We start from the raw sequence: 72,089 nt of genomic DNA, 5'->3' as shown, positions 1-72,089 counted from the left end.
GTTTGTCATATAACCCATTTGGTGTTTCATAACAAGCATCGTAAATCGATATATGTGAATAGCAACACTCAGTCAATCAATCATTCATGGAATCGCATTTCATAAATCATGCAGTTCATGCGCATCTACATTACAATCACAATTCGCAACCACACGCGTATCATGCTTTTCCTTTCACAGTTTCATAGTCATGAAATTTCAACCACATAGGCACAAAGTTTTGTTGTTCATGGAAGCAACATGTATTTCCTTCAAGTTAATTCTTTAGTTTCACAGAAGTGATAACAAATCTCAACATCAACCAATACAAGTTCACAATCATACTTCAATATCCATCGCATTCAACGCCTTCATGCCTCATTGTTAAAAACAATTTGTATATTCTCATAATGTCTCCCATTTCATATCTTCACAACATTTTCCAAAGCCATAGTATTTACTTCACATTTCCCATAGGTGTTGTTTCACATACAATCAAGAAATCACAGTCATATAGGATTTCATTCATCCAAGCACATAAAAATCTAACACGTATTCGCCGATTTTCTTTATCGAGTAAAATACAAGTTCACTTGCACAACATCATTCATCATTCTTGGCATAGTCGCACTTAGCAATTTCCTATCCGCGCATATACATCATTTGTTTTGCATAAACACCATCCGCAATTTCGCATGCATGCATAATCATCGTCTTATACTCCAACACAAATTTCCAAAAATCACAACAACTCCCATTCGCTTCAACTTCCCACATTTCATAATTCAAATCAATATTCAAAGATACGGGTTACCTCATTCTTCATGGTTGAGCGGAGACGAGTCGTGGTGTTGAGTCTTCGACGATATTATTTAATCAATTCCCACAAATTTCAGATTTTATTACAACAAGACTCTTGGGTCCAGAGCGGAAAGAACTGAGGCTCTGATACCAACTGTAACAGCCCGGCATTTCTAGGGTATAATAAATACGGCGACTGTTAACTAGGCGAACTTAAGGCATCAAGGAATGTAGACTAGGGTTTCATAATAAGAGATTTGACCAAGTATTTAATGAAGTATCAAGGCAATAAGTCAACGGTTTACTTACGAAAATCAAGATTTAATAGATATAAAAGACTAGGCTCAAAAGTCAAAGGTTTAGCATAATTCCAACAAAACGCAATAATTCCCATCATTCCAAATCAAAGAATTAAGTTCACAACAACCAAAGATAATAAGTTTTTCCAAAAATTCAGCGGAAGCATTCCAAGAGAAAAAAAAGCGAAGCCATGTATGATGACACGACTACACTTAAAGTTCCAATCATCCATTTTATTCGATTCATTGTCTCAACACCACCGACCGCCCATCGTCGCTCAACCTGCACATAGGGAAAACACATGCAGGGCTAAGTATTTTAAACATACTCAGTGGACTCATGCCAAATCATTTTATAGTTATGCCACCCTTACCATAGTGAAGTCGAGGTTTTGCATTTATTTAAAGATAAGCATCGAGTATCACAAAATATTTCATGGATTGGCCAGTCAAACAACACCTCCCATTTTCTCATCAATCATCATTTCATATGGTGCGACGAAAGTGTGGCCACACTTTTCGCCCACGAGACCGGCCGACTAGCAAGGACGGCTCCCGATCCCACCGTGTACACAGCCTGGTAGGGTTTGCGGCCCTACTCAGACCCGAATTCGTTTATATAGCCACTGTAGCCTAATGGAGCGTACTCACAATCTAGGCATCAGGCACTCACAATATCCAAAATAATTTATAGGCATGGCATAACAGTTCAATCCACCCTTATTTCTCCAACATCATAAATTTGCACATAGAAGAGAGTTTAGAATAAAGCCCACCTCGATTTCCTTTGAGTTCAAAAACGCACTTCTTCTTGTTACCACACCGGGAACGCGAACTATCACCTTTAGTTCATATATTTCAAATAAGTCTCAAATCATGGATCAAAATATGCATGATCTCACGTTTCCCTTTTCCCATCGATTATTTTCAATATCACCAATCAAAATCAAAGTACGATTATCATATCGTTTTTATTCACACAACAATTCCAGATTTATCATCACATCGTGTCACGCATGAGTGTTCCCACACAACACACGCACACACGCAACACACATGTGCACGCCTACCGAGGCGTGCGCGCGCACACACACACACATGCATCCAAATTCACCGATTAATTTCCCCCTTCACTCGTTCTAAATGCATGTGGACTCAAGAACACCGATTAATCGGTAGAGGAAGAAAAGATTAATAATAGAAGTACCTTTTCTTACAAAAACAAACGGTAGAAACAAGTAGAATCTTGATTCTTCAATGAATTCTTGAATTGCAGCTTCAATTCTTCTCAAAAAGATGAAGAATTAATGGAGAAAGTAGAAGAAATATTTGAGAGAGTGTGAGAGAGGAGAGAGCGACGTGATTTAGGGGGTGGGGCGGTTTTTCTGTAGTGCTAGGGTTTAGGATTCTCACTCTTATTTATAGAGTGCAAGATATAATCCAACAATTAAATAAATAAATATTTGAGAAGATTTGTTTGTTGGAATAGCCGAAAATTAGAAGAGTAATAATAGGGAATTCAAATTCTAGGCTATTAAATTAGCCTATGATTTAATTTGAATATTTCACGGAGTAGAATAAAATATTACGGAGCAAGAATAAAATAAAAATACTCCCCAATTAAATAGGAAAGTGGCGTGACTTTTAATTCCTTAGAAGGAATTTAATTTAAATCCTAATTTAATTAGGATATGGCAAGATCTTCTTAGATTTGGCAAGATATGCTAGGATATTTGAATTTATTTATGGAAGAGAATAAACAAGGGATCAAATAAAATAATAATAAAATCCCTTCTCCCATAAAACATGGGATTTTCGAAAATCCCCCCTAGAGACAAATATAGGGGCCGAAAATTTCATCAATAAATAGGAATATTCGGACTTTGGATTTAATTTGGATAATTATCCCAAGCAATAATTTAAATCCAAGAAAAATAGGATTTCTTTCCAATAAATAGGAGAGGGTCGAAAATTCCACATACTTAAATAATGCTCCTATTAAATTCTCACTCATCCCTTAGGATAATAATTCACCACAAATATTATTTCTTCCCACATCAAAATATCCACATATTCGGATTTCACCTCCACTTCACATTGTCCAACGACTTTGACCATTCCACGGCCACGTCATATTTTCCACAAAATTGACTATTCAATAGCCACGTCACATATTCAACAAGTTTGACTATTCAACTCAAACTCAACTCCATATCGCAATTAGGTCACAAAGAACATTGCATTTTATCACTCATCAATTAATTCCACATATCATAGCATTAAAAGCATTTAATGCAAAAATTTCCACGTCACAAAAATTAGGGTTCGAAAGACGGGGCGTTACACTGGCCGTTTAAGGAAATTGGTCTCCACTGTTTGCTTTGTCTTTGTTTGTCTAAATTAGGAAAGTCTGTCTAGTCCATTATCTCCAGTTGTTTTAAAACTTTCTAATATTTCGTTTCTTAAAGTCATGCATGTTCCGTACGTTCTCGTTTCCTAGACCCAGTAGGTAGAGTAAAGTAATTTATAAATCTCTCAGATCCAGTAGTTTTAGGTTCTCAACCCCAAAAATTGTGTGGCTACAGCCAACCCCCATTTTCCAAAACATCCGAAATGTAGTTTCGTAACACGTCCGTCCTCGTGGGATCGATCCTTTACGTCCCTATCTGATCGTTTCATGATCTTCTAAACCCTAAGATCTGGTCGAATCCTCTGGACCTGTTAGATTGAGATTTACGAAAACTGCACTGCACGTTCATAAGTCTTCAGTATGTAAAAAGAAGCCTTAATGTAGAACAACACTGGGATGGAAATGCTAATTGCAGCAAGTACTTATTTAAATAAAATAAGAATCCAGCTGAAACATGAGGTGATGTACGTGAGCTGATGCAGTCATACTGTGACATAGAGGAATACTATCAATCGCTTAATGCCCTCAACTTGTCAACGTATTACCTTCTTCTAGCAAATCGATCAATATATGTTACACAAAAATGATAATATCGCATCTTTAATGTAATATCTGTAAAAGAACTTTTGCACTTTTTAAATCTTTTTTGGACTAAAATGCCCTTCAATCTTGAAAAGCTAGTTTGTCAAAAAAAAATTTACTTTTTATCTCAGCCCTACTCTCGCATCTCTCTTCTTTGTGTATGGAATGCATGATCATAATATTATATATTTATACAAGACATAATATGGGGTTGCGTTAGGGTGACAACACTCTTAAAGTGACAATGTGACAACAAGTAACATGCAAGCTACAATACATATGCAAGCAATATGTGATACATAGGAAAGCAATTTGGCATATGGTTCCAAGCAATATGAGATACGAAATCAGAGCACTATGCTGACACCATAATTAAAATGACAATCTAGGCAAGTGAAAGTCCAGTTTTATCGATGTGTGTACTTAAAAAAGGTCAAGCTTCTCAGATCCAGAGAATCCGCTAGATCACAAGGTCTAGGAACTCAGAGAATCCTCGGTCGTTGGACACACAATCTTTTTCTGTTTCAAAACCCTCAACCCAAGATACTAAAAACTAGTATAAGGAAGTAGGGATCGAATCCCACAGAGATGGAAGCGTAAGAAAGCATTTAAGAGATTTTAGAAAAGGTTTTGGCTGCTGCCACACAATTTTTGGGTTGAGAAATTTACTACTAGACTGAAAATGAAATTAACTACCAGCTAGATCTAGGAAACGAAAGACTCGCATACATGCATCATACCCATAACCACAATGATTCCTCGACCTAGCAAACAGATTACCTAATCTAGCTAAACAGAAACAAACATGCGGTGGGCACCATTTCCAAAAACAACAAGGGTATGAATGAAAAGCTGCAAATAACTAACTATGAATTTAACTAACATCCATCTTCATATCTTCAACCGAATCAAGCATAAACATGAATAAACCCAGATTTAAACAGAACACGACGACTCGAACGTCGGATAACGCGATCTACCAGAAAATGCTCAGATCTACGATAGGTAGACGAAGTAAACTAAAAACAGTAACTAAACTTCAAACAACCATGCAGAATTTAATAGATCTAAACATCGGATGCTTCATCCGCTCCGGATCCAAGAAATCCACTTCAAACCACATCAAATACCATCTTTGATCACTCCGATCTAACCAAATTCCTCCGATCAACTACAAACCCAACACAATTCAACTCCAGCAAAAAAGATCAAGTGCGAAAAGCATCCATAGCAAGTAAATTAACTTCAAACTTAAAATCAACCATCAAAACTCAGAATCAAACACCATCATGACAGAAAATAAGAATTTCATAGATAGATAAGTAAGTTCAGCAAAATAAATCAGCGTCGAGCTTCGAACAACGAAGACTTAGGAGAATTCAGAACAGAAAAGTAAAACGAAAGAAGTAAATTGTTTCTTCGCCTCACATGGAGACGATGGTACACAACAACAACTCAAACCCCTTGAATTTCCGATCACCCCAAATGTGTGTAGAAGTGTGTAGTGTGAGATAGTGAGCTAAGAGCAAAACGTGATCCATCCCCTCATGTGTGTTGTGTGCTCTCTATTTATAGATGTGGAGGTGATCTTCTAGAATATTCGCTTGAATTCTCTTCTTAACCCTCCATCTAGCGATCTCCTATGTCTGGTAATTTTTTCTCCTTTTCTACTCAGTTTCTCGCCAAACTCCTTCACCATGCGATTGTTTTCCTTCCTTCCTGTATGTGGCGATTTTTTCTACATATCTGGCTTAAAAACTGTGTTAGACCCAGAAATTCGTTGAATTTAACCCCATAACCAATGCATGAAATTAGCCTTATCAAACTGCTCACACTTAAACCATACTTGTCCTCAAGTATAAAGACAAGAAAAAAAAAAAGAAATAAGACGAATTTCGATGCATGGTTATCTTATGACCGACCCTAAAGACACATAAACTCCTAGACCTAGACGCGTTACTGACCTGACAAAAAGAAAACACATACTTAAAGAAAAATAAACATAAACACATATGCATGAACTAGATCAAACTTTTAAGCAGCCGTCCCCAATAACTTAAGGTCAATCCGATTTTCTACACTCTTCAAATCCTCCCCTTCCCTTCGTCCACCTAGTCGGTCTGTCAGTTTGTCAAGATAGCCTATAGCTTTACCAATTGTTGGATTTGCTCGATCACTCATTCCTCACCAGGGATGTTAGGATTGATCACGCTTAAGTTTTGCCCTACCACTGATGCCTCGGGTTATGAGAATTTCGCTTTTCTAAGCCTTCTTTTTCCCTTAAATTTATTCTTTTTCCCTGGACTTTGTCCAGCTTATACCTCCAAAAGTTTTTTTTTTTTTTATTTTTATTCCTCCCCTGAACTTCGTCCAGCTTATACCTCCTTTTACCTGGACTTCGTCCAGCTTATACCTCCAGTACCCTCTTTTTTTTCGTGGGGTTTTACTTTTCACCACTATTTCCTCGTTTATATATTTTCTCCCTAAGCATCAGATGGCAACCCCTTTTTACATGTTAGTACACAGTGTTTAGGCTTATAACTCACTTATTTAATAGGGCTTCACAACTAGGTCAGCTAAGGCGTTTTCTATTGTTCTTACTTCCTCCAAACCGATTTTAGCTTATTAAGGAAAGAGGCCTCAAAGTTGAAGTGCATCCTATCTTCAATTACTCTCACTAAGTGGATCTTGCCTTATTATTTTCACCAGTTCATGCTAAAACACATAAAACCTAAAAAAACTCCCTCACATAAAACACAAAAAACTCTTAGACCTAATGACTCTTACGCATGCTGAGCACATATTTCACTAACTCCCTCCCCCCTCCCACTTCACTCCAGCTTGTCTCCAAGCTATCCTAGTGAAGGGGGGAAACAGGGAAGTTGGTGCACAAAACAAAACAAAACACAGACATAGAAATCACCAAACACTTAAAGACATGCAAAAATATACAAAGAAACTTCTCACACTTAGACCGGGCACCGGGCTAAGTGGGAGAAGACACAATTACTGAACAGAAAGCAAACATGCTAAACAAACAAAAACTTATCACACTTATACCAAGAATTGTGCTAAGTGGGAGATCATACACATAAACAAATATAAACATGCTCAGCATAAAAAAAATTTCACAGACTCACAAACATAAACATGCACATAAAAAAAAAGAAAACGGAAAATAAAAACTGAAATGTAAATTTACTTGGTCACCTGGGGGGGTCAATTCTGGGTCTGGCCCCTCAGGAGCCAGACCTAGGTGGTACACTGGGGCAGTTCGACTTGACTTTCTTTCTAACCGGCAACTCTGGTTCCTCTTCCTCAATCACAGGTTGCTTTGACACGGGCTTTTCCACTGACACGGGCGCTAGGGACCTTGACACGAACGGGGCTACCACAGGCTTTGATGCCGATAGGGGTCGCTGGAGGGATTAACTGCCTTGACCGGGCTGCCTGGCCACACTACCGGATCCAGGAGGCAACCTTTGCTGGGTCTGGGAGAATTTCCCTTCTAGACATTCTGTTATTTTCATCATCAATCTGACCGCATCAGCCATCCTATCATATTGAGCTGATGATCGCTCAGCCAGTACATCAATGCTCCCCTTCATTAGCCTGTATCTCCAGTCGGACCCCGCCGAGTTCTTCCCGCACCACTGTCATCTCCTTCCTTAGTTCCTCATAATTGGCTCTCACCACGGCCTCCATCCCATCCATCTCCTTCTTGACCTTGTCCACCACCGTCCCTATATCGTAGAAACAAACCTCCGGGCTATCCATGTACAAGAGCCCCTTGTTGAAAAAGAATTCCATGCCGAACAGCTCTGGGGGCTCACACATCAGTACTTCGGGTGCCGCCTTTCCTATCTTCATTACAATGTTGCATTGGAGGTAGGCACCGAGTAGATGGAAGGTGTACATTTGTCGAGAGGGATTGGCAGTCATCTGGTGGCAAGCTTGTGCCAACCAATACCCCAGGTGGACTTTAATCCTCTTGGCCATGCACCTGGCGGAGTAGAGCTCTGCAGTGGTTAGGAAAGAGTTGGCCGTGGCCATCGATTGTATCCTATAAAAACTTAAGAAAATCGGAGGATGTGGTTAGTGATGTGGAAGCCCTTGGATTGGATGGTGTTGAAGGTCCCCACCCTCTTATGTGTGATAAATTCCCATGCTGTCTGCGGTTTAAATCCAGGGGTATGCTTGGGGGCTCCGACCATCCGTTCATTCCAGATGCCATACTCGTCTTCTGCATAAGTGAACAAAACCATCCTCAGGTCCCTTATGCTCATCTCATACTCTTGATTTAATAGTCTGAAGGTGATGGAGTCAGCGTCTAGGTCAGTCGTGGATTTGAGGCGGAAAGTGGAGAAAAATTCCTTGGTCAGGGTAACTGGCACCTCAGTTGTGCTATGCTTTAGCAGCCATTCAAACCCTATGTCCCCGATGTATGCCAGGAATTCCTGCTCTGACCTGATCTCCCTGAGTGCCCCTGGGTCATAGCGTTTCCCGATCACGCCTCGCTCCTTGTAAGCCGCTGCCCTTCTCCGATCATCGAACTTGCAAATATCCTCCAGCAACATTTTGGTCACCCATACCTCTGTTCACTCGTAGTTAAGCTCTTCCTCCTACTCTTCTTCGTCCTTGTACTCTGACTCGTTGTCCGGGCCAGGACCGACTGGCTCCTTAGCGTAAGGAACCTTGGATGGAGTCGGGAGTGGCACCTGGGGAGTGACGGAGACAGTTCTCTTCGACCTCTTGGGCTGGGAAGGGGCCGCATGCTTCCCTTTGAGCCTCATTCTCCTGCTCGCCCTCTGCCCCCCGGGGCAAGGAATTCCAGTCCTATGAGCGGGTCGAGGTCATCTACCTCGTCCAGGAAACTTCTTCGGGCCCTTCGCCTAGCCTCCCTCTGGTCCACCGGTGGGTCCTTCTCTTCTGGATCGTTTATCAGATCCACAACTTCTTTCAACCCTCCTTCCGCGGGCTCCTGAACTTCAGTATTAACGGGGGTTTCCTCCCCCACAGATTTTCCCAGGATTTCCCCCTCAGCAAACACAAACGGGTTCCCCCCTCAACATACACAAATGAGGTTTCCCCTTCAAAATTTCTCAGGGTTTCCCCCTTAGCAGACATAACAGGGGTTTCCCCCTCAGAATTTCTCGGGGTTTCCCCCTCAGCAACCAAAACAAGGGATTCCCCCTCAAAATTTCTTGGGGATTCCCCCACAGCAAACACAACAGGGGTTTCCCCCTCAGCAGACTCAAATACAGGGGCTTCCATCTCCATACTTTTCTCAATATGGGTTTCCCCTTCATTCGTCCCACTAGGAACAAGGATTTCCCCCTTAATCGCTTTTTCATCACTCCGTTCGTCTACCACCATGCGCTCCATCTCTTCAGCCAGATCACCATCCTCCTCCCGTCCACCTGTCTCCTCCACATCTCGTTTTGCAGTGCTTGTGCTCGGCCTGGTCTCTGCATGTGATTGATCGCGAGCGAGGGCTCCGATCGAGACCTGAGACTCTTGGTATGTGAGATCGAGGGTTGGGCCGTTGTTTCCTCTGGAATCATCGACGGCGGTGGTGCTGCGGTCGTGGCTCCAGAATCTGTGACGATGGTAGGCTTCTCTGTCGAACACTCCGGAACAGAATCCGGTCGCCTATCGGCTTGTACTTCTTGAACAGGAACGGTTGTTTGCGCAGTAACCGGCAATGTCGCGCCCGGTTTTGCCGGCGTTTTGGATAAATTGCCAGTTGGTGGATTCTGGGTATGGTTTCCCTTCTTCGTGGTGTGCGTTGGTACCTTCTTCATGGCCTATTTCTGCAAAATCACAAGAACTTAGGAGAATTTTGGTTAGGGTTAGAGGGGTGTGGGTATTATGAGAGAAAAAAATTAGGGGAGAGAAATGAGAAGCGAGAGAATTTTCGTGTTTTTGTGAATGTGGAAAGAAAAAGAAAGAATATTGTATTATTTTGATAAAGGGGAGGAACGGTTGCAGGAGTGATGTAAGCAACCGTACGCCTCCCCATAAAGTTAAAATTTGAAATTCAAAAATATCTAATCTTCCCTCCAAAAAAATTTGGTCCGAAAATCTCTCCTCCCCCTTGCAACTCACAATACCACACATAAAAATTCAAAGGTGAAACGCCAAGTTCCCAGGTCGAGGATTTATAGATGAGACAAAACAATTTCCCTAAGTAGCTTAGTGCTTCGAATATATTTTTGGAAGACTAAATTTTTTTTCTTTGTTTAATTTTTTTAATTTCGAAAAAGCAGGTAATCTATTTACACCTGCAGCTGAGTATTCTCGAGATCCCCTGGCTCAGTGTATATATCAAAAATGCATTCCCATTTACCTGACCCAGGAATTCGCCAACAATACTCACTTGCTTGACCGATTAGGTGATAATAGAGAGTGCGCGTAGTGGCACTTCCTCCACTACACACAACTCCGAATTATCCCTAAAGACTTTCACTCGATGACCATTAACAAGGAAAGGAATAGATTTAGAGGCGCTTCCATGGATTTCCACAGCTCCATTCGCTCGAAGGCCAACAATGGTGTACGGCCCAATCCACTTGGACTTCAGCTTCCCAGGCATCAGCTTGAGCCGGGACTGAAAAAGGAGTACCTTCTGCCCGACTTGCAGTTCTTTGACATGGAGGTTCTTGTCATGCCAGAGTTTGGTTCTCTCCTTGTACCACATTGCTGAATCATACGACTCCAGCCTTAATTCCTCCAGCTCCTGCAGCGCAGCTTCCTCTCTTCTTCACAGGACTGCGCCTTCATATTCATCTCCTAGATTGCCCAATAGGCTTTGTGTTCTATTTCCATGGGCAGATGGCAAATTTTTCCAAAGACCAACATGTAAGGTGACATCCCAATAGGAGTTTTAAACGCAGTTCTGTAGGCCCATAACGCATCACCGAGCCTCCTGCTCCAATCATTCCTTGATTGGTTAACGGTCTTCTCCAATATTGCCTTAATCTCCCTGTTAGAGATTTCTGCCTAGCTATTGGACTGAGGGTGGTAAGGAGTAGACAACCTATGGTAGATGCCATATTTCCTCATCAACGCTTCAATGGTGCGATTGCAGAAGTGTGTTCTCTGGTCTGAGATTATAGCTCGAGGCACTCTTGTTTAAAATATTAGCCTTAAGAAACTTTGCTACTTCGTACGATTCACAGGAAGCGATAGCCTTAGCTTCTATCCATTTGGACACATAATCCACCGCGACCAATATATAAGTGTTACCATAAGACGATGTGAACGGTCCCATAAAATCCATCCCCCATATGTCGAAGATCTCGCAGACAATCACTGGAACTTGGGGCATCTCATCCCTTTTTGAAATTCCACCAGTTTGCTAGCATCTCTCGCATCATTGATAGAATTCGAAGGAATCCTTGTTCAACGTCGGCCAGTATAATCCACTATCTAGAACCTTCCTAGCAGTCTTCCTTGGTCCAAAGTGACCTCCACATGCCAGGGCATGGCAGTGGTTGAGCACGTCCTTTTGCTCCCATTCCGGAATACACCTTCTAATTACTTGATCCGAGCACATCTTCCAGAGGTAAGGATCGTCCCAAAAGTAATACTTGGCCTCGCTCTTCAACTTCATCTTTTGGGCCCGGGAAATTTCTTGCGAACTCGGTACCTCTCCTGTGACCAAGTAATTGGCCAAGTCGGCGAACCATGGTTCTGTATTAAGCGGATATTTTCCTTTGTCAGATTCTCCTGGACCGGTTACTGCCAGTACTGGCTCCCAACTGATTTATCTAGCAGATTCCCCTAGGTAGTAAAGATGTTCTTCAGGGAAGGCATCAGGTATGACTTCGTCCGTATCCCCTTGAAATATCCGACTCAGATGAGCGGCCACCTTGTTCTCTGTACCCTTCTTATCTCTTACCTCCCAATCAAACTCCTGCAGAAATAACACATATTGGATTAACCTTGGCTTAGACTCCTTCTTCGCCAGTAAGTACTTAATAGCTGCGTGATCTGTGAAAACAATCACCCTCGACCCAAGCAAGTATGGCTCAAAAGAATACACAAAAGCTAACATTTCTTTCTCCGTGGTATCATAGTTCTTCTGAGCTTGATTAAGAGTCTTTGATGCATAGAAAATCACATAACTCTTACCATTGATTCTTTGACCTAGCACCGCTCCCACTGCGAAATCGCTTGCATCGCACATAACTTCGAACGGATGATTCCAGAGATAAGCTTGTCCTTCAGCAATTGGAAAGCCTTTTTACAATCTTCGCTGAAGACGAATTCAACACCTTTGTGCAGGAGATGAGTAAGTGGCTGAGCAATCTTCGCAAAGTCCCTTATGAATCTTCTATAAAAACCTGCATGCCCTAGGAAACCTCTGACTTCTTTCTGATTCGTAGGGTAAGGCAACTTCGAAATCACATCGACTTTTGCTTTATCCAACTGTATGCCCCTCTCCGAGACTACATGGCCTAGGACGATTCCCTCTGGCACCATGAAATGGCATTTTTCAAAGTTCAGGACCAAATTCTTTTCCTGACATCTTCTCAGCACGAGGTCTAGGTTGGCTAAACAAGAGTCAAAAGAATTCCCATACACGGTGAAGTCGTCCATGAATATATCAATACATACTTCCAGTAGATCTGAGAAGATGCTCATCAAGCAACGTTGAAAAGTGCTTGGCACATTGCACAGACCTATGGCTTTCTTGTTCCTTCTAGGTCTGAGAGAGTCCATCCTATGATTTTCTTGTTCCTTCTGATCACCACCAGTACTTCCTTTCCCTGTTCCTCGGTCAAGTTGATGTTGACGATGACTGGGAACGTCTCATTTTCTTCCAGATATGCATACTAGAGGCATGGCAGAAGTGTTTTCAATTCCTTCTTAGGTGTACTCTCTTCCTGGGGAAAGGGAATTTTTTATGTTTCATCAGTTATCATTCCCTTTTCCGACCCAGAAGCATTTTCCAGCCACATGGGCTGATCCCCTCGACCTGGCTAATTCTGGAATCCTACAAAACTCTGAAATAGCATTGGCTAGCTCTTCGTCTGTCAACTCCCTCGTGTGCATTCACTCGCACCAACCTGCTACCTCTTTGTCAATAGAGTGGCTCAACTCTGAATCTTCAATCTGCTCCTGCATAAACTCAGTCTCAAGATATTCCTGGACCAGAGCGTTAATAACATCGATAGCATGCAAATTTTCAACATCTAACGGTTTTTTCATAGCTTCATCATTGTTAAATGTATATTTCTCCCCATGATAATCCAGGCATATGGTTCCATCAAAAACATCAATTATTGTCTTAGCGGTTCGTAGAAACGGTCTACCTAAAAGCACACCGCTAGGCTCAGCTGATTCATTTTCACTCAATTTTATGACATGAAAATCAGTCGAATACAAAAAATCATGCACTTTAACTTTTACGTTTTCCAGCACACCTTCGGGGGAAATGCATGTCCTATCAGCCAATTGAATTACCACCTTCGTGTCAACCAATCTAACTCCTACCAACTTCTTATATATGGAAAGCGGTAAAACATTTATCGACACCCCTAGGTCACACATAGCATGTTCAATCTTTATGTCGCCCAGAGAAATGGGTAAGGTGAACATACCTAGGTCAATGCATTTTGAAGGCATTCTCATCTTCCGTATCACAGCTGACACGTTCTCTCCAATCACTATCTTCCCATTAGGCTTGGTCTTCCCAGCAATGAATTCCTTGATGAACTTGCTGAAGGTCGCTAGCTTCAGGGCCTGTAGAATTGGCAGGTTGATTTTCAGCCAAATATTTCCATGAAGTCCTCAGTATCATCCTTCTTCTTTTTAACTTCACCTCAGTAAGGAAACGGCTTCATTCGTTTTAATGCACTTGTGGAACCTCCAGCTAAAGGCTCTCCAGTTTCCTTCCTTACATCTTCAATTCCCACCTCTGGTTCTGGGTCTAGGAAAAATGGATCAGCCACTCGGGGTAGCGGTCTTTCTAGATCACCTTCCTGAAGACCGTCCTCAACTCTGGTGCTCCTTATCTCCATACTTCTTCGGTCAGGAACTAAACTCTCCCTCTCCTGGCTTACCACGGGGGGTACATTTTCATCATCCTTCATTACTGGACCTTCAGAGTAATCTGACTGATATTTGCCTGGTCTGGTGGTTTCACCGAGGCTGGTATACTTCCTTCATTCCCTCGCATCTCACCCAGGGAGGTTGAGATTTGGGACAATTGTTTTGCCATCATTTCCAAAACCGCTTTGTGTTCCAGCTGGGCATCCTGAAGTTTATGCACCACGTCATTGTTGGATTGCATGTTGTTCTGCATCAGTTGTTGAGAACTGACTAGGTCATGTACCATATCATAGAGATTCCTCTGGGGCCTAGAGTTAGGGTGACCGGAACTTGATCCTTGACCATGGTTCGGTCCACTCCCCTGATTCTGGCGGAAGTTCCCTTGAACCTCCTGATTGTTGTTGTGCTGATTTCCTGACCCTTAATTTCCTTGATGGTTGGGCTGGAAGTTCTGATAATTCCTGGTGGTGTTTCTCTGGTGTGGTGGCACATAAGAGCTCCCTTGGTTGTTCTGGTTCCTATTACCCCAATTAGATTGGTCTCCTTGAGTTCGGTAGCCCCAGTTATTCTTCCCCTCTTAACTCCTCCCTGACCAGTTCGAGTTGTGATGCGGCCCTTCTTGATTCCGGTTGGACCAATTCTGTTGGTTCTCAGCTGGACCAGGATTCTGAGGTTGAGGTTGTTGGTTCCCGTCAGTCCATCTGAAACAGGGGTTTTCCCTCCATGGGGCATCTTTAATCTTCCATTGGTTCCAACCTGTATTCTGGTTATTATGATTCCAATTTCCCATAGCGTTCGCCTGGGCTTGGTATTCTCCATCACCTGACGGACCATAATAGAGTTGGAGTTGATTTTCTTCTTGACCTGACAACCTCTCCTTCTCCTGTGAGACATGGGGATTCTTCTTTTCAATCGCGCTGAGAAGTGCCCTTTCCAATCGATCTATTCTGTTACACACTCCTTCTCCTTCCTGCTCTTGCACTGCATTTGTTGAGCTTCTCCAACAAGATTATGCGGGTTATCATAGGCCTTCTTTGCATCGACCAACCTCCTCAGGGTTTCTCTTGCTTCACTTGCTTTATTCTTGGTGAAATTTCTCCTACTCAAGGAATTCATCAGATCCTTGGACTCAGGATTGGCTCCCTCATAAAATAGGTAATAGGTTTTAGCCTCCATCATTCTGTGGTTGGGGCAAGTGATAAGGCTAATTTCATGCATCGGTTATATGGTGAAAAGCTTTATAATTTGCTGGGTCCCACTCCAACGCCTATATATAGGAGAGCATGCAACGGATATCATATCACTTTTTCACTCTCTTTTAGCTCACACACATAACACACACTTGGGAATGGAAGATCTGGGGTAGTCGGGTTACGAAGGGTTATTTTCTTTAGAAGTTTCGCAGTTGCAACACCGTCCGCGTGTGGACGAACATACAATCTCTTTTAATTCCGTTTGTTCTGCACTTTGCGGTCGAACTTCACTTTTGGGAGTCGACTTGGCTGTTGATGATACTCGTTATCTTTTCGCTTTGTTGATTTGTGTTTAGTTGTGATATTTTGAGTTGATTTACGTAGATCTCGCTGCTGGAAGTTTATTTTAACAAGTATTATGTCGATCTCTGTTTTATTTTGATGTTATGGTGTTTGATATGGGTATTCGGTGATAGATCTGTGGTTTATTGACTGATTGGAGGTTGTTGTTCGAATCTGAAGTGGTGAAGTGTTTCTGTTGGTTGGAGTTTGTGTTGGACGCTTGGATCCGGAGTGGATTTAGCGTCTGAGGTTGGATCCGAAGTGAGAAAAAGGAAGTTGTTAGATGGATTTGAGTTTTTCTTCTTGTTTTCTGTTTTACTTCGTCTAGCGTCTGCAGATCTGTTTAGTTCTTCGTTGATCATGCATAAATTTGACTTAAATTTAGTTTGCTCTGCTTTGATTTCGTTCGTGTTGATTCTCTTATGAGTTTTTACGCAATTTGGTTGTAGAAGATGATGTCGCTGTTAGTTAGTACTAGAGTTAGTTATTCTGCCAGCTTTTCGTACGTACTCTGCTTTTTCAGTCATGTTCCCCACAGTCAGTTTATTTCCTAGGTCTAGATAATTGGAGTAGTTTTCTTAGATCCGGTGATCGAGCAGTTAATTTTCTCGCAATGTTCTCTTATTATTTTGCCTAGATCTAGCTATTAGCTTAGGAGTTTTAAGATTCCCAAGTCAAGTTTTATTTGTTTTCCTCAACCCAAGAAAAAATGCGTGGCAGCAGCCAACACCAAAAACAAATCCAAATCCTTGAACATGAGTATTACGCATCCTTCTCTGTGGGATCGATCCCTACTTCCCTATACTAGGTTTAGTAAAGTGGTTGAGGGTTTTTGAAAGAAGTGCTCTGTGTGTCCGACGACCATGATTTCCTGCAACCAACGAGTTCGTAGACCGCGTGATCTAGTGGACTTCCTGCGACCAACGAGGTTTATCAAGGATTTTGCAAAATCGTGCAACCACTCACTCGGTTGTTACATAATGACGTGGAATTCGTCTTTGACGAAGGATGCGAAAGGGCATTCCAGTTGCTTAAGGACAGGTTAGTATCAGCACCAATTATCAGGGCACCAGACTGGAGCCATCCTTTTTGAGATAATGTGTGATGCGAGCGATTTTGCTGTGGGAGCTGTCCTAGGACAGAAAATTGATGGAAAAAGCTATGTGATCTTCTATGCTTCCAAGACGCTGAATCAGACTCAGAAAAATTATGACACAACGAAGAAGGAAATGTTGGTTGTCATATACTCGTTTGAAAAATTCCGACCCTATCTCCTTGGGTCAAGGGTTGTAGTCTTCACGGATCACGCGGCGATTAAGTACTTGCTGGCTAAGAAAGAATCTAAGGCGAGATTAATCCGTTGGCTGTTACTCTTGCAGGAGTTTGATTGGGAAGTAAAAGACAAAAGAGGAACAGAGAATAGAGTAGTTGATCACTTGAGCTGAATACATCAGGGGGAAACAGAAGAGGCCATACCCGATGCCTTCCCCGAGGAGCATTTGTACCTTCTGGATAAATTTCCTAGACCACCTAACTGGGAAGCAGTTTTGGCTTTGACCGGTCTAGGGGACTCGGATAAGGGGAAGCGCACACTGAATGCAGAACCATGGTTTGCCGATTTAGTCAACTACTTGGTCACGGGAGAGATGCCAAGTTCAGACGAGATTTCTCGGGCCCATAAGATGAAGATTAGAAGTGAAGCTAAATATTACTTTTGGGACAATCCTTACCTGTGGAAAATGTGCTCAGATCAAGTGATTAGACGCTGCATTCCTGAATGGGAACAAAAAGATGTGTTAATTCATTGCCACACGCTAGCATGTGGAGGCCACTTTGGACCAAGGAAGACAGCGAGGAAGGTCTTAGACAGCGGTTTTTATTGGCCGACCCTGAATAGGGATGCTTTTGATTTCTGCCAATGTTGCGAGAGGTCCCGGTGATCGTGTGCGAAATTTTTGATGTGTGGGGAATGGACTTTATGGGACCGTTCCCATCATCTTGTGGGAATACATACATATTGGTTGCAGTGGACTATGTGTCTAAGTGGATAGAAGCTAAGGCCACCATAACATGTGAATCGAAGGAGGTGGCGAAATTTTTGAAGGCCAATATTTTCAACAGATATGGAGTTCCTCGGGCCATCGTCTCGGATCAAGGAACTCATTTCTGTAATCGCACCATCGAGGCTTTGATGAAGAAATATGGTGTTCACCATAGAGTGTCGACTCCTTACCACCCTCAGTCTAATGGCCAGGCAGAGATTTCTAATCGCGAGATCAAGGCGATATTGGAGAAAACAGTTAATCCGTCAAGGAAGGACTGGAGCAAGAGGCTCGGAGACGCATTGTGGGCTTACAGAACTGCTTTTAAAACACCTATTGGAATGTCGCCTTACAGACTTTTGTTTGACAAGATGTGTCACTTACCTGTTGGGATTGAGCACAAGGCGTACTGGGCAGTGAAAGAACTGAACATGAAACCGACAGCTTGCGAAGAAGAGAGGAAGTTACAATTGCAAGAATTGGAGGAGCTTCGGCTGGAGTCATTTGAGTCTGCCATGTGGTACAAAGAAAGAACGAAGTTATGGCATGATAAGAATCTCCGCGTCAAGGAACTTCATGTGGGACAGAAGGTGCTCCTTCATGATAAGTCTCGGCTCAAGCTAAGGCCAGGAAAATTGAAGTCTAAATGGATCGGCCCATATACCATCTTCGGCATCCGAGCAAACGGAGCAGTGGAGATCCAGGGAAGTGCTCCAAACTCTGTTCCTTTCCTTGTCAATGATCATAGAGTGAAAGTCTATAGGGATAATTCTGAGTTGTGTGTTGTGGACGAAGTTCCACTACATGCACTCCCTACTATCGTCTAAACGGACGGGGGATATTCCCGATGAATTCCTGGGTCAAGGAGTAAGTTAACAATTTTGAAAATACAAACTGAACCAGGGAATCTCGAGAATACAAAAAAGTGTGTAAATAGTTTAATTGCTTTTCAAACTTAGAAAATCCAAAAAAAATTTCGAAGCACCAGACTCCGAAGGGAACCGATATTTTTATACTCTAACCTTGACCTAGGAGTCTGGAACCTTCATTTCTTTGTTATGTAGGACATGGTCGAGGGAATCAGCTAGAGAAGAACCCGAGGGGAGAAGTCAAGGGGAGCCTGGAGGAAGGAGTCAAGGAGGGAAAAAGATATTTTGAAATTCAAAATCTGGTCGATATTTATGGAAGTTGTACGGTTGCTTACATCATGCCTGCAACCGCACCATCTTTTCATCAGAAAAGAAACCGTCGTCCTTCTCTCTCCAATAATCCCAAATTGACGAAATCTGATTTACTCTCCCTTCTCTCTACCTTCGCTCTCTCTCTCTCTAGAAACTAAACCCTAACCAGATTCGACCAGTTTTTTTTTCTCTCATTTTTCAGATCTGCACCGATGGATTCTACCCAACACACCGGAATTTCACAAAGCACGGTGTACGACCCAGCCCTGCTGGCAAAATTGACGCAGAAAGTGGGGAGCGTCGAGAAAGCAAAAGAAGTGTATGCCCTGTTCGCCGCTAGCCTGATGCCGTCTGCGCCGGTCGTACCACCACTAACGATTCCAGCAGACTCGACCGCACAACCGGCGAATCTTCATGAAGAAGGACCGCAAGATTCTACATCTCAACATGCAGAAACCGCTTCACAAAAGGCGGAGGAAGAGGAGGCAGTACATGAACGGCCGAAGGGTGACGGATCGACGAACGACGAAACCATGGTGGAGACAGAAAGGCAAGAACCTGAGAACCCTAATCTTGAAGGTAGGGAAGTTTGTGAGGGGGAAACCCCTGTGTTAGAGAATGTTGTTGTGGGGAAAACCCCTTTAGAAATTGGGGACGAGACCCCAACTGATTTCAGGGGCGCAACCCCTGAACCCATGGAAGAGGGGGCAACCCCAGGAGATGTCAGGGGGGAGAACCCCATTTATATTGAGGGGGCAACCCCGATGTTGGTTGGCGAGGGGGAAACACCATAAAAGCTATTGGAAGAAGCAGATCTACTCAAGACTGGAGTACCGGAGCCCGAAGGAGGGCTGAAATTGATTGTGGACCTGGTAGGCGACCAGGATGAAGATGAACCGAAGGTTGATGAGAGGGCAGAAAGGAGGCGCACCAGGAGGAGCCTCCTCGATGAAGTCAATGACTTAGTTCCTGACGCAACAGAGGCAGAGGAGCACCGCTTGGCCAAGGAAAGGGCGAGGAAAAGAAAGGCGGCGGCGACTTCATCTTCCCGGTCTAGGAAAACTCCCTCCGTCCAGGAGGTCGAGGACACCCTTTCTCCTATAACCGAGGAACCCTCTGTCGAGGAACAAGATGAGCCCATCCCTGAAACCATCTATGACTCTGAAGAAGCTGAAGAAGAGCCCATTCCAGGACGTCTGGAAGTCTGGCTGACTAAAGAGTTGTTGGAAGAGATGAGGCAGTTCGACGACCAAAAGAGGATCGCAGTGTACAAGGAAAGATGTAGCGCCGGGAAGATGGCCAAGTCAGGGAAGCAGTACAGCTCGAGGGAACTTAAAATGATTGCATGTGATAAGGAATTCCGCGCTTGTATCCAATCGATAGGATTTGAGTGGTTGTTACAGCACAGTCAGGAGAGGGTGCCAGTGGATCTAGCAAGGGAGTTTTTCTCCACTTTTCGTTTGAAGAATACCACTGATCTCGACGCGGATTCTATCACGTTCAGGCTTTTTAATGAGGAGTATGAGATGAGCATTCGGGAGTGGTCTCTGCGGATGGGATTGTTTACCCAAGCCGAGGATGAAGAGGGGGCGTGGAATGATAGGATGGTTGGAGTGTCGAAGAACACACCTGGTTTCAAGGTGCAGACGGCATGGGAACTGATCACGCACCCCAAGTCGGGGACGTTTAAGTCCAGCTACTCCAAGGCCTCCCACATTGAAGACCGGATTCTCCGCTTTGCTCAGACATTTGTCAGTTATAACTTGATGGGTACCGCGAATTCAGCTCTCACCACTACCGACATCTACTTCACATGGTGCATGGCGAAAGGTGTAAAGGTGCACCTAGGATATTGGCTGGCGCAGGCGTGCCACCAAATGACGAGCAACCCTGCGCGTCATATGTACACCTGCCACCTCATCGGCGCTTACCTCCAGAGGAACATAGAAATGGAAATTGCCAAGACCACTCTGTTGGTAGTCATGTGCGAACCCCCAGAAGTGTTCAGTGTTGATTATTTTTTCAACAAGGGGTTGCTGCAGACTCACGTCACCAAAACTCTCTTCTATTCGTTGGGAGACAAGGTGAAAGCAGAGCCAGAGGAAGCCGAGGAAGCCTTGCCAAGTGAAGAGATTGAAGAGCTACGCAAGGAAGTCCAGGACGTAAAGAAGGAAATGCAATCAATGAGGAGGGAAATGATTAAGGAACTCGGTGGGATCAGGAAGGAGTTGAATGGGAACCGGGAGGAAGTGAAGATCCTGAGGGGCAACATTGCAGATTTGGCGGTGAAGTGCGCCAAGCAGAATGAGCGAATGACGGAAGCGGTGGAGCTTTCAACGAAGATGTTAAAGTGGATGCAGCAGACGCTCCCCTTGACCCAGTCGAGGACAACTCCTGGGTCCAGCAGTGAAGTCAAGCAGCCCACTCAGAGCAGTCCCTCTGTCAGGCAATCGCAGCAATCGCTCAAGCAGTTGATCCCCGGCCGTTCCCAAACAAGTTCCAGCCCCATTTAAACCGAAGTCTATAGTGAGGAAGCCAGTACCCGAACAAGCAACACAGGAGGAAGAAGAGCTGGAGCAGCCAGCAAAGAAGAAAGTAAGAATGACCCGACCCGGAATCCCACCCCAATCTGGCTCTCGAGGGAGCCAGCCCCAGAAGTGAAACACCATCCCTTGACCAAGTAACTTTTATTTTTCATTCTTTTAGTTTTTTTATTATTTTTTTTCTGTTACCTATGTGTGTTTTATAATTGTTTGTGTCTTCTCCCACTTAGCCCACTGCGTGGTCTAAGTGTGAGAAGTTTGTGTTTTCTGTTTTATTGTGTTTTTCTCCTACTTAGCCCAATGCTTGGTCTAAGTGTGAGAAGTTTCTGTTTTTTTTATAACCTGTTTTGTTGTTTTGCATTGATCTCTCTGTTTCCCCCCTTCACGACGATGGCTTGGGGACAAGCTTGAGTGAAGTGGGAGGGAGAGAGGAGTCAATGCATTACTTTGTCTGCATGTTAAGAGTCTGTAAGTCTAAGTTTCGTCGCATGAGCCAGTGAATATAATACGGCATGATTCCCTTAGTGAAAGTAATTGAAGATAGGAGGCTTTCCAACTTAAAAGCTTTTTCCTGTAATAAGCCTAGTTAATCTAAGTGAAGCGAGAACGATGGAGGATGCCTCTACTTACTTAGTTGTGAAGCCCTACTATAATAGTGAGTTATAAGCCTTAAATAACTTCGAGCTAACACATGCTTAGGGGCCGCCACTGAATGTTTAGGGAGAAGAGTTGTGAAGGAGAAAAAAATGGAAATTGGGTTATGAAGGTATAAGCTGGACGAAGTCCAGGGTAAGGCATTATAAGCTGGACGATGTCCAGAAGAGAGGAGAAATGGAGGATTAAGCTGGACGAAGTCCAGGGAAAAAATATATATATATATATATATATATATATATATATATATATATATATATAGGGTTTTGATCTATGAAGACCAGATTTAAATACAGAAACGCAGAACGCGGTCATACGTAGGGCATTTTTAGGTCATAGTTAGTTTATTTTTAGGTCATGCTTAGCATGACCTAAAATGATCTTAACATGACATAAACCCAAATCTTATAATATGACCTAAAACTGCTTAATTATGACCTTCCGTATTTTTGGTTAATTATTGACCATTAGATCATCTAATCCTAGGGCCAAGATTTGGGCTGCATTTTTGGATTTAAACACATACTTATTTTGATCATCTCCCTATATATATATATATATAAAAGGGAAAAAAAATATAAAAAAAGGAGGAATAAGCTGGACGAAGTCCAGAGGGAAGTTGTCTAGAAGGCAGGAAAGATAATAGCCTGACCCAGGAAAGAAGGAACTCTCATAACCCGACGCTTCAGTGGTGTAGCATTAACTTAAGAGAGAATCGATCCTAACATCCATGGTGAGGAATGAGTGATCGAGTGAATCCAACAATCGGGTAAGTAAAAGGCTATCTTGACAAGCTGACAGATTGGCTAGGTAAAGGAAGGGAAAGGGCCTATTTGGAGGAGTGCAACCTATTGAATTGACCTTAATCTTGTGGGGACGGATGCCTAAAGGTTGAAGCTAGCTCATGTATATGTGTTTATGTGTTTGTATGTTTTTTAAACTTTTTAAGTTTTCAATTGTGTCTAGGTCTAGGAGTCGGTCAGGAGATAACCTTGCTTGAAATTCGCCTTATTCTTTTTCTTTTCTTGTCTTTATACTTGAGGACAAGTATGGTTTAAGTGTGAGCAGTTTGATAAGGCTAATTTCATGCATCGGTTATATGGTGAAAAGCGTTATAATATGCTGGGTCTAACACGTTTCCTAAGCCAGGTGTGTGAAAAATATCGCTAGATCGAGAAAATGCTGAAGGAGATGGTCTAGCAAAGGAATGAAGTGAAGTGAGCAGGATTTAAAAGAAAAGAAGGCGTGACAGAGGCAGTCAATAGCTGACGCACATCATATCACTTTTTCACTCTCTTTTAGCTCACACACATAACACACACTTGGGAATGGAAGATCTGGGGTAGTCGGGTTACGAAGGGTTATTTTCTTTAGAAGTTTTGCAGTTGCAACACCGTCCGCGTGTGGACGAAGATACAATCTCTTTTAATTCCGTTTGTTCTGCACTTTGCGGTCGAACTTCACTTTTGGGAGTCGACTTGGTTGTTGATGATACTCGTTATCTTTTCGCTTTGTTGATTTGTGTTTAGTTGTGTTATTTTGAGTTGATTTACGTAGATCTTGCTGCTGGAAGTTTATTTTAACAAGTATTATGTCGATCTTTGTTTTATTTTGATGTTGTGGTGTTTGATATGGGAATTCGGTGATAGATCTGTGGTTTATTGACTGATTGGAGGTTGTTGTTCGAATCTGAAGTGATGAAGTGTTTCTGTTGGTTGGAGTTTGTGTTGGACGCTTGGATCCGGAGTGGATTTAGCGTCTGAGGTTGGATCCGAAGTGAGAAAAGGAAGTTGTTAGATGGATTTGAGTTTTTCTTCTTGTTTTCTATTTTACTTCGTCTAGCGTCTGCAGATCTGTTTAGTTCTTCGTTGATTATGCATAAATTTGACTTAGATTTAGTTTGCTCTGCTTTGATTTCGTTCATGTTGATTTTCTTATGAGTTTTTACGCAATTTGGTTGTAGAAGATGATGTCGCTGTTAGTTAGTACTAGAGTTAGTTATTCTGCCAGCTTTTCGTACGTACTCTGCTTTTTCAGTCATGGTCCCCACAGTCAGTTTATTTCCTAGGTCTAGGTAATTGGAGTAGTTTTCTTAGATCTGGTGATCAAGCAGTTAATTTTCTCGCAACGTTCTCTTATTATTTCGCCTAGATCTAGCTATTAGCTTAGGAGTTTTAAGATTCCCAAGTCAAGTTTTATTTGTTTTCCTCAACCCAAGAAAAAATGCCTGGCAGCAGCCAACACCAAAAACAAATTCAAATCCTTGAACATGAGTATTACGCATCCTTCTCTGTGGGATCGATCCCTACTTCCCTATACTAGGTTTAGTAAAGTGGTTGAGGGTTTTTGAAAGAAGTGCTTTGTGTGTCCGACGACCAGGATTTTCTGCGACCAACGAGTTCCTAGACCGCGTGATCTAGTGGATTTGCTGGACCTAGGGAACCTGTTATTTCCTTCTGTACGCACTAAGGAACATACCTACTTTCAGCAAGCATCGAGCAATCCCTTGAATTGAGACCAATACTGACTCAAAGACTCATCGTAGTCTTGCTTGCACTCCAAAACCTCCTTCTTAAAGGCATTGGTTTTGTTTGAAGGGAAGAAGTAGTCTAGGAATTCCAACTTGAAATCCTTCCAGATATTAATTGAGTCATGCGGTAGCCTTAACAGCCATGTGTTGGCTTCTCCTTTCAAAGAGAACGGGATTGCGCGCAGGCGATAGTCCTCCTCCGTCGCATCATTTGGCCTTTTCTGGATGCTGCACAACTTGCTGAATTCGTTTAGGAACTCATATGGACACTCATTCCTTCGCCCTGCAAAAGTAGGTAGAATGCCTAGCACGTTCGTCTTTATGTCAATGGACCTCTGGCGTTGATTTGAAACAATAGCCTGAGCTGGCTTGCCATCTAGATGTGCAGTGAGTGAGCCAATCTCGGGATCAGGATCAACTAGGTTGGCCATGTCACTGACTGCTTCTCCCTTAACCTACCACCTGAACTGAACGTTCCCTGACCCAGACGAGTTACTCCAGTTTCCAAACCGTGAGCCTCAAATCAAAACTATATACGCCAAAATCACTAAACACAATCACAAACTATGCCATCCATCCCCGGCAACGGCACCATTTGAAAGTCCAGTTTTGTCGATATGTGTATTTTAAATAAAGGTCAAGCTTCTCAGATCCAGAGAATCTGTTGATCACAAGGTCTAGGAACTAAGAGAATCCTCGGTCGTTAGACACACAATCTTTTTCCGTTTCAAAACCCTCAACCCAAGATACTAAAAACTAGTATAAGGAAGTAGGGATCGAATCCCATAGAGATGGAAGCGTAAGAAAGCATTTAAGAGATTTTGGAAAAGGTTTTGGCTGCTGCCACGCAATTTTTGGGTTGAGAAATTTACTACTAGACTGAAAATTAAATTAACTACCAGCTAGATCTAAAAAACGAAAGACTCGCATACATGCATCATACCCATAACTTCGCACAACTCAACAGGATAACCACAATGATTCCTCGACCTAGCAAACAGATTACCTAATCTAGCTAAACAGAAAACAAACATGCGGTGGGGACAATTTCCAAAAACAACAAGGGTACGAATGAAAAGCTGCAAATAACTAACTATGAATTTAACAAACATCCATCTTCATATCTTCAACCAATTCAAGCATAAACATGAATAAAATAGAGCAACAACCCAGATTTAAACAGAACACGATGACTCGAACGTCGAAAAACACGATCTACCAGAAAATGCTCAGATCTACGATAGCTAGACGAAGTAAACTAAAAACAGTAACTAAACTTCAAACAACCATGCAGAATTGAACAGATCTAAACATCGGATGCTTCATCCGCTCCGGATCCAAGCAATCCACAACGAACCACAACAAATTCCATCTCTGATCACTCCGATCTAACCAAATTCCTCCAATCAACTACAAACCCAGCACAATTCAACTCCAGCAAAATCAAGCAGTAAATATAAATTTCATAGATAGACTCGGGACACTCGAACAGCGAAGACTCGGGAGAATTCAGAAAAGAAAAGTAAAACGAAAGCAGTAAATTGTTTCTTCGCCTCACGTGGAGACGGTGGTACACAATATCAACTCAAAAACGAACCCCAAACCCCATGAATTTTCGATCACCCCAAATGTGTGTAAAACTGTGTGAAAGTGAACTAAGAGCAAAATATGATCCATCCCCTCATGTGTGTTGCGTGCTCTCTATTTATAGATATGGAGGTGATCTTCTAGAATCTTCGCTAGAATTCTCCTCCGTCTGGTAATTTTTTCTCCTTTTCTGCTCACTTTCTCGCCAAACTCCTTCACCATGCGATTATTTTCCTTCCTTCATGGATCTGGCGATTTCTTCTACACATCTGGCTTAAAAACTGTGTTAGACCCAGAAATTCGTTGAATTTAACCCCATAACCAATGCATGAAATTATCCTTATCAGCAAGCAATGTGCGATACATAAGCAAGCATTCTGCGATACATAAGCAAGCATCTCAACATATGGTTTCAAGCAATCTGCGATATGAAACCAAAGATAATCAAGCAATATACAATACATAGGGAAGCAAGTCTGCCACGTGGCAGGCTAAGATTGAATCTGCTATTAGAGTTTGCATACTAGAAATCACATTCGAGTGATTGAATACTATAAAACTCTTATTTTATTTTCCAAGGGATAAACCAGAGTATTTTTGTCATAATGTTGTTATTTTTTACATTTAATGGATGTTAATTGCATGTCTAAATGTATAAGTTAACTTTTAGTAGACCGGTTTTGGGCGGCGTCCACTTTTAGGTAACACGGTCAGTCCTAAACAAAGAAAAAGAAGAATTTCACGACCTAGATGGAATTAGACTATCCATTGTGAAAGGTTGCAACGTCAGTCTGCATAATTCTAAGCCTTACTGAAATAAGATGACATTGGTGTGGTAAAGCACTGAACGGATCTAACGGCAAGACTTGTCTTTATGCTATCTACTGAAAGGCGAGGTCTTGATAAATATTTTTTTCTTAATCAATGTAGGTTAGCATTAATGCGTATTAACCTCCTTTGGAGGGTACAAATTTTTAATTTTGCTGTTGTAAGATTTTGAAAAGTTTTATGGTTAATCTACTCAATTTCCTTACATAAGTTTATGACAAATAGTAAATTTTTCTGTTTGAAGTGCAATAAAATCCGTCAAGATGTCTTTTAATCCTCTTTCTGCAATACTCAAAGAAAACAAACTCGAGGGCCAGAATTACCTAGAATGGAAACAGAATTTGGATATCGTTCTCACAGTAGAAGAGTACAAGTTTGTGCTCACTACTCCACAGCCTCTAGTTCCCGCGGCTAACTCAGTGGGGGGAGTTCAGAATGCGAATAAACAGTGGCATAAGGCGAATGAGATGGCTAAGTGCTACATGTTGGCATCTATGTCTTCAGTACTCAAGCATCAGCATTCTGCCATGGCGAATGCCGCCGAGATTATGCAAAATCATGCAAATCTTTTTGTTACTCATAATCGAACGGCTAAGTCTCAAGCTTTTCGGAGTATCATGACGAACACTATGAAGGAAGGCACATCTGTGAGGCAACATGTCCTCGAGATGATGAGCCACCTCAACCAGATTGAGGTTTTGGGAGTGACGATTGATCCTGAGTCCCAGATTACTATAATCCTTCAGAGTCTTCCCCCTAGCTTCCAGCAGTTCAAGCTCAACTTTGAGTTGAACAAGCAGGATTATACTTTGGCTGAGCTGCTGACTGAGCTTCAGTCGGCGGAGGACCTCATGGTTCAGGCTAAGGTAGCTATGCTGAGTTTGGTACCTAATTCCTCTGGCTCTAAGCCTCGCGCGGGAAAGATAAAGGCACTGAACCCAGTTGCAGCTAAGAATGCTAAGGGAAAGAAGAAGAAGAAGGCCGACAAAAAGCCTACTGGAAAATGCTTCGAGTGTGGAGAGAAAGGTCATTGGAAGCCAGACTGTCCTAAAAAGGGCAAGGCTACAGGTATGCACCATGCTCTAGTAGTCGAGTCATGTTTGGCTTCGACATCTACTCATACGTGGGTTATTGATACTGGATCAACTGATCATATATGTTTTGATCCTGACTTAATGCAGGAGACAAGATGGTTACATGATTGAAAGGTTGGAATGCTGGATACAGTGTGTTCAAAAGGAAATAACAGGTTCCCAAGGTCCAGCAAATCCACTACATCACGACGTCTAGGAACTCGTTGGTCGCAGGAAATCCCGGTCGTCGGACACACAGAGCACTTCTTTCAAAAACCCTCAACCACTTTACTAAACCTAGTATAGGGAAGTAGGGATCGATCCCACAGAGAAGGATGCGTAATACTCGTGTTCAAGGATTTGGGTGTGTTTTTGGTGTTGGCTGCTGCCACGCATTTTTTTGGGTTGAGGAAAACAAATTAAACTTGACTTGGGAATCTTTAAAACTCCTAAGCTAACAGCTAGATCTAGGCGAAATTATAAGAGAACGTTGCAAAGGAAATTAACTGCTCAACACTTGATCTAAGAAAACTACTTTACTTACTAGACCTAGGAAACAAACTGACTGTGGGGACCATGACTGAAAAAGCAGAGTACGTACGAAAAGCTGGCAGAATAACTAACTCTAGTACTAACTAACAGCGACATCATCTTCTACAACCAAATTGCGTAAATCTCATAAGAAAATCAACATGAACGAAATCAAAACAGAGCAAACTAATTTTAAGTCAAATCAATGCATAATCAACGAAGAACTGAACAGATCTGCAGACGCTAGACGAAGCAAAACAGAAAACAAGAAGAAAACTCAAATTCATCTAACAACTTTCTTTTCTCACTTCGAATCCAACCTCAGACGCTAAATCCACTCCGGATCCAAGCGTCCAACACGAACTCCAACCAACAGAAACACTTCATCACTTCAGATTCGAACAACAACCTCCAACAGTCAATAAACCACAGATCTATCACCAAATTCCCATATCAACACCACAATATCAAAATAAAACAGAGATCAACATAATACTTGTAAAAATAAACTACCAGCAGAGAGATCTACGTAAATCGACTTGAAATTCAACTACTAAACGCAAATCAACAAAACGAAAAGACAATAAGTATCATTAACAACCAGGTCGACACCCAAAAGTGAAGTTCGACAGCAAAACAACTGAAATTAAGAGAAATTGTATCTTCGTCCACACTCGGACGGTGTTGCCAACCGCGAAACTTCTAAAGAAAGTAACCCTTCGTACCCGACTACCCCAGATCTCCCATTCCCAAGTGTGTGTAATGTGTGTGAGCTAAGAAGAGAGTGAAAAAGTGTTTTTTTATGTGCGTTGCATGCTCTTCTATATATAGGCGTTGGAGTGGGGCCCAGCGAGGTATAGATAAGACTTTGTTGCCCTCAGCTATTGACTCCTCTGTCACGCCTTCTTTTCTTTTAAATCCTGCTCACTTCGTTTCTTTCCTTCGCTAGATCATCTCCTTCAGCATTTCCTCGATCTAGCGATTTTTCTTCACACACCTGGCTTAGGAAACGTGTTAGACCCAGCAATTATAACGTTTTTCACATATAACCGATGCATGAAATTAGCCTTATCAATGATCGTGAGATCGAAGTCCAGCTGGACGACGCTACTAAAGTGGCGGCCGTTGCAGTGGGAGACGTTTATTTACGTTTTAGTAGTGATAGATTTTTTATTTTGAAGAATGTTTTGTTGATATCTTCTTTTAGAAGAAATTTAATTTCAGTTTCTAAATTGTCTTTGGATGGATATTTGATTTCTTTTAATGACAATTGCGTTATTAAGAAAGATGGTTCATATATCTGTCGTGGTATCATGGAAAACAATCTGTACACAATCACTTCTACACAGTTTAATCAACGTAAATCAGAACTCAATGCTACATTGAAAGTTTCAAAGAAAAGAAAAGAACCGTCAATTTAAATGAACGAAACGTACTTATGGAACCTTAGACTTGGTCATGCCAACGAAAGAAGGATTCATGCTATGGTTGATCAAGATCTTATTAAAGGTCTTGAGAAGGAGCTATTTTCAAAATATGAATCATGTTTAGAAGGCAAGATGACTATGAGACCTTTTAGGTCAAAGGGTAATACTCATGTTTAGAAGGTTGCACTGCCATTGGGAGCAAGTGGATACAAAAACGTAAATGTGGACCCGATGGACGAGTTAAAGTCGTTAATACAAGACTAATGGCTAAGGGGTATACCCAGTGACGGAACCAGAAAATTAACTAAGCCGGGGCTGATTTTTTTAAAAAAATTTAATAATATTAAAATATTTAATCTGTTCAACATTTACGACATAACTATTTTCCACTGAGTCGCCATGCCTTGAAATAATCGAATAATAGTCTTATTTGGAAATTTTAAAAAAAAATTCTATTACTACTAAGAAGTAATAATATTCATCCATTCTGTCTCTCGTTCTATTCGTAAATGTATCTTAATAAGTTTTATTAAAGAAGTTGCAATCGTATCATTCCTACAATAAAATACCGATATATAACTATAAATCAATAACAAAAAAATTTCTTAGTGCTAGCTATATATTAATTCAAGACAAATAAATTTACTAACTACTATTTGAATAGTATAAAAACTTTTATATTAATTCTAATTTAAATTTAAAACTACCAAGTGGTTCAAATCCAAATACCACTAAAATTAAACATTGAGGCAAACAAAATATACTATATAAAACTTGTGAGACGTAATGCACTCAAGTATTGCTGCACATAAGATTATTTATTTGATAAAATTACTTCTATAATTATATCAAATAGTCAATTAGATGATACGAATTACGGTGATACCCATCAATTCTTACTGTGATAAAAACAGCCCCACTACAAACTATTTGGCCCAAACCGAATAGGCCCAAATTATCTTCTTCTTCCTAAATCCTAATTCAGAATTCAATTTCAGAAAGCGGCGCTGCGGCTGGTGTACGGTTGGAGTGTTGGGCTGCTCTGGGGCGGAGACTACTTGGAGGATGGTTGTATAAGGTTAGGTCGGGGTCTGGTGCCGGCCAAGCCCCCGCTGGCGCAGGGGCTTGGCCCTACGTAGTTCCGTCACTGGGTATACCCACAGGGAAGACATTGATTAAGATGAGACCTTCTCCCCAATAGTCATGCTCAAGTCGATCCGTATCCTTTTGTCTATAGAAGCTTACATGGATTGGGAAGTATGGCAGATGGACGTTAAGACTGTGTTTTTAAACGGGAGTCTTGAGGAGACCATCTACATGGAACAACCCGAAGGCTATGTGGTAAAGGGCAAGGAACACATGGTTGGGAAGCTTAAGAAGGCCATTTATGGTCTCCAGCAAGCATCTAGATCATGGAACCAGTGTTTTGATCAAACTGTTCAAAAGTTTGGATTCGAAAAGTGCCCTAATGAAAGCTGCGTGTACAAGAAGGTTGAAAAAGGAAATGTTGTGTTCTTACTTTTATATGTAGATGACATTCTTCTAATTGGAAACAATAAAAAGATGTTTTCATCAGTATGAACTTGGTTGTCAAGCCAGTTCGAGATGAAAGATATGGGTGATGCGGGACACATTCTCGGTATCAAGGTTCTTCGTAACCGTACAAAGAGAACGTTGTGCTTATCCCAAGAATCTTACATCGATACAGTACTTAGACGCTTTAGCATGCAAGATGCCAAGAAGGGTTTCTTACCTTTCAGACACAGCATCCATTTATCTCAAGGGATGTGTCCAAAGACAACATCTGAGATAGCAGAGATGAGAAGGATACCATATGCCTCGGTTGTTGGTAGTCTCATGTATGCTATGCTTTGTACTAGACCTGATATTTGCTTTGCTGTTGGCATGGTAGCAAGATATCAATCAAATCCGGGACAAGAACATTGGACTGCCGTAAAGAACATACTCAAGTACCTTAATCGGACTAAGGACTATGTTCTAGTTTACAATGCAGCCGAGCTTTGTCCTTTAGCATATACAGATTCAAACTTTCAAGCTGATGTAGATTTGAGAAAATCAACTTCCGGATATGTATTTAGCTTAGGAGGTGGAGCTGTAATTTGGAAGAGTGTAAAGCAGAAATACATTGCAGACTCTACCATGGAAGTCGAATATGTGGCCGCTTCGGAGGCTGGAAAAGAGGTTGTATGGCTTAAAAACTTCCTTCTGGATTTAGGTGTGGTTACGAATATGCCCAAGAGCATCACCATTTATTGTGACAATTCTGGTGCGGTGGCGAATTCTAGGGAACCACGGGCTTATAAAGCGAGCAAGCACATAGAGAGGAAGTATCATATCATTAGAGCTATAGTGCAGAGAGGAGACATACAAGTGGTCAAGATTGAGTCAGAAAACAACCTGGAAGATCCTTTCATGAAGGCTTTAGCGGTCAAGCCGTTTGAGAGCCATGTTGAAGGAATGGGAGTTCGACTAATACAAGATCTCAATCCGCTTTCAGTATAAGTGGGAGAATTCGCTTTTATTGTATACTCGAAAGTGTTTTGAGTATAAGTGGGAGATTATTAGAGTTTGTATACTATAAATCACGTTTCGAGTGATTGAATACTGTAAAACTCTTATTTTATTTTCCAAGGAATAAAACAGATTATTTTCGTCATAATGTTGTTATGTTTTACATTTAATGGATGTTAATTGCATGTTTAAAGGTATAAGTTAACTTAACAAAGTCTAAGTCTTTGTTTTAGTAAACCGGTGGTGGACGGTGTCCACTTTTAGGTAACAGGTCAGTCCTAAACAAAGAAAAAGAAGAATTTCACGACCTAGATGGAATTAGACTATCCATCGTGAAAGGTTGCAATGTCAGTCCGCATATTTCTAAGCCTTGCTGAAATAAGATGACATTGGTGTGGTAAAGGACTTAACGGATCTAACAGCAAGACTTGTCTTTATGCTATCTAATGAAAGATGAGGTCTTGATAAATATTTGTTTCTTAATCAATGTAGGTTAGCATTGAGCATACGGTATTGATTATGCATTACTTTGACTTATCATATGGTGCGGGTTTTTCGTAACCCAATAATCCTCATATATTGGGTAGTGGTGATTAATATCTAGCGGTGCTAGGATTGCTATTATAATGAATCGTACGTGAGGTGAGTCTCGTTTGATGATGTCCTCAAGAGGAGCGCGAAACAAGGTTTTATTATTCGGAACCTAGCTAGTTGGAGTTTGATCACTCTATGAATAATAAATAAGCGTTTCATGCTAAGTCCAATCTTGGAATTAATAAGAAATTAATTAATTAAGTCCATAGCAGATATTAATTAATTAATATGCTATCTACTGAAAGGCGAGGTCTTGATAAATATTTGTTTCTTAATCAATGTAGGATAGCATTGAGCATACGGTATTGATTATGCATTACTTTGACTTATCAAATGGTGTGGGTTTTTCGTAACCCAATAATCCTGATATATTGGGTAGTGGTGATTAATATCTAGCGGTGCTAGGATTGCTATTATATTGAATCATGCGCGAGGTTAGTCTCGTTTGATGATGTCCTCAAGAGCAGCGCGAAACAAGGTTTTATTATTCGGAACCTAGCTAGTTGGAGTTTGATCACTCTATGAATAATAAATAAGCATTTCATGCTAAGTCCACTCTTGGAATTAATAAGAAATTAATTAATTAGGTCCATAGAAAACATTAATTAATTAATGGACATTTTTATCTTAATTTCGGATTTGGATGGGGATAATTCAATATTACTTCTGTAGTGGCTGCTCGTAATATTCCAATTAAAGCTTATATTAAATTGTGGGTTCAATTTAATAAGTAAAAAGTAAATTGGATGAGCTCATATCCAAAACCTTCCATAGATCGCTGTCTGGGCCCAAAAGGAACTTAATATAAATATGATAATAAAGGAGACAGAAATTTCACTAAAATTTTCGTCCCCCCCCCCCCCCCCCCCCTATTCGAGTTGGATGATTTTTCCTCTCCTCCGTGGAGTTGAATTTCAGTCTTGTTTGTTTAAGTCCTAGTATTCCATTGAGATCAGCCCACACTGATATTGGAGTACAGTTCGGGAACCAGAGAGAAGATCTGTGGTCTAGTATTCAAAGCGTCATCAATTCTTTGGAGAATTAATAAGGTATTATTTCTGCTCCGTAGAAAAGCATGTTTTAGGTTTCATTATACTTAAAGCATGATTAATTCAAGTTATCATCATGATACATGTGAGAATTACGCGAATAGATTTTTTCTAAATAAACTGCTAAATAGATCTGATTATTATGTTATTTATTTGTTCAACTAATTATTAAATTATGAAATTTGAACGCGCTTCCGCTGCCAGTTCCTTCAGGTACGGTATCATATTAAATGGTGTCGTCATTTTTACACAAACCTATAATATGGTTATCTATAGGCAATATATTTTGTATCTTCTTTTGGGTATATCTTCCAACATTACCCCTAAAATTAGGTAATGGGACCACCAATACTTAACTTGTGCAACACATCATCCAAAATCTTGGAGTTTAAAATGTAAGCCACATGATCTTCTACGCTTTTGAGCCGTAACTGCTCGATATCAGCCTCAACCTTCTCTTTAATGAAGAGTATACCTATTTCAACATGCTTGGTTCTATCATGTTGGAATGGATTCTCTGATCATCAAGTACCTCTAGATAGTTTTCCCTATTTTTGGACCTTAATGATTCGCCATTTCCACGAAAAGCAAATCCATAGTGATCGAATAATATCTAAAGAAATAGTCATACAAATAGTTAACTCCGTCTTTGATAGATGCATAGAAGATGAGACTGTGACTCGTGTGTGTGTTTCAACTCGCTAGTAGGGTACCTAGACCTAGTTGTTTCGTTGGTTCTGTGTCTATCTTCCCTAAAAAACCCCAACTCACTTCTACAGGCTAGTATAGAAGAGTAAAGGATCGATCTCACAGAGATAGATGTAGGTGTTATACACTTGTGATGGCATTCTGGAAGGGTTGGTTTGTTACCATGCTTTTAGGTTGAGTTTTAACTAGGCATAAAATAAAATGGTACATATACCTTTCCTGACCAGTAACTAACTAAGTAGATGTTGGACTACTAGGGGGCATGTAAAAAGTCAGGAAATTACAAAAAATGGATAGACAAAAGCAAAAAGGAATAACAGACAATGCTGGCTAACTAACTACAAAACCTGCAGAAAAGTTGAAAGGTGGACGAACAAAAAGTATAAAGCAACAAAGTGTTCCCAACTTAGATTGTGACAGTGTCTTCTTCACCAAGAAACGAAAAATGATCAAAAATCAGAACTCCATTGATGAATGCTCGAAATCAAATTCAAACAACTTAGATCTAACACAAAATCAAGTCACAAAATCCATATCTAGACAAGAAATTTAACTACGACAGTTAAATCAGGCAGAAAGCAACAGACACTTAAACTAACTAACATGCAAGGTGGTGAAAATGAAACAGAAACCAGATTCATGCATCTTTAGCAGAAATGACCGATTGAAACTTAGAGAAACTTGAAGAAGCACTATATCAAACTTTACTAGGCAGATATGAGCACTTAAACAACATGAATCAACGTAAAACTACTAGATCTATCTAACTAGGCGGAAAGAAATCATAACTAAGTTAGAACTCAAAATAAACCAAAACAAATCCATAACATTCAAGGTATTCAAGCCAAAAGATGTTTCCAACAAGAGTTTAAATAAGAACGATGTTGAATGCAAGGTAAAACAAGTGCAAAAAACTTAAACAATCTTAAAACAAAACAAGTAAAAGATTGTTTGGCTCCTCAGAGCAATGAAACTGGTAGAACTTCTAGAACTATGGTGGCAGATTGGCTGGAAAGAGCGGTGGACTCCTCTTCCAGCAGGTGGGCGGAAGTTTAAGGTGAAAACAAACTAATTAAGCTAACTATGAGACTGAAGTGGAGCTAATCTCCAAAAAGTGGTCTAAGTGGTGCAATGTTGATCTTATATTTATAGGGCAGCCTGCCCCAATCTCTAGGGTTGCTCCTTCTCTTGAATTGACGATTTTCCCCTTCTAGATAGATGATCATTTGTAGCAATCCACTCCTTCCCGTGCTCAAGCTTCATGGCGTGCATCCGATCAGTATTGCACCCTTACTGTGTTCTTTCCACCTGAATTTCTCCAGACCCTGCCATCCCGATTTGTATCTCACCCAACACACTTTGGCAACTATTTTTGCAGATATTATCCAATTAAACACGTTATCCTGACCACTAACCAAGGCCTAGAACGAGACTTATAGTCTTCGTTATATATTTCCTCAAATTGTATTCAACAAACTTTGTCTTTGATTTTTAATCCCTTTAAAAACTATTCTAGCTTGATTATGTGTATTATTCATAAACCTAATGTTCTCTAGCAAGAGCCTTTCTAAAATTTCTGCAGCATGTACTCATAAATACATCATCTCCAAAAAGATTGACATTAGGTTTGAAAAGATACACTGAAACAAAATGTAGTTTTTTCTCAATACTATACTCCGCCATACACTTCTTTCAAACCATTTACATTGAAAATTCATTTTCTCGGTACCTTACACAGTTTTAAAAACGGCATGACCTTTTTTGGTTGACAAGATTCCTTAGAGATGTACTCTCTTCAAATACGATCCCTGACTATGATGTAATAACTAGCAATAGAACTCTGTAGTCTTGGGTCACTAACTATATTTTTTTTATTTTTAACTACTGTAAAAATTTCAAAATATAAACCAATCATCTTATTAATATTTTCTTAATAATTTTCACCACCCATAAATTGTTTATAGGAAATTGTTGATGAGACTTTTGTACATGAAATATTTCCCTCTGTTCCATAGTAGTGGAGTCATTTTGCCATTTTAGTACGTTTCATAGTGTTGGAAAAGTCAACACATTTCTTCTTACTTACTTTTTCATCTCTCTTACTTTATTCTCTTAATCACCGTGCCGAAAAGAAATGCCTCCACTACTATGGAAGAAGGGAGTGCCCCTTTCGTCCCCAAAAAATAGACTAGGTTTTCAAATTTGGGTTATCCCCTAAAATTAGACAAAGTCTAATAAGAAAAGTTTTGAACAAACACACACCACTAATAATGTGGACCCCATAATCCACTAACACTACTTGCACTACTTTTTTCCTCCTCTCTCTTACTTTTTCCTATCTCTCTTACTTTACTAATTCTACATTCAAACTCGTATCATATACAATTTTGTCAATTTATTAGTGACAGAGGAAGTAATATTTTTAGAAAATCAAGATTTTTCTTAAGGTCGGGTTATGTTTACACTTTACATATATTGATAAAAATCCACGAGTTCCATCCTAAACCCAATTGGTGATAGGAGGAGTGGCCCATGGATTTATATACTAGTTTCAGTTCTCTCTTGACACCGATGTGGGACAGTTATATGTTATATTTTTAGTTTCAATTGCCAACACCCTTCCTTAACCCCTCAAGGTGAATCTTGGAGGGGTTGGACTTTTTTTCTTATCGGTTGGACAATTGGCCCAATATTTTTCCCAATCAGTTGAACCATTGGCCCATATTTTAAGTCCAGATATACTGCTGGGTCAGTTAATTTTAGCCCACAATCGGTGACCCGCTCTGGGTCAGTTAATTTTAAGCCTAGATATACTTCCCATGGATTTTTAACATGGTATCAGAGCAGGTTCGATCCTCCGCATGGATCGATCTGTCTCTACAGAAAAAAAAAAACCTCCCAAATATACAGCCGAGAGTCAGCAGAGAGTTTAAAATTGAGATTAAGTCCATAGATTCTCAAGAAACATGTTGAATACAACCCGTACTCAACAAAAAATTCAATGATGGAGAAGATGTTGATGGAGCAGTCAGCGGACAGCAGCAACGAGGTGACCTCAGCGAGCTCCAACAGCGGATGCTCAGATCCGGCCAACGGCGAACAGTAGCAAGGATAGACAACGGTGCAGCAAGCAACGGTGACCCCGATAGCAGCAACGTAATGGTGGCCTCTCTTGTCAAGGTTGCTGAGGAGCCAACGGAGAACTAGCGCCAATATGGAGATGGCAATGAGCACTAGATCTGGAGAAAAATTTGTATTCAAGGAACGTTCGCCCCAGGGGGAGAGGATGTATCCGACCGAACGATTCCTCTCAAATCTATGTTGGCCAAGAAGTCCAAAGATCTTATCAGAGGGAGAAAAACCTGGAGGCTGGAATGAATCTCGGAGATGCAAAGGGAGCCGATAAAACAGTGATGCATTATGAGAGGGAGAGCAGTCTCAGTCTCTGATGTCGGAAGTGAAAGTGTACAACACAAGAGCAGATCCAAAAATGAAGTCTTTATATTCAATGAATCATCCGAAAGAGAGGGAGAGCACTACCCTTGTCGGATGATACTGTTGGAACGGATATACTAAAAAGCATTTTTCGAGTTTATTTTGAATTTGATAAATTGTTTGTATATTGTAAGCACTCTTCATTTAATGAGAATAATAAATGTTTTCTTCATACTGTGTATTTTACTTTAATGGGTATTGACCGTATCTAATTATATATTAAATTATATAATTAAAATGTCGGAAAGTAAAATCAGTCCAAGTCTTCTACATTGAAGGTTGGGTCGTGGAACAGGTCATCACAGTAGGTGGCCCAACCGGTACCTTGTAGAAGTAAAACTTTTTCACAACCTAGATAAGCCTTGGCTACCTATCGTGAAAGGTTGCAGTGTCCATCCGAAAGTCGTCTTTACCTTGAGAATGACTAGTGACACTGTTGTGGTATAGCATTGAATGGATCTAAAGTATAGACACGTCTTTGTTGCTATCTACTGTAAGACGATGTTTTGGAGATTTAATATTTCCTAATATTTGTAATAATATAGGACACACGTTATTTAATCATACGCTGATTTGACTTATCAATAGGTGCGGGTTTTTCGCAATCCAATATTCCTGATATCTTGGGTAGTAGTAATTAATAACCAGTATGGTGTCAGTTTTATTATTACATTGAATCGTGTGCCTGCGTGGTTTGACTATATCCCCAAGAGGTGTTAGAGAGAAGTTCTATTATTCGGAAACCCGGCCGGTTTGGATTTAATCCAAGAATAAATAGAAAAGGAAAAGTATATTTTGATATACATCTCGTACTAGACAAACTCTTGGAAATAAAAAGATATTAATTAATTTAAAGTCTATAGTATACTACAAATTAATTAATGGATATAGAAAGTCTTAGACACGGGAAATAATATATTAAAGAGGTTAACCCGGATTGCTTGTAATCACGGATTGGATGGGAGGTCAGTATTTCTTCGATAGTGGCACAAGAAATATTTCATTGGCCTTATATTAAATTATGGGTTATAATTTAATTAGTAAAGAAGGTCCAATTGGGGAGGCCCAATCCAAGCCCCATAGATCCCTAACCTGGCCCATCATAAACTCTATAAATAAGGATGTGAGGAGAGGAGACAATATACAACACAAAACCCTAGCCTCCGCACTTGGAATTTTCGACCATCTCTCTCTAATAGAGGAATTCGAAATTCCTCTTTGTGTGTTCTTGGTTTTCTTGTCTTCTCCTTCAAAGATCCTTATAATTTCTAAAAGATTTCTCCCACAAGGAACTTAGATCTATAGAGTTAAGGGTCATAGATTAGAAGATCTTTGGTCTTGCATTCACAATTAAGCTTCAAGATCTACACGTGCAGAAGTAGCAAGCCACTTCGATTTTTTGGAAAATCATTATTGTAAGTATTCAACATGTTCAAGCATGAAATTGAATCGATCCACATAATTACCTAAATAGATTCTTTTGTGGATTTATTTGTTTTTGCAATTTTCGCTGTGTTTTCCCCAAGATTTACTACCCACCGTCGGAAGGCGAGTGTATAACAAGGGATAGGTGTAATTGCGCCAGGATGAATGCTAAGAAGAGAGCAGCGAAAGCAGCCCTTAGAATATGGGCCGCCGAGACGTGGGAGACGGTGATCAAGCATATGTAGTCAAGAAAGCTGCATATCTAAGAGCCAACGATAGGGCAGATGCGGCAAAGCAAGTAGTTACCGAGAAGATGTCGCTGGCTGTGAGGAGCCGCGAAGTTTGGCTACGAATTGTCGAAGATGGCCAGGCCTGATGAGAGAGGAGAAGCTACAGCAGGCACAGGCTGCAAACGTATATCATAGCATCTAGCCGATGGGGAGATAGAAGCAACTGCCAAACGACTCATCTCTGAGTCGGAGAGTAGCATCCGACATGCTGAGTTATCGCTGATGGAGATCGAGGCTCGGCAGCAAAATTGTACTAGAGAAACCCGCCTGGAAAAGGGGGCAGGTTATGGAACCGGCATGTCTGGAGAAGATTGAGACCGAGAAAGACCACAACGGCTGCTGACAGTAGAGGCAGCAGTAAGACCACAACGGTTGTTGGAGAAGAGTTGGTCGGCACAAGAAGCCGACAACGGAGGAATGAGAAAAGAAACGTCGAGAGAGCGAGAGCAGAAGCTCATCGAGATGTTTCTTCGTGCAAAGGGTGGAGCCAACTAGAAGTGTTAGTTGGAGTTAGCGTCGCTCCTGTCGGCAAGAAAAGAAACAATAAAGAAAAGAAGGCATTGTTTGACCATCCTCTCAATAGAGGGTGAAATTCACGTAAAGAAGAAATATGTGCAATTTTGGGCTAGCGTTGGGCTCAAGAAAGTAAAAAAAAAAGGGAAAAGAATATGGGCTCGTTGTATTTGAGCGGAATAGCCTTTCAAAATGAAGCTTTGGGCTGCAAATTAAATTCAGTCCAAAGACGAGTGAACTCCTCGACATGAGTAAAAACTGTCAGTCAATTAAAAGAAAAACTATCTAAGATGGTTCCTGGATACGAGCAAAAAACTGTCTAAGATGGTTCCTTGACACGAGTTAAAACTGCCAACCAAAAATTGAAGAGCTCTATGACATGAGTTAAAACTATCAACAGAAAAATGAAGAAGCTCCTTGAAACGAGTCTAAACTTTCAATGATGAAGAGCTCCTTGATAAGAGCCTAAACTTTCAATGAAGAAAAATGAATAAGCTCCTTGAAATGAGCCTAATTATTCAATGAAGAAAAATGAATATGCTCCCTGAAATTAGTCTAAACTTTCAATAAAAAAAACCAACTCCTTGATATGAGTATAAACTATCAATGATGAATTGAAGAAGCTCTATGATACGAACATAACCTGTCAATAAACAGTGAAGGACTCCTGAATACGAGTATAAACTATTTATCAAAGTGAAGTGCAAGTGTCGATAAACTCGATACTTAACTTGAGGGAGAGTGTTGGAAATAGAATATGAGGGTCTCAAGATTGTGGGAAAGAGTAACTTTAGGGTCTCAAGAGAATATATCATTATTATGGTAGAGTCCCAAGTTTATAAGTCCCTAGGCATATTTATTCATCTAGTCCTGCAAATATGGGATGTAGAATGTATCTCAAACAACAATTCAAGCCTAATACAATCTAGACTTCAAAGCTTTTAGTATCCTTTATTTTCCGCATTTTACTTTTCAACATATACTTTACTTGTTGAAGGCTAAAACTATTTTTAATGTTCATTTCACTTTGGAGCCCTAATAATTGCTGGGAATATGTATTACTCCATCAATACCATAGAAATGTATGCATTTTCATTTCCATCAGTCCTATAAAAATATGAATATTTTTATTTATAGAAAGTTTTTCTCAACTCATTACCTATATACTTATATATCAATTTATTTACTATAGCGAATTATTACAACTTATTGAATACTAAAAAAATGTGGGTCCACCATTCATTAATATTATTTTGAGTATCATTCTCCTCCCCTCTCTAAGTTTATCAAATATATATAGGCCTGTCAAATTGGGTACCCGCAGATATCCGATCCAAAATTTTCGGGTACCTGATCCCAAAATTCCCAAAATCTAATACCCGATACCTGACCCAAATTTAATTTCGGGTATCCAATCACGAAAAAATGGATATCCAGTCCCGATTGTAATTTTGATTTTTTTGATTTTTTTTGAAAAATTAACTACAAAGTTTTACAATTTATTTAATAATTATTTAAATCGAATGAATTCAATACAACGTTGAAGTAGTATTGAAGAGAAAATAACTACAAACTTTTAGAGATACAAAATTTTTATAGTATTTTGAATTTAAGAGAGAAAATAACTACGAACTTTGAAAAATACAAAATTCATAAGTTATAATAAAATATTAACATTCTTCATCCATCCAAAATAAGAAAATAAATTACATTAAAAAATTAAATTACCTATTAACATCTTTCATCCATCCACACGTAATTAAGAAATTAAATTACATTTTTCATCTTTCGTCCATCCACAATAAGAAATTAAATTAAATTAAATTAAATTATATCTTTCATCCATCCACAATAAGAAATTGACATATTTACATCTTTAATCCATCCACATGTAATTAAGAAATTAAATTATAAATTTAATTATAATAAAAACATAATTTATTTATTAAAAAAAATAAATCGGCTAGTTCGGGTATACCCGATTGGGTATCGGGTCACCCGATACCCGATCACCCAAAATTCACACTACCTGATCTCGATCCGATACCCAAAAAATCGGATTCAGGTATCGAATTATCTGACTTTTTTGGGTTTGGATTTCAGATATCTAATACCCAGTATCCATGTTGGCCTACATATGTGTATTAATTCTCGTATCATTTTAAACTTACGGAGGGAGTATATGGAACCTTTGTCAATGAAATCTAGAGATTTGATCAAATTTTCGTTTGTAGAATTTTTTTAAAAAAAATACGAATTTAATTGCAATTATTTGGTGATGATTAATTCCGACAATGAAAAAACGATCTGCCACGTAGGTATGATGTTTTTTAGTGATGTGTTTCATGAGGCGTCCTATTACATTTAAAAGATGGTGTATCCAGAAATAATTAAAAGAAAACTTCTTCGTTTTTGTCTTCTATCATCTTTGGAGCTCAAAATTACATCTTAATCATCATTAATTTAAGAGAAAATTTCCTAGGGCACGCCGCAAAGATGTAGATCTACTTCACTCTTATTCGGTTCAATCTTGAATTTATTCTGATATCCAAGCTAACACACATATCTATGTTTCAATTTTACAGATTCAATTCAAATTTATTCCATTTTCCACAATTACCTCAAAAATCTAAAAAAGTGACTTATGGTCGTCGATTCATTATAAATAGTCAACAACTCACACAAAGTATCAGTTAATTCACACTCGTCGACGATTAATGTTACAATCAGCAATTCTCATCCAATTCATTCTCTGCTTCATTTCTCACTCAATTTTGTGTTACAACAACTCACCATTTTCATGTACAATGTTGAAAATACGATATCATTATAATTACTAGACGGTTCATGTTATGTACTTCCTCTGTCCATAAATAAGTGTCCTAAGTTGGATCGGTTTGATTTTTAAGAAATATAATAAAACGTGGATTCTATTTTTATACTCCAATCCGTCCTAAGGAAGATGACCCATTTCTTGGGCGGCACGAGATTTTATGCAATTTTATTTAGTGTGTTAAGTGGAGAGAGTAAAGTAAGAGAGAGACTAAAGTAGAGATAAAAATGTTTCTATTTTTGATAATGAGTCATCCTGATTAGGACAAATCAAAAAGGAAAATGGATCATCTTCAATGAGATGGAAGGAATATATTAATTAATTTTATAATAAAATATGAGTGAGATGAGTGGTGAAATATGAGATTCATTATCTGTAAAATGAATTAAGATACTTGATTGTGGATGTACGAAGTATTCTTTTCAGCATGCCAAGTCAGCTTTAATTTACTCCAAATTTGGATGGATGAGACTATGCAAATTTTTAAATTTTATGATTTATTATTCAAGTTTTGAAAATATAAGATAAGTTAAAATCAATCTAACTTTTTAGTATAACTGCAGCAGTAATTTTCCCCATATTTTGTGGACGGGTAGATATATATTACAGAACTAACTGTTAAAATTCTAATATCTTGTCCCACATCGGCTTGGTGATGATCCTATCTCTTTTATATAAGTGTGGATAACCCTCCCCCTTAAGGCCTTTTAAGGGGTGAGTGGCCCATTTCTAATATGGTATCAGAGCAGGGCCCAAGCCGATGATGGATTTATTCTCTTTATCTCTTCTCTTGCCTATCCACGTGATGGAAGTCCGATGTGTCATTCCGGCCCACACGTGAGGGGGCGTGTTAAAATTCTAATATCTTGTCTCACATCGGCTTAGTGATGATCCTATCTTTTCTATATAAGTATGGATAACCCTCCCCCTTATGAGGCTTTTTAAGGGGTGAGTGCCCATTTCTAATACTAACTTTTTAAAATGACTTCGTAATACAATGAATTACCTTCCTTTAATGGATTCATGAATAAATATTTTTCTTTAACGTGTCAAACAAAAATCGAAAGAATATGGTAAACAATATAAACTCTGGATTTGAACTTTAAGGACTTGTAAGTACATTTGTTAACATACTTGCATACCATTCTTCAATATTTTTTGCATTTCTCTTCATTCCATTTCACATGTGGGGGTGAAGCCAAACCCACGTCCTTACCTAATCATCCCAATAAAAGTATTATTGTTATTATTATTATTAAATTGTTTTTTTTATATTTTGTTTTATTTTTATATACGTAACCAGTGACGGATCCAGCTCAGGCCAAGCCACCGCTCCAGCGGGGGCTTGGCCGGAGCCAGACTGCTAAGACTACCGGAGATTACAACCTTATAGGGGCGCACGCTCAGGTTGAAGAAGCTGTTGCAGAAATTAAATGAAGAAGAAGATGAGCAGTTTGGGTTTTAAATTTAATTGGTGAAGTTAATAATAAAAAATTAAAAGGCCCAGAGCCCAATAATATTTAATAGACTAGGCGTAGTTCTCTAACTCTAAGCCATTTATTTATTTCTTTTTTTTTCATTAATTGCTACAGTTTTATACCACCAATTCCTAAATTCCAATCCATGTATCTATGCGTTAATTTAATAATTCATAACATCAATTTATGTATTTATTACATGTATTATTAGGTGGTATTTTCTTTCATTTTCTATTTGTTATATAAATTGCCTTATGTTGAATATTAATTACGATCCTTGGAGGGAAAATTTTTCACTAAATAAATACAATAAAATAAATTATAAATTTTATAATTTTATATTGAATGATAATATTAAAAATTTTGTTGTAACCAGAACGTCTCCTAAAGTTTTGGGATGGTGTCATATGAGGAAATATTATATTGTGGTTTGTTTTAATTTTGTAAAGATTTTATATGTAAAATGGAATACTTTAAAAGTATTAATATTTTCATACTCCCCACGTCCTCCATTAATTATCCACTTTTGCCATTTTCGTCCGTCTCCTTCGTTAATTGTTCACTTTCACTTTACCATATATGATAAGTAGGTCCCGCATTCACTAACATATTTCATTCACTTTTTATTATAAAACTAATAAATAAAAGTGAGACCCTAAATTAAAATAATCTAATGAAATTAAACAGAGTTTTCATTTTTAATCTATCAATAAAATCCATTCGCTTTTATTTTTTTTAGTAGTTTTTTTATATCTATGAAGTGAGCTTCATTCTTTATTAATGATAATCCAATTATATTTTCTTTCTATTTCTATCGTACTTTACTAATTCCACATTAAAATCTATATCATTCCCAAAATATTTATTTTTATGAGATGGAAGGAGTAGTTTGTTATTAAAGCATTTGCCGAATTTGTGACACTACTATTGCTATAGTCATTATAATTTTAATAATAAAAATAAGTTAATTCACCAGTAAAACAATCTCGGTTCTAGCCTCTAGGGATAACAAATCGTCCAGATTAGATCGTTATCGAGTCAATCCAATATCGACCCAATCTGATAAGGCCAAATCCTAATCCAACCTGAACCATCAGATTCTTACTGGGTCACAACCCATTAACTTCGTGTGTTTTCTTGTCGATTTTTCGTGTTGTGTCAAAATTGTCAATCATAACATGATATTACATGATTACAACTTGTTATAACATGATAAAAAATTTATCGTGATTTAAATCTAAAATTAAAAATAAAGTATAACCTTTTTAAAATTAATACAAATAATTAAAATAATAATTTCATTTTTAACGAATAACTGAAACCTAATCCGATCTCACTCGAAATCATCGGATTCTTATTTGGTAGACTTGATAATGATCCAAATCTAATAAGACTTAGATTCAAACTTATTAATTTCGTGCTTGTTGGTGTTGAACTGTCGCGCCGTATAAATGATTATCAGTACTAATTGCTTCAATGACAGACCGGAACAATTTTGAATGTTGTACTTCCGAAAAAATATTTGAATACCGTTTTATTACTCAAATAACGTCACTTCACTTGTCCACTCCAAACAATTTTGAAATAATCTACTTGCAAAAGATATTGCGGATAGTGATATCTATGAAATTTAAATTGATGCAACAATCGTAACTCTTAATTAATAATTATATGGTATGTTTCATAATTTTCAGCATCCGTCAGTAATGATAAAATCAGTGAAGCTGTACTTCATTACGGATATATACTCCAAGTTTTAAATGTTATCCCTAACGGTCAAATATTTCGAACATATTGCATAAAATTTAAAACCCCTCCAATTCTCAATCTACATCAAAATTAAAAAAGATAAAGAATTAAGATAAAATCAAGAAAGTTTTTGGCGAGGAAACAACACTTTGAAATTCAACATGGGATGTTTTCGTGCTTGTTTTGGCCATTTAAGGAACCCAAAAAAAGTGCAACATCAGGTAAAGTTGTGTTTGTGTTACTTAGTAATAATATAATTAGTCTCTAATTTTGTTTTGTTTTGTTTGGTTTTAGTGTTTGTCTCCCAGCAATGAATCTGTCACACTCATACCGGAAAACACAGAATCACTGAAAGAGGAGAATGTTATTCCCACCAAACTTATATCACATCTAACTGAGTAAGCTTCCACTTTCATTGAATTTTTTGTACAATCTCAATTATTCTTACACAAACACGCCCCTTTGGTTGGTAAATCAGAGATATAAAGTTGGTGGAAAATGAAATGGAGGGAGAGAAAGAGAAGGGGAAAGAATATTTACCTAAAGAAAGCAGTAGTTCATGTCTTGAACAAGAATCTTGCTGCAGCTCTCTCTTCACTCTATCCATAGATTCTAGTTGGCAATTGCTTGCAGCAGAAAAAGAGGTCACCAGCCTACTCAAAAACACATCATCTAAGCATGAAGATGAAGTTATGACACATCAATTTTCCTTTGACAAATCAAAGTCATGGAGAGGAAGAAAAGACAACGAGGTGGAAGTCGAAAGCCTCTCGTGCTGGTTACTTGAGACTGAGAAATAGCCACAGAAAAATACAACAAGTTGAAGGATCAACAGCAAGAAGTTAGTTTGTACTATGTAATTCTTGGACCATGTTGTTTTAACTCATAGGAATTGGTTTCAGCTACATTTATGAACACCGTTTGTTCGAGTTTTCGATACTGAAACATGCCCAATTTTTCTGTTTGCATCGTGTTGAATTCACAATTTTGATCCACTGCAATGTGACCGGGTAACGTTTATACTATGGCACAAAGGATATCAACAACGTTACACTCGAAGAATACTAATAGCTCAAGAAACCATCAATGTCCAAGATCGTGAAATTCACAAACAGTGAGCATGCTCATTCATAGGAGTTACTCAACCTTAAAGCTTGATTGGTCTCATACAACTGCAATCATCTATCCTCATAACAAAATCTAGTACTATCTATTACTAGAGAGAAAATTTACAGACAAGCATCGAAAGATAAGATGCTTTCAATATACTAAACTCTAATAAGCTTGTCATTCTGTAAATAGCCAAGAAAGATTAATCACACTAACATTATAATCTTTCACGATAGGTAGTCAAACCCTATCTAGGTTGTGAAATTCGAATTCTCTCCTGCAAAGACTTTCGGAAAGGGAATTTCAGGACTGAAGCAACAACCTTTTGCGATCAGTAGAAGGAGATTATCTAGGTTGTCAAATTAGATTTGTCTTCTGCAAAGGATCGACTGGCGTTACCTTATTGTGCAGAAGATTTAGGTTGTTGGGGATTCTGTGATTACAAGATAAGACTAGCCGGGCGTAATACAACCCAAAAGAAGGAATACAGAAATGATAACTAAAACAAAATTACAAATGAAAAATCGAAACTATAAACCGTAGAAAAGGAAATAGCCGAGTCGAGGAGGCCTCTTTCCGCAAGATGAGATACGCCCCGGTAGTGCTCTCAAATTGTCATCCCCAAAGATAAAATGGCTTACGTCTCTGATAAGCAGCACCGCAATCAACAGAGCTCCGACGAACTGGATGGAGGAGATGGCAGAGCTTCGACAGAAGAACAATGCAAGAGAGGGAGAGAGCTTATGCTTTGTAGAATGCTTGTGAATTAGTGTCTAGAATGCAAGAGTATGCATGCCTATTTATAGGCCAAGCCCACTCATTTGAATTGATGGAGTCAACACTCGTAAAGTGTGTCATGATGGCTAGATTGTAACCGTCGGGGGGTTACTAGCAGTTACGGACGTTACAAACGTCAACCATGGAGCATAAACCTGAACGGATATATCTGACACCTCTCACGTAGTTGTTCATTCAAGAAATGTATCTGGACAACCCGATCAATGTGCACGCATTCTACGAAGCCACATTATTTTATCTACGTGTCCAAAATAATACTCCCTCCATCCCACTTAAAATAAAACATTTGGAAATCGGCATAGGATTTTATGCAGTGTTATTTTGTGAGTTAATGAAGAGAAAGTAAAGTAAGAGAGATGAAAAAGTAGAGATAGAGTTGTTTCCATTTTAGGAAACGTTTCATTTTTAATGGGACAAACCAAAAAGGAAAACGTTTCATTTTTAATGGGATAGAGGGAGTATTAATTAATTATTTAAATAATTAATTACATATCTCTATATATCGTGACATACTTTAATATATTATTTCTCACTCATCCGGAATCGGTTTAGAGAAAGTGAATATACTACAATCATCTACTCAAAGCGTAGATCAATTATAAATTATTTAATTATTTCAAAATTAAATAATCCGTCACTTGTACGACCCGGTCCAATTGCGTTGACCGGACTATGATTCCAACAATCCCCCACATGAGTGGAAATAGCCAAATGCAAATGCATGCAGACACAAGCTCAACCCTTGAGATGTATATAAGCATAAGGATAGGTAGTTTTTAGCTTTGAACCTTCCATAGTCAACGCCATCGGATACACATGCGGCCTAGTAGCGCGATGCTTTGAACTAGTCCCCCACGGCGTGCACCGAGACAATGATTGATAGTCGGCTCAGGCCGTTTGTGTTGTGTTAAATTAAAGGTGCGTCCAACTGATCAGGATGAAATTTCCCAACCTAGCTGAGTCATTGGCACAACGACCGGAACCTGGTATCAAACAAATTCCTCAACCCACTTCTACTTGCTAGTATAGTGGAGGTAAGGGTCGAATCCCACAGAGATGGACACGTTCGGATAATTGCGGTGATAATCTGGGAGGTTTTGGTTAGCTAGCTACCACGCTTTGGGTTGAGATTCTACCTAGACGAAAATTAAAGATGGTACTCTATTGACTAGTGGGTGTGAAAGTGATGGACATGTGGTTGTGTGCGTGAAAATAGGGGACAAGGTGTCTTAGAGACATATGGAAAGTAGACAGTTACTAAATGAGGAAATATAGGACAGCAGAGTATATTTGGTGGTTGGGTGGCAACTTTGACAAGTCTGGAGGGTACAAACTTAAAGTAAAGGACAAAAGTAAAAAGTAACTAAAAAGCAAAAGTGGTCCAAAACAAAAGTGGATTGTGATATTTTCTTCCTCAACAAGTATCAACAGAAATTACACGAACACAAACTCCATGGATGCACAGATTCTCAACTTCAAATACCAGATTTAGACGTCCCCAAACCGAACCGGCCGGGAACCGTCACCGGCTAGGGGGCGGCGGTTTAGGCGGGCCGGTTCAGGTTCGCACCAAAATGAGAACCGTAACCGCCGGTTCGTAACCGGTGGTTCGCCGGAAACCGGCGGTTCCAAACCGCCGGTTAGGCGGTTCCGACAGCTTTTCAGTGTTTAGGATATAGGCATGCAGGCGTAGGGAGCAGAAACCGCCGGTTTCTGTAAGAAACCGTGTACCAAACTGCCGGTTTCCGGCCGAACCGGCGGTTCCGGCAGCTTTAACCGGCGGTTCCGGCAGCTTTGCAGGCGGCAGGCTAGGGTTGCAGGCGTAGGGTGCAGAACGGCAGGCAAACCGGCGGTTTTTGTCAGAGCAACCGGCGGTTTACCGCCCAAACCGGCGGTTTTCAGCGAAAAACTGGCGGTTCGGCGGTTAAACCGGCCGTTTCAAAAATTCAAATTTTTTTTTATTTATTTTATTTTATTAATTCTGATTTTTTCTCCTATAAATACCCCCCTTCCCCTTCATTTCTACTCACCCCATTCTTGTGTTAACAAGGATTTCTCTTCTCAATCTCACAATTTCTCTCATCTCTACCTCCATTCTCTCTAATTTGCTCAAGTTGTTGTTCTTATAATTTACTTCAATTGTCTATCATAATATCATTCCTCACTAGTCACTACTCACTACTATCATAATATCATACTCTCGCCTCTCTCTTTATTTTTCAATTTCCAAAATGTCTTCATCTCGTCGTGGTGGTGATCGGGGCAAGGGAATTGCCCAAAACCAAGATGAAAGTGGTCGTCGGAAATCAAGGCGCCCTAGCCGTCGTGAGGTTATGGATGAGGTTTTCCGACAAACCGCTATGCGTTTGCAAGTAAGTTGTTGGAAATTTTACAAATTCTATTTAAATTCACAACTATATATAATATATAAATATATTCTAGTTTTTTTTACTACACATTTATTTACAACTACACATTTATTTGTAGGCCGAAGAAGATCATAGGGCTGCCATGGTACTTAGCCATATGGGTGCCGGTGGCGGCGAAGGTTACGAGTCTTATCACTCTTATGGGGACGTGCATTTATCATCCGACGACGACGATGGTAATGGTGGAACTGGAGGTGGAGGATCGGAACAATATCCTCCGACAAGCGCCGGACTAGTTGGTGAAAATGATGAAGCGGTTCCTCCTCCTCAAACTCAAACCGGGCGAGGTAAAACTAAGAAGGCGTTGAAATCGGATATTTTTGTTAAACTTTATAAAAAAGTCCCGGTACTAGATGGAACCACTCAAGAAGAGACCGGTGAATTTGTGGCATATTGTAACTATTGCGATAAATTCTACCCATTTTCGGCCGGTGGGGGCTATGGTACTCTCCATCGTCATTTAAAGACAAAGCATCCGATCGAATATGGGACCGCTAAATCCCAAACCCAACTTAACTTCCCGACCGGTGCGTCTGAAACAACAGGTACGCCTCTTTTTAAATATGATCATAAAGTCGCTCAAGATGCTATGGTTAGATGGGCTGCAATGAAGCATTTGCCTTTCAATTTTTTTGATGACAAAAAATATGAAGTCACTATGCAAACCGCTTTTAATGTGGGTGCTAAAAGAATACCCGCAACTTCACACCAAAGATCTAACAACAGACAATTTTTTGAAAAACAAAGAGAAGTAATACGTCTTTTGTCCACCCTGGGTCACAAAGTAAATATTTGCTCTGATGTGTGGACTGATGCTTTTAAAAGAAATTCTTATATGGGCATTACATGTCATTTTTTGGACAATAGTTGGACGCTGCACAAGCGTTTGATTGGTTTTAGACAATTTCCTACACCACATACCGCACCCGCAATTGCTGCTTTAATTATTCAAGTTTTGAATGAATATAGATTGTGCAATAAGGTTTTTTCTGTTGGTTTTGATAATGCAACCGCTAACACTGCAAGTATTGCCGACTTAATTGCGGCTTGTGCCCCGGTTATAATGGTAAGTATTTTCATCAAAGATGCATTTGTCATATTTTAAATTTATGTGTACAAGATGCTCTATCTTTGTGGCAAAAGCATGTTGATCCTATTAGAACTGCCGTAAGCTTGATCCATTGGAAGATTCCTATTGGTAAGGCTTGGAAAAAGTATTGTCGTCAAAAGAAATAAGGTACACAAATTTTTCTCTTGATGTGTCTACTAGATGGAACTCCATATATAATTGTGTTTGAACTCTACTTTGGAGCATATAGATTATTTGATTGATTTTTTTAGGACTAATCCCGTTGATGATTTATATCTAACGCATGCATGTTGGGAGCAAAGCATGAGTTTGTTTAAATTGTTCAAAGGTTTCAAAAATGCAACTGTTGAGTTATCCGGTGTTTATTATTGCACATCTGTTCGTGTTTTAGAGCATTGCATGTACATATCACTTGGTTTTAAGACGTCTATGAAAAATTCCGTCTCAAACCCTGAGTTGATGTGTGTTTTATATTATATGATTGACAAATGGCTTAAGTATTTCCGTGAGATTCCATCAGTGTTTTTGATTGCAAAGGTTTTGGATCCGAAATGGTAATTAGCCGGTACGTTGAAGATTTTAGAATTTTATTACACGAATTTTGGTTCTATTGATCTTCAACCACTTCGAGATTTGCAAAAGGACACCAATGAGAGCTACAATGTACGTTTGTCCGAAGCATTCCAAATAAACCTCCCCAATCTCTCCGTCATCAAACATGCATTTGAGTTTGAGTTACGAGCTCTCTTTGCCGAATACGAAGCCAAGTACAACAGTACCCACCAAGTGAGACAATGTCCCACCCCTCAACAACAACACAATTTTGGGTTCTTTCAAGATGATGACCCCGACGCACAATCCCAATTGGCCGACCTATACGGTTACACCACCGGCGGCAGTTCGTCGGCGAGGACGGTAAGTGAGTTAGATTTATATTTTGACTCACGTTTTTCTTTGAATGAAGATGAAGGTCCCGTTCCCAACCAAATCGACGTCCTCGATTGGTGGGGAACACATGAGAAAGATTTTCCCATACTTGCATCAATGGCCAAGGAGATTTTTTCAATTCCGGCTTCCACTGTTGCCGTCGAGTCCGCTTTTAGTGTTGGAGGCAACGTCTTGGACGATAGAAGAAGTAGACTAACCGGCCAAAATATGGAAGCCACCATGTTACTTGATGATTGGTGTTCGGCTGACATTAGAGACCAAGAGCCAGATTGGAACACCCAAGTACAAAATGACCAAGACTACTACCCCGACGAAGATGAACAACAAGAAGAAGAATGAGTTGGAGGTCTACCGCCGTCCGCCGATAGCCGGATAGGTAAGTAAGGTAAGAGAACTACGTGGACTTTGATTCCTTAATGTAATCGGGCATTAAGGATACGTAGGCAACCCAACTTAAATTTTAAATTTAAGTTGGGCTCGAGTCCTTTTCCTTTATTTCTTTTTTTTTTCAATATGTTTCAATTTTAAAATATACAAATACAATTACATAATTGTATTTGTATATACTCTAATCGGTGAAGAAGACTTCTCTATAAAACTAAATCCGGGAGACTTTTGACAATTCTACCATGATTGTTGATGGTTAAAATTAAACTCAACAATTAAGGTTGAATTGCTAAATGTATCCTCAATTTAGTTATCTAGAAACATCTCCTTCGCCGACTAAGAGTATATACATATACTATCTATTTACATTTATAATTTATTGTTTTTTACTTCAACTTTTTTTTATTTAAGTCTTCTGATTCTTTTGTAATTTCAATTTTCAAATTTCAACATTTGTATTTGTAATATCGACATTCACATATCGTTCAAATTTGTATGATTGTTATGTATGATTGTTTCAATAAAATTCCAATTGTTCCAACTCCAATGTCGACTTCTACTCCATTTGTCAATTGTCATTCTCATTTTATTTATTTATTCGATAGTACAAGACTACAACTACAACTACAACTAAAACTCTACAATTAGTACTATACCGGAATAAAATTTAAAAAAAAAAAAAAAAAAAAAAAATCGGCATTGAACCGGCGGTCCGAACCGGAACCGGCCCGGAACCGTTTGGCAACCGCCGGTTTTGAACCGGCTTGGAACCGTGCGTGAACCAGAACCGGAACCGGAACCGCCTGACTCTAGGCGGGCGGGTTCAGGTTCCATATTTTTGGGAACCGGAACCGGCGGTTCACGAACCGTGGTGACGTCTAACCAGATTCATCGATTAAAAAGGTTAAACTTAAAGATTAATGGCTAAAACTGCAGATTACTCCTACTGGCTAATATGTAAGGTGGTAATGACAACGTAAAATAGGAAACTCATGCACGAAAACTTAAACTGAAACATGAACTTTGAGATTTCAATCAACAACTCCAGATTTAACCTATTCAAACCAAAACATGCGTAAACACTTAGAAAATGAAAGCAATAACTAGATCTAACTTTCCTAGGTAGAATGAAGCAGATTCAAACCAAAGAGAGATGCTAAAAACAAACTTCATAGTTAAAACGTTTGGATCTTAACAAAATACTTCAAAAGCCAACAAGATTTAAGTTTGCAACAGATCCAACGAAGAAAGCTAGTAAAAGTTAAACTAGGAAAGCGATTAAAGATTGTTTATGCCACTCCGGGCGATGAAACTGCTACTGCTATGAGACAAACGGGCTGGAACGGTGGGTGATGACTCTCCGGTGGACGTCTGGACTTCAGGTGACCATGGCTGTGGCGAGGAATGAGAAGAATGTGGATAATGATGAAGGAACTGATCTTCGAGAGAACTCTAACTAAGTGTAGTGGTTGGACTTTCGAACTCGGAACTCTTTTCTCTCTCTCCAAGTGGCTTCTTTTATAAGGAGGCTTGCCCTTGCTTTTAGGGTAGACTTCCTTCGCGGATTGAATTTTCTGCCCTTGTTTATGGTTGATCATCCCAGCTATCCTTCTTCTCCATCTCAAGCCTTTTCTCTGGCATGCATCCGGTCAGTATTGCACCCTTCTAGCGCTCTTTTCACCTGCATCGTCCAAACCGTTTCCTACTGACTTGGACCCCTTTATCCTGCACACTTAAGCAACTATTTTGCAGATAATACATGCAAATCACGACATACAGACCAGTAACCAAGGCTTAGAATACGACTTATCAATGATGTTAACACTTAAACACCTCAACCTCATCCGTTCTCACGTTTTGTGTCCTTTGCGGCCTTGGACACCACTTTGGATTCATAAGTGTGTAATTTGAAGCGGCCATCCACACTTCAAACTTACAAAGGTGATTCCTATTCGAGTATCTTGTCATACTCGGTCTCTTTGAGAACTCAATCTCCTTGAGATCCTTTGGATTCATTAAAAGTCATTGACTTAGCCTCACCACAAGGCAAGTTTTTCAACACTCTATTGCTCTCTAGGGAATAGATGTAGATGAGTGTTTCTCACGAACTCTCATAGCTTAGTTTTCCTATTGAACCAAGTTCTTGGGATCTCTAGTCATCATGGTTGGGTTACCACTATGACAATTCTTTAGTTTGTGGATTTCAAACTCATTCCCTCTAGCAACTTATTCATTTGATCACAGTTTAACCCTTTGGTTAGCGGATCCGCTAGATTATCTATTGACTTTACATAGTCAATTGTAATCACACCTGTTGTGATCAAATATCTCACGGTATATCGTCGACGAATATGTCGAGACTTACGTTCCTCTTGCTATCACACCGAGAGCGCGAGTTATCACCTTTAATTTATGTGTATCACAAGTAAGTCTCAATCATCTACTCAAAAACATGCATGTTCCTAATGTTTTCCTTTTTCCCATCGATTAGTTTTATATTATCACTCAAAAATCAAGGCATGATTATCATATCACTTTCTATTCGCACCACAACTCCCAATCCATCATCAAAACATGTCACGCATGAGTGTTCCTCAACACATCCACATGCACACACATGCACACACACATACCAACGCACACACACACACACCAACCCATATTCAACAGTTGTTTCCCCTTTTCACTTAATCTATATGCATGAGGGTTCAAGAACACCGATTAATCGGTTAGATGAGAAAAGATTAATATAAAAATACCTTTTCTCGCTAGAACGAACGGTTGAACAAAGAAATAGCCTTGATTCTTCAATAATTCTTGAGTTTCAACTTTCTTTGTAAAGAATGAAGAGATCTTGAATAAAATAGAAAACAAGTTGAAGAAGAGTGGAGGAAGAAAATGGCCTGAAAGAGGGAGAGAGAGAGAGGCGTGTAGTGTGTCTAGGGTTAGGGGTTTTTTCTCTCTTATTTATAGAGTTCAAGAATATAATATCTTTAATTAAATAATCAAAGATTTTAGAAGATATGGTAGAGTAGCTGGCGTTAATTTTTGAGAGAAATAAGGAGATTTCGAAATCTTAGGCTATTTAATTAGCCTATGATTTAATTTGGTATTTCACGGAGTAGAATAAAATATCACGGAGCAGAATAATAATAATCCTCCCAAATAATTAGGAAAGTGGCGTGAATTACGTTTCTTTCACAAAGAATCAATTTCAATTCTTAATTAAAATAGGATATTGCAAGATCTTCTTAGATATGGTAAGATATGCTAGGATATTTGAATTTATTCATGGGAGAGAATGAATAAGGGATCAAGTAATATAATAAAATAATTCCTTCTCCCATAAATAGGAGATTTTCGAAAATCTCCATGTGTAGGCATATGGGTCGAAAATTTCATGGAGGAAATAAGGAATAATCGGACTTTGGATTTAATTTGGATAAATATCCCAAGCGAATAATTAAATCCACGAAAAATAGAATTCCTCTCCAATAAATCATGAGGGTCGAAAATTCCAATAATATGTGTAGGATATTTATGAAAGTCCTATTTAATCTCACTCATCCCATTAGGAAATAATTCGCCACGATACATTCTACCCCGCATCAAAATAGTTACACAATCTCATCACAAAATCCACCATTTTTTTATTTCCACCTTATATTCACAACACATTGACCTTTCAACGACCACGTCATATTTTCCACAATAGTGACTATTCAATAGCCACGTCATATAATCAACAAGTTTGACTATTCAACTCAAACTCAACTCCAAATCGCAATTAGGTCATAAAGAATCATGCAATACATCACCCATCATTTAATCCACATACTTCATAGCATTAAAAGCATTTAATGCAAAAATTTTATGTCTCGAAAATTAGGGTTCGAAAAAAGTGGGGTGTTACATTAACTGTGCTAGGGTATTGTAGTTTGGAATTTGTATAACCATAACTGTGAACGCACATCCCTGGAATTCCCTTATTTCTATACTTTTAACTCTGTGATTTATTTCCAATCAGTTGTTTACTGCTTTCAATTACTTTCAGTTTTCAAAATTCTAAAAAACCTTTTAGTTCTCCAAATAGTAATTGAGTTTTAGTAGAAGATAGACATTCTGTGTTTGTTTATCCCCATGTTCGATATCCGGTACTGACATTTAACTATACTGTTCCTACTCTGTATACTTGCAGGTATTAATAGCGCTAAAAAATAGTGCAACAAACATCCATCACAAACTCCATTTCAATCAACAAAAACTCCAGCGATTCAACTCAAACAACAATCAAACTTCATGATAAGGCTAATTTCATGCATCGGTTATATGGTGAAAAGCGTTACATTTTGTTGGGTCTAACACGGTTTATAAGCCAGGTGTGTGACCGAATCGCTAGATCAAGGAGGTGCTGAAGGAAACAAGCTAGTGAAGGAATGAAGTAAAAATGAGCAGAATCTAAGGAAAAAGAAAGCGTGAAGGAGGGAGCCAGTAGCTGAGGGTAACAAAGTCTATCTATACCTCGCTGGGCCCCACTCCAACGCCTATAAATAGAAGAGCATGCAACACACAAAAAGGATTTTTTTTCGCTCACTCTTAGCTCACACACACAACACACACTTGGGAATGGGAGATCTGGGGTAGTTTCGGTTCCGTGGGGGTTTTTCTTTAGAAATTTCAGTCGCAACACCGTCCGCGTGAGGGCGAAGATACAATCTCTTTAATTTTCAGTTTGTTTTGCACTTTTATGGTCGAACTTCACTTTTGGGAGTCGATGCGGTTGTTGATGCTACTGATTATCTATTCACTTCTGTTAGTTTGCGTTTATCTGTGATTTTTCAAGTTGATTTACGTAGATCCTGCTGTTGAAGTTTTATTTTCACAAGTTATATGTCGATCTCTGTTTTTGCTGCTGTGGTACTCGATCTGGGAATTTGATGATAGATCTGTGGTTTGTTGATTGATTGGAGGGTTTAAATCTGAAGTTATGAAATGTTTCTTTTGGTTGGAGTTTGTGTCGGACGCTTGGATCCGGAGTGGATTTAGCGTCTGAGGTTGGATCCGAAGTGAGGAGGTCGAGTTGTGCATGGATTTTGAGTTTCCGCTTGCTTTCTGTTTTGCTTCGTCTAGCATCTGTAGATCTGTTTAGTTCTTTATTATTACTCTTTAAAATGGTTTAGATTCAGTTTGCTCTGTTCTGATTTCGTCCATGTTGTTTGTCTTCTGAGTTTTTACGTAAATTGGTTGAAGAAGATGATGTCGCTGTTAGTTAGTACCAGAGTTAGTTGTTTTGCCAGCTTTTCGTCCGGTCAGTCATGGTCCCCACAGTCAGTTTGTTTCCCAGGTCTAGGTAATTAGAGTAGTTTCTTAGATCTAGTGATTGTTCGGTTAATTTTCGTGCATGCTTTTGTTGTTTCGCCTAGGTCTAGCTGTTAGCGTAGCAGTTTAAATTCCCAAGTCAAATTTAGTTTCCTCAACCCAAGAAAAAATGCGTGGCAGCAGCCGACCCCAAAAAAACAAGTCCAATCCTTGAACATGATTATTACGCATCCATCTCTGTGGGATCGATCCCTACTTCCCTATGCTAGGTTTAGTAAAGTGGCTGAGGGTTTTTGAAAGAGTGCTCTGTGTGTCCGACGACCAGGATTTTCCGATGACCAACGAGTTCTTAGACCGCGTGATCTAGTGGATTTGCTGGACCAAGGGAACCTGTTATATTCTTTCTGTGCGCACAACGTGCTATCGGCCTTTCACTTCAGCTTCAAAGATAGAGAGTCAACAAACTTGAAAATTACGATCTAATTGAAAGAAAACTTAAAAGTAACAGTGGATTCAACAGAGCATCACAAAATAAACAAACAAAGTAAACAAATGTATCAACCCTCCAGGACTTAGGAAAAACATGAACGAACAGAGTTTCTTTCTAAACTAAGCTCTCTTCCTCCGAGACAAGAGAGTGTTGATGTGGTAGAACTTCGGTTCCAGCTGTTGCTAACCTCCCTACTCCATGCTAACTCTGTGGTGTATGTGTGAGAATGTAAGGCGAGTGATGATGGGTGATTCTCCGTAGGAGGTGATGATAGATGCTCATTTCTTTCACATTTCTTCTTTTATTTATAGGACGGCTAGGGGCACCAATCCCTAGGGCAAGATCCTCATGATTTGGCATTAATGCCCTTGCATAGGAAGACATTCTTCTTTCTCTCTCTTATGACTCATCATTCACTGCTTCTTGATTTCGACTTCTCTTGATCAACCGCACAGCTGCCAGGTCCAGTCGCTCTTTGTCTCGCCTGATCAGTTTGCTCCAATTCTGGGCAATTTTTCGCTTCTATCCCCATTTGATCAGGTTGCACCAACACTTAGCCATTTTATTGCTTCTCAGCTCCCGCGCGCTTAAACATCCACTTTTTCTAACATTAATGCTCCGATTAGTATAACAACCACCATTAAACTATGCTTGAAACGAGCCCTATCAGTGAACAAGTTTATGATTATGTAGTACATGAAGGACATTAATCAATCATCATTATCAACTTAATCAAAAAATACTCCCTCAGTCCACAAAAAATAGATCAAAGTGTGTATGACACGGGTTTTAATGTAGAATTGATAAAGTAAGAGAAAAGAGAATAAAAGTAAGAGAGAAGGAGAAAAAGTAAGAGAGAAGTAGTGTTAGTGGAATGTGGGGTAAGAGAGAAGAAGAAAAAAGTAAGAGAAAATGAGAAAAAGTAAACAAGAATATTTCCATAAATGATTGTGATTTATTTTTTGTAGATGGCCAAATATGATAATTATGCTTTATTTTTTGTGGACAGAGGGAATATTAACATTAAAAATGTCCCAAAAAATGAATATATAAAGGTTAATTTTGATTTAGAACTTTAAATAGTATGAATTTCAGACGTCATTTTCATTTTCATTTTCATTTTTAGATGTTACCTCTCATATTAATAAAAATATAATATTTTATCTTTTTATCTAACATACAAAATAATATCTCCTAAAATCTTGTGTCATTTTCCAATTATACAATCTATTATGGGACCAATAGAATATAAAAAAGAGTTGGAAGCAACTCCCAAAACGACAGCGTCCTGTCCAGCCTTGACAGTATAACGGAAAATTTGCCTGTTTGTAGACGCATCATCAACCTAACAAAGAAAAGAAAAAAATGTTAAGAATAAAAAAACTGGAAAATGTAATCGTCGCCGATGGAGGTGGATTGTAACTCCATCGCCACGCCGCCGCCGGCTAAATTATCGGAGTCCCTTAAACTGGAGCATCACTTACTCCGCGTCCCCTTCGAACATTACAAAAAGACGATCCGCTCCAACCACCGCGCCTTTGAGAAAGAGGCCTCCGCCCTCATTTCCGGAGTCTCCGACGCCGCGGACTCCAACCTTTCCCGAGACGACGCTGTTGGTAAACTCTCTTCTTTCGTTTTCCGACTGCAGGGCCTCAAGAGAAAAGTATATTCCTCTCAATTTTATCAATCTCCCAAACGCTTCTTTCTTCTAATTTGGTTATTGAGATGAAGAAATGCTATTACAGTTATCAGAAAAATTGTTTTTATGAAATAATTTTGCTTTTTTTATTCAATTGATCTAATGACATTGTTAGTTTGATTTCATGTTTTTGTTGGTTTAGTGTTCTATTGATCATAATTGCCATTCTCTAGGTTAATTATACACAAATCATTAAGATTTAGTCACAGTTGTACCCCTTGTTCCCAACTAGATACGCCACTGCTCTGGTTAAATTGATTAATTTTGGGAATAAGCGATTTTACATGAGTTTCTGGTTGTTGACTCAGTTGGAAGATGGAAGTCGGACAGAGCACCTACAAGCGCAAAAATGCCGGACTCGTCTGGAACATCTGGAATCTGCAGATCCGGAAAACATGTCAGAGTGGAATAGCACACGGTTGAAGAGGATACTTGTTGATTACATGCTGCGGATGTCATATTATGACACGGCTGTAAAGCTTGCAGCGAGCAGCAACATTGAGGTTATTTTCATCATCTCGCAGCTCCAAATCGGATGAATGACTTGGTTGCCATGTCTACTTAGATGTTGTACTGTGTCATCATTCATTGATTGTGAAGAGATGTGACATGATTTACGCTCTGGCCCCGGCACTGGCTAAGGAACATCTTAATGTAAAATAATGAAATGTATCAGCATATTATGAAGATTTGGCTTTGGTTGTTTGTTCAGACAGGGAAAATACAAGATGCTGTTTGAGTTTTGTCCATCTATTTCCTCGATGGTCATTGACTCCTCATAATGCACTCGCATTTAATTGCTTTAATTCACATGATTGGATGACATCCAGATTGTGTTTTTTTTTCTGTCTTCGCAGGATCTTGTTGATACAGATGTGTTCCTTGAAGCAAAAAAGGTTATTGATGCTCTTAAAAAGAAGGAGGTTGGCCCTGCTTTAGCATGGTGTGCTGAGAACAAGTCTAGGCTAAAGAAGTCAAAGGTAGCTTATGTTCTACATGTCTTCTCCACCTTCTTTCTTTTCTGATAGCAAAGTAAAATGTCTTTGTTGGAAGGGGTTTATTAATTCTCCAAATGCCTGGATCAAAAGTTCTTATATGTATAATATGTCAGTTCAAGGTAGTCTGATTCTCTGAATTGCAATAAGTTATTGGTATTTGGTGAAGTAAAATGTTTTCTATTTGATGCTAAGACATCTCATTTGTCCACACAGTAATGTCAAAATATTTGTACTTTGATATACTACTTGCTAGAGTTTTAGTATCCTAGGCTGTCAAACCTCCAAATTTAGTCCTATAATGATGACTTATTTAAACAAAATGAGTGTTAAGTGTGTTCATCTTCATCTTGGTTTCAAGCACCATTGGAGCTAAAGGAGGTGCTATTTATTCTTAGAAGGTAAAGAAACGATATAAGCAAAAATGACCAGATAAATTTGAAGAAATAGATCCTCTTATGATCTAATCTATGTTTTAAATGCTATGTTGCCATTTTTCAAATTTGATTATGTTGTTTAATACCTGCGTTTATAATACTTTCTCATGTGCCCATTGCTGAGTGACATTAATTTTTCTTACAAACATGCATGATAGCTTAATCTTTCAAACAAAGAGTTTAATTAAATACTAGAGATTTCTTCATGTTACCTGTTCGGTCAGCCATTTGCCTATAGAATATTCTGTACTGTAAATATTAACTTGTGTTACAGTTTCACTACTACCTCCGTATTTGATAAATAGAAACATTTGAAACGGCACGGGTTTTAATGCACAATTGGTAAAGTAAGAGAGAGAAAGAGAAAAATGGGTAAAGTAAGAGCGAAGAAGAGAAAATGTAATTAAAGTAGTGTTAGTGGACTGTGGGGTCCACTTCCTGAAATAGAAAGTTTAGAAAGTTTCTACTTTCAAGGAACGGACCAAAATTGAAATAGTTTCTATTTTTAAGAGACGGAGGTAGTATTATTTACACTTGAACAGTTGATCTGTGTCAGTTTACACGCACTTAACCTCTAAATGCTGTTGCAGAGCATATTTGAGTTCCAGTTGAGATTGCAAGAATTCATTGAGTTGGTTAGAGTTGATGACAACATGCGAGCTATATCTTATGCTCGAAAGTATCTAGCACCTTGGGGAGCTACACATATGAATGAATTGCAGCGTGTTATGGCAACCCTTGCTTTCAGAAGTAATACTGACTGTCTGTTTTACAAGGTCAGACCAGTTTTGGTTATCATGTTGATATCTCCGACTTAGTGAACTAGACATTAACCTCCATTGCTGTCTTGCAGGTCCTGTTTGATGAAATACATTGGGATTTTCTGGCTGATCACTTTAAGCGAGAATTCTGTAGAGTGTATGGAATGCCTTTTGAGCCTCTGTTGAATATATATCTACAAGCTGGCTTATCTGCATTGAAGACCCCGTATCCTTACTTTGTAATTAGATGCATGCTTTCCATAAATTGTAGTAGTTTGAATATGATAAAACTTCTGAATGATGTTTCTACCGACTGAATCTAATCAACCCCTCTTAATTCAAGTGCTGCTGTATCTTCTTGAACGTATAACAATAAGTTTGGACGACTAGTTTCCATGTGTGTTGGTTTCGGCCTTGACTTGGCTTAGATTCTGTTACGAAGATGATTGCATGAAGGAGGATCCTCTATCACAGGAGGCATTCTGCAAATTAGCGCAGCCACTTCCCTATTCAAAGCAGCATCACTCAAAACTTGTTTGTTACATAACTAAAGAGCTAATGGATACTGAGAATCCACCTCTTGTTTTGCCGAACGGCTATGTTTACAGCACAAAGGTCTGCTGTCGGTTTAGATTATTGGATTATTTGTAATCTTTGAGTGAAGATTCTAATCTCTGTCTTCTGTTGTACAGGCTCTTGAGGACATGGCAAGGCAAAATTATGGCATAATCACTTGTCCGAGGACGGGTCATGTTTGCGACTACTCTAAAGTGGTGAGAGCATACATCTCATAGAAATAAGGTTTATATCTCATTGTTTACGCTTTTATCTCTGTATATGGCACATCTGTATCCTTTGTTCATTCGTGTTAATGTCTGTTTTCTATACGGGATTTCTACTGTTCATATGTACATAAACAGAACCTTGGCAATGGAGTTCCTCTCATGAAATTGGCTAAAGAAGAGAAAGTAAGCATTCGAGTTTGTCCTGTTGCTATATGCTAGGTAATCATTAGATGTTTGAGCTTTTGGGACCATCCATTAGCCTCTCATCGTTGGTTCGCTTGTTTGTGGTGCATCGTTACGTACATTCACTGCATTCGTGTGTGCGTAAGATTGCGTTGATATGGTGAATAACACTATTAGACTATATTGGTTGAATCATGTGGCTGCATCTTATTTTGGGCCATAAAATTTTTGGCCTCTCAGGTTACCTAATTGAATTCGGGCATAACTACATCCATGTTATAAAAATAGGGATGTCGAGACTAATTGGACAGAATTTTCATTTGATCTATACATTTTTTTCATCATCGTTGATGTGGAGATTATTCTCCTCCATCCAATCTGTAGGGGTTCAAGTTTAAATGTGGAATTATCATTGTTTTTTTTTTAAAATTCTCAATTTCGTAATTTTGGGCAGGACTGACTTCTCCTAATTAATATCACCATCTGAGGATCTACCAAATTGCAAGTGGTATAATGCATGATGTGTAAAATTAGAGTTCTTGTTTCGTGTACAACAATAACACTCAAGTTTAATTAAAATGTCACTAAGCTTACAACTTAGCTGCATAACGTCAATTGTAGTATTTAGAGTGTCGGGCCAAGGAGGTAAAGTTTGATTTTTTCTAAAATAAAATGGAAAACATGTAAAAGCTGATTTTTGTTTAATAATGGGTTTGTATAAATCCTAAGAAAGAACGTTGTAAATTTGAGAAGATTTGCTACTAACACTCCTTAGACAAGTCGGATAAAACGTCTTTAAGCATTCAACTGTAAGAATATAACGTCAATTGTAGTATGTAAAATGTCTATCCACAAGGAGGTAAAGTTTGATAATTCTAGAATAAAATGGAAAATATGTAAAAGTTGATTTTTGTTTAATAATGGGTTTGTATAAATTCTTTAAAATGATAATTGTAAATTTGCGAAGATTTGCTAATAACACTCCTTAGACAAATCGGATGAAATATTCGTAGTACTATTCGAATCAATGCATGGAACTAGGAAATCATTTCAATTTGTAAACATTAAATATGTAAAGAAATTACTAGCTCTCTGTTAGTTAAACCTCTAGCTTTTCATTGATTCTAGGATCTTACGGATGCTAGGAAAGTAGATTCAATTACAATTTGTTCAAAGTCCAATGAGTCTTTATCAAATTATCATCTAAAAGTCAAATCCAATATTGCATTCACCTTTATCCGTCTAATCCTAAGCTAAAAAGACGTTAGGAAAGAACTCATCAGTTATCGATGCATGAAAATAATCAAATGCAAACTCTACATATTATATAAACTTCAAACTATGATCTGAACCATTAGAAAATGTCAACAGATGGAAAATAACAGAAATGTCAACACAGTGTCAACGGTTGATGCAGTGTTGGATATTGTGTTGACACTACGTTGATATTTTTTGTTGCTACTATTTTGTCTATCTGTTGATAATTTTTAACAATTCAGATCATAGTTTGGAGTTAGTACAATATATGAGTTTGTATTTTATCACTATCCATCGATGTATCTACAAAGATAATATAACCATTCAAATAGGAGATGACAACAAAAACATGGAATGAATAATAATTCAAGGTAATTCATCTTATTCAAATAGTGTAATTATATGCTTGGAGCAACAACGTGAGAATTAGCCTAACATAATGGGATCACTTAAAACACTCAAAACCTAGTTATTCATGGTGGTTATGTACTCTTGTGTTTAAGATGATGCCTCAATGCTGGAGCGTATCCTTCTTTGGTCGCTCTGTTCTTCGTTCATTTTTTCTTTCATTTTTTCATAGTTTTCGGATGCGGAAGAATCACAAATAATCGCCAAAAGCCTATTTATATTGGATGACACCTCGGTCAGAATTTGTGAATAATTTGCTAAGTTTGAAGTTCGTGGAAAAATTTACTCCCTCCGTCCCAAGTTACTTGAGTCGTATTCCTTTTTGGGTTGTCCCATGTTACTTGAGTCATTTCTCTTTTTGGCTAAAAACAAAACATCTAATTACACCTATTTTATTCTTTCTTTTACTTTACTCTCTCTTCTTTCCTTTACTTTATTCCTTCTTCTACTTTATTTAACCTACTAAACACAACTTTCTTAAATCTCGTGCTAAAAAGAAACGTCTCATTAAGTAACGTGGGACGGAATGAGTATAATTTTTGAAAGTATCGTGATATTAGTAGCAATCACTTACTTTATTTATTTATGTGGGATAATGCTTTTGATTGCCCGAAAACCAATTTATATATGATAAGTTGGTGTGTGGTGGAATATGGCAGTATAGCCTACTAGTGAGTAGATTTTAAGGGTCTTAGAAACTACTATTTGTAATTACATGCATAAGATGTCGAACAAACTCCTACAAGTCTCTCTATTGCAAATAAAAAGCTTAGAAACTTTGTAATTCTCTCTAGTAATCCTAATAGTCATGAATGGATATTTTAATTGTTACTTAATAAATTAAAGTAGTGAAACCATATCCTCGAAATTCTCATTCTTTGCACGATTTATCTCACTTGTTTAATTGCTTTATTTTGTTATTTACTTATTTTTGTATTAGTGAATTTATATTAAATAAAAAACTTTTGTTTCTCAATATAGTATAAGCACGTTCACTTATATAAGAAAGTTTGCATTTTACTCTCTATGATTTAACGCTCTAGGTTTATCTTTAGCTTTACTACTCCTACATTGTATACTTACATTTAGTGTTTTGGTCTGTTTTGCATTTAGTGTTTTGGTCCGTTTGGTGGTTATGTGTAACACTTCGACTTTTTGTATCTTTTAGTCGTTCTCGAAAGGAGGTCATTTTTCAAGCCGAATTTTAATTTTCTTTTTCTTTATTTTTTATTCTTTTTGAGGATTTAAGGAGTATTAGATGTTTACAATCGATCAAGGGGAATTCGATGGGCCTATCTTTTACAAGTGAATGACTAGTGTGCATACATTTTGGCCTGTTAACTAACTCCCAGACCATTTTAGAATTTTAGAGTGACTCTGAAGGAGCACCAAATCAGCCACTTCCTATTTCCCATGTACACACACCTGTAACTACAAACAAGGAAATCAGTCTTTTCGATATCGTTGAATAGTGTTTCTTTCAGTTATCGGACTACAATGAATTGATAATATGATTTAAATGATTAAATTCCCACATTTGATTCATGATTCGAGCCGAATTGATTGTTTCCCCTATTTATTCACCGCTTCTTAAATCACCCACTAGTCGCGATTAACCGAACTTTCTATCCTTAGAAAGTGCGGTCGTGACATTATGTTATAGTTAGATAATGGGATTTATCTAGGTTTAGTTGTATGTTTGGTAGCTATGTTACAAATATGCATGACCCGTGTTTTGTATCCAATTCGTACTGAGCCTACTCAAAAGCCTATGTTTCAACCAGCAATGTAACTACCCCATCTTCCTTAGTTACAAATATGGTCTACCAAGTTAGTTTTAGCCCATCATTTTTTCTAACCCTAGTCATTTAGTTAAATTAATGAAGATATTTTTGACAATCCAAATTTTTATTATTATTTGTGACTTGTCGTACCAAGCATTTAAATAGGATAACTCACAATGATCTTTAGCTGCCAAACACCCGGTCAAGATAAATTAACTAATCGGTACTATGATAACTATCACTAATTATATCATGTCTAGTCGAAACATGACATAACTACAAAACGATGTCTTAGTGTTAATACAGTGTGCATCATAAAGCCCACACGCCATCGGCCTTGGATCTTGGCAATTGCTCATTGGGCTGTTATTTGTGCCAAATTGTTAGCCTCGGAGATCGGGTTAAGTTTGGGTCTAACTTAATCAAAAACCACGGAAATGACTATAGTAAATTTAGCCCAACAACGATATTTTCCAACCCTGTATTTGACATGTAACCCAACAATATATGAATACATTTCCAAATTCGCGTGTAGAAGTCCAAATTCATGCGTCCACATTGACCGGGTCAACCATGTATGTACTCTGCACATGTCCGTGAAAGACGATTGTAACTTTTGTAATCCTAGCCCGTTACCTTCCAACTGGTGCAGATTTGAATCTGCTATGATCTAGAGGATTCCCAATGGAGTGGAACATGCCTGTAAATAGTTTGCTGTTCCATAATTCCACACTTCAATTCAATCATGCAATAGCTGTCCCTACGTCTTCATTGTTGAGGCTTTGGCCTCGGTTGGCCAGAGCTTAATCTCTCAGTAGTGCTACTACAAACGGGCTGAAGTCGTCTCATCGCAGACGACATGTCTAACACAAGAGCATTATGGGAACGTATGTCTTCTTGCTAAAAGAAGACTCCTCGATTAGACTTTTACTAAGTTTTTGTTTATTAGTAGTTCCTTTTTATTTTTTGTATTTCATTTCCATATACTTCTTCTCCTACTATATTTAATTGATTTGTATTACGCACGACAGTTTCTGTTTTTGTACTCTATTTCTATCAAGCTCATTTTGTACTCTTATAATGCCTTTTATACATTGATTTTGTTTAATTATATTTATTGCTAGTTCGCATGTTTAGTGTATGATTTTAAATATATGCACGTAGGTTTAACTTTGGTATATAACAAAACGAAATTATTTAAATAACCATACATGTTTGTAGGAATAAAAAAGGTGAAATACACCAAATTTTATTCTGCTGTCATTTAATTAACTCATCAATAAAATTTTACATATGTTTTATATGGGTAGAGGGTGAAATTAAAATGCATATAATACTCCAGTCCATAACTAAGGCAATTTCTATATCATTAAATCATAAAATGATGGATGAGATAGTAGACAATTTCTATAATAATAGACAATTTCTATGATGATATTCGTGGTTTTTTATATACATATACAAAATGGTAATACAAATATATCGACCTGAGAATTTCAATACACGTACAGAATCATATCAATATAGTTTTATCGATATTTTACATGCACTATAATATACTAAAATTTTTTGATACGTTTATTGATATAAATCTGGTTATCAACATTTACGAAAAATTGAAACAAAAACTATCAAATTTCATCATCTGATCATCGTCCGAACATATGCAATTGAAATCTCGTTAGAATCCTTATAAAATAACCTTTAATTTAATATATATTTTTTTAACAATAATTTAAATCGAGAAAGTTATGTAAATTTAAAGTTTTGAGATGACTTTGAGAAGATAGAACGTGGTTAGTCTTACCTACTACACATAAGAATTGATATTATTAAATATAATTTTTTAATTTTATTCTCCATTTGTCTCAAAAAAACATTTGAAATAACATGTGTTTTAATGCATAATTGGTATCTTAAGAGAGAGATAGAAAGAAAATGATAAATGTGGTCTATTCTAAAGGGACGGGGGGAGAATGAGACCGACCTCAGTAGAGAGAATTTTTTTTTCCTTGAATAGAACTGTTCTAATTTGAAGGAATATTTCTAAATAACAAATATGGTCTACTTTAGAGTACAGAGGGAGTATATAATTCACTTTGCCTTATTTCAACTACTAAATCTTAAAAACTAATAACTAAAAATTAGTCTTAATTAGAGATTAGAAATTAGTTAACAATCGATCAAGTCCATATAAATAAATTATCATTCTATAGAACTCTATCCTATAATAAATAAAATCTAATACTATGAATTACCGATTATTTTATGATTTTTTATTCTCATCGGAATATGCATTTTTTTAATGCATATCGAGACAAGCTACATGGGGGAATCTCCTCCCTACCGATTGTATTTTCAGTTTCTAATTATTATGGGTCCAAAATATAATTTCTATGTATAAATTCTAATATAGCCACTCATACTGCAAATATAATAATTATTATGGTATGGGCACAAGCATTTTCCAAATGGGAAGCAGAATATGGTGGGAGTATATAATTCACTTTGCCTTATTTCAACTACTAAATCTTAAAAACTAATAACTAAAAATTAGTCTTAATTAGAGATTAGAAATTAGTTAACAATCAATCAAGTCCATATAAATAAATTATCATACTATAGAACTCTATCCTATAATAAATAAAATCTAATACTATGAATTACCGATTATTTTATGATTTTTTATTCTCATCGGAATATGCATTTTTTTATGCATATCGAGACAAGCTACATGGGGGAATCTCCTCTCTACCGATTGTATTTTCAGTTTCTAATTATTATGGGTCCAAAATATAATTTCTATGTATAAATTCTAATATAGCCACTCATACTGCAAATATAATAAAATGGATTCTGGTATGCATTGGAGTAACATATGCTTCTACGGATATTTAATTAACCATAGATAAACAATAAAAATATAAAAAGGAGTTGTAATAGTGTTGGCCTTTACAAAAACATAATTATTATGGTATGGGCACAAGCATTTTCCAAATGGGAAGCAGAATATGGTGGGCTTGAAATCTATAAAAATGGTGGACACAAAAGGCAAGATATGAATATTTGTGAAGTCTCATTCTTCCACCATGGGCTGCTGGCAATTATGGAAAGAAAGTTGCTATTCAAAGGGTCTACATGTTAGCCTTAGAAGTAAACCAGATTTTGTGGGGGTCTTTCCTTTTTGTGGGAATTGTGGTCTGACTTAATTCTTTTCTATAGTTGGAATATATTTGGTCCCTTAATTGCCCTTTGGAGTTCTCTCAGACACACATTTGATTAGATAATGACCTAATGAGGGGTTGCAATGAAGATTTTGTGATATGGTGTTTGTCCCAAATCATCAAAGTCAAAGGGAATAGTTGGGCGCTTCTTCCTGTGATTTAAGGTGAAATAAGAATTTTTCATGAAGAATAATGTTTAGCGCATGGTTAATGACACTGTTTACTAAAAACAATTGAGTTTAACATGTGGGGGAGTGCTTAGGGGATCTACAATTCAATACTCCTAAAAACACTCTGAGTCCGTTTTGTACATGAAATTGGAATTTGGTCAATGAAGTGGAATTTGGTCAATGAAGTACCTGACATGAAATTGAATATGAAAAAATTATACTAACATATAACACGCACATTCACATTGCACGCAATCACTAAATACACACCCACACCCACACATAGATGGCATACATAATGCACACTAACATACTATATACACACTACACCACACAGTGACGTATCCAGGATTTTTGATATGGGGTGCGGAAAAATTATGACTTAAAATTTCACAATGTGACTAATCAATTTTATTCTCTTTGTTATGTTTTCTTAATTGTTCTAATATTTAGAATGGAATATGTCCGTATTTTTCTACCAAAAAACTTCATATTAAATAAATAAAAAATTATTTTATAGTGTCATGTAGAGAGTCATTATGCTTATAAAATACAAGTATCCATGTTTTATTACTTAGCAATATTAATTATATTAATATATATAGGGGAGTGTTAGGGTGCCACCACCTCTTAAAGGAATATCATACCACCATTCCTAGCCAATCATTTGTACATATGGATGAATAATCAGCTGCCATGTGACAATTAAAAAAATGTTCAAGGATAAAAAAACGGCCATCAATATTTTATACACTATAAAACAATTTTTCTCGGACAACAATATCCAACACGCTAGACAGCAATCTATAGATTGCTGTCTAGCGTATTGAATATTGTTGTGTAGCGTTTATAATATTGATGTATATGTGGTGTCACGGTGTCACTCTTAAAATGACACAACTCTTAAAATGGCACCGTGACACCACGCTAGACTGCAATATTATATATGCTAGACCGCAATAGTATAAACGCTAGACATTAATCTACAACAATCTATAGATTGCAGTCTAGTGTATTAGATATTGCAGGCCGCGTCACCTTGCAGTCTGGAGTATTGGATATTGCAGTCTAGAGTATTGGATGTTGCA

General features: G+C 38.6%; 1 protein-coding gene and 1 long non-coding RNA gene across 2 annotated transcripts; both read left to right on the top strand.

The window, feature by feature from the left end:
- The first annotated feature begins 46,824 nt into the window (after window positions 1-46,824).
- LOC148926329 (uncharacterized) lies at window positions 46,825-47,691 on the top strand. Its single transcript, XR_016130275.1, has 2 exons — window positions 46,825-46,948; window positions 47,022-47,691. It is a non-coding gene; the product is annotated as an uncharacterized LOC148926329 (long non-coding RNA).
- A 12,929-nt stretch (window positions 47,692-60,620) lies between these two features.
- Window positions 60,621-64,173, top strand: LOC148926328 (protein MAEA homolog). The gene is made up of 7 exons (XM_089058346.1): window positions 60,621-60,961; window positions 61,306-61,500; window positions 61,855-61,977; window positions 63,020-63,205; window positions 63,283-63,416; window positions 63,619-63,805; window positions 63,883-64,173. The coding sequence occupies exons 1-7, from the start codon at window positions 60,704-60,706 to the stop codon at window positions 63,982-63,984; spliced, it is 1,185 nt and encodes a 394-aa protein (XP_088914472.1). The 5' UTR covers window positions 60,621-60,703; the 3' UTR covers window positions 63,985-64,173.
- Window positions 64,174-72,089: the final 7,916 nt, after the last annotated feature.

Source organism: Salvia hispanica, chromosome 5 (assembly GCF_029641045.1).
Source record: "Salvia hispanica isolate PSC_SH4W2 chromosome 5, Shi_PSC_v1, whole genome shotgun sequence".
NCBI classification, from domain to species: domain Eukaryota; kingdom Viridiplantae; phylum Streptophyta; class Magnoliopsida; order Lamiales; family Lamiaceae; genus Salvia; species Salvia hispanica.
This window is presented reverse-complemented; position numbering and strand designations above follow the sequence as displayed.

What these genes read in the sequence shown, in the direction of transcription:
- LOC148926328 (XM_089058346.1), top strand. Translation starts at nt 60,704, where the DNA reads ATGGAGGTGGATTGTAACTCCATCGCCACGCCGCCGCCGGCTAAATTA. An exon ending in CAGCGAGCAGCAACATTGAG is followed by an intron (nt 61,501 to 61,854) that starts GTTATTTTCATC and finishes CTGTCTTCGCAG; the next exon opens with GATCTTGTTGATACAGATGT. An exon ending in CTGACTGTCTGTTTTACAAG is followed by an intron (nt 63,206 to 63,282) that starts GTCAGACCAGTT and finishes GCTGTCTTGCAG; the next exon opens with GTCCTGTTTGATGAAATACA.